This window comes from Marmota flaviventris, chromosome 8, assembly GCF_047511675.1.
Source record: "Marmota flaviventris isolate mMarFla1 chromosome 8, mMarFla1.hap1, whole genome shotgun sequence".
Taxonomy (NCBI): domain Eukaryota; kingdom Metazoa; phylum Chordata; class Mammalia; order Rodentia; family Sciuridae; genus Marmota; species Marmota flaviventris.
Genome location: NC_092505.1, coordinates 47007719 through 47079807, shown reverse-complemented (window position 1 = coordinate 47079807; position 72089 = coordinate 47007719). Strand labels below are relative to the sequence as shown.

General features: G+C 33.6%; 1 protein-coding gene across 1 annotated transcript; it reads left to right on the top strand.

The window, feature by feature from the left end:
• The first annotated feature begins 35125 nt into the window (after positions 1–35125).
• On the top strand, positions 35126–71129 carry Gmnc (geminin coiled-coil domain containing). The gene is made up of 5 exons (XM_071614886.1): positions 35126–35211; positions 65914–66088; positions 67764–67852; positions 68947–69063; positions 70509–71129. Exons 1-5 carry the CDS (start codon positions 35185–35187, stop codon positions 71127–71129), a joined length of 1029 nt encoding a protein of 342 aa, XP_071470987.1. The 5' UTR covers positions 35126–35184.
• Positions 71130–72089: the final 960 nt, after the last annotated feature.

The following is a 72089-nucleotide window of genomic DNA, read 5'->3' as shown; positions in this document are numbered from 1 at the left end:
ACTTTTTAATGGTTTAATGGGATTTGATAGTTCATGGTTTTAAAATAATTGGTCAATTTTCTCTAAATTATTGAATTTATGAGCATACACTTGTTCAGAATGATGATTTATTATCCTTCCACTGGTTTCAGGTCTGTAGCAATAGCCTCAATTTTATCCTGATATTAGTGATTCGTTTTTTTTCTTTTTATTTCTGTCAGTCTTACCAGAGATTTACCAATTTTGTTGACTTTGTTTTTTGATGTGTTAAGTATTTGTTTAATTAATTTTCTCTATTTTCCTATTATCTGATTTTCAAAATTTATCTTTATTATGGTAATTGACAGAGGCATATGGTGAAGTCAATGCTATAATTGTGGAATTGTTAATTTCTCATTGTAGTTTTTTTGGTTTGCACTTCCTGAATTTTGACACTCTCTAGTTTGATACATATTTAGAACTGTTATGTATTTCTGGTATGTTGATCTTTCTCTTATTGAATTGCCATTTTTTGTTTCTGATAAATTTTGGAAATATACTTTGTCTCTTATTAATAGTTATTCCTTCTTTTTTAAAAAAAGATAATGTTTCTCTGGTTCATCTTTTACATCTTTTCACTTTTAATCTACATATGTTGTTCAACTGAGAATGAATTTCTTTTAAATAGAATTTAATTGGGTGTGTATTTGTTTCATGGTTTGTTTCATTGACCCTGCTGCCAACTTGTCTTTTCATTGGTGAATTTACACTGTTCACATTTAGGATAATTAATAATAAATTAAACTTAAATCTTTCACTGCAATTTTTTTTTTGGGGGGGGGTGTCCTCTGGATTTGTTCCTCTGTTTTGCTTTCTCTGCCTTTTATGAGACACATAAACAAATTGTCCAGTTCCATATGGATTTGTGATAGTGTATTTCTGTATCATTCCTAAAGAAAAGCAGACAGCAAAAAAAAAAAAAAAAAAAAAATGTGTCCTTGAATGTTCCTTTTCTACTCCCAAGAAACCTAGCCAAGTTAAGGGAAGTATGAGAGCAAACCTGGGCTGGAAAGTCCAGATACCTATTATCTTGAAGGCACGGCCTTCTCTGTGAACACAGAGAGTTAGGGTAAGTTAGTGTTACCTGTAGAAAGTTACTTTCTTGCATGTGTGCAATGATGGTTGCTCCTTGAGATTCTGGTCATACAAGTAAGCTAATGCTGATATGTCACTGATTCTGCCTCCTAATATGTGAATCTATCCTCTGGGGAGTTGCGGGATGGTGTGAACTAGAGGCACTGTGGAAAGGATTTGTATCATTCTACACTCATTCAGCCAGCCACCACTGGACAAAGCATCAAGAGGAAGAAGAGGCTCTGCCTTAGTGAAACACCTTGAGATACAGAGGTTCTATTTGTTCAGCCTTCCACCACTGAACTTTCTTAGAGCAGTCACTGATCTCTCCTAAGCTTTCCCTTATTAGTCATATATCTCTCATGTGTGCACTTTCTTGACTTTCCCAGAGCCCATCAGAGGGCCGTAGCACACTGGGCTGTGGACAAGACAGTCTTTTTGTATCGTTTCTGTCAGTGTTGCTCTGGAAATTACAACATACATATGTGACTTTCAACATACATAGATGACTTCTATTGTTACTGGGGTTTCCAATTGACTTCCCTTGCTTTGGGGCCATGCTACCTGGTATTGTAAGTAAGCTCGTGAACCAACAAAGGAAGGAAGGTATCAAGGAAAACACTGGGCCTCCTTAGGTAAAGTGTGTGAATCTCACTTCTGGTTGCTGTCAATATGTTTTTCTTTGTCTTTAGTTTTTATAAGTTAAATTTTTTTTCAGCATTAAGTTCTCTGGAATTATTTTGTTTAGAATTTATTCAGTTTCTTTTATCTATATGTTTGTATCATTTTGCCAAGTTTTGGAAGTTATTTTTCATTATGTGTCTGAATACTCTTCCAAACACACTCTACATTTCCTCTTCTTCTGGGACTCTGATGACACAAATACTGAATCTTGGAATATTGTCCATAGTCCCAGAAAGTATTTAGTTCATTTAACTTGTTTTTTATTTCATTTTTCTCTTTTGTTTAAATTGAGCAAATTCTATTAACCCATCAAGTTAACCATCCTTATCTTCTGTTATCTTCAATATATGATTGAGCCTTACAAGTCAGTTTAATAATGTTGTTATTGTACTTTTCAGGTTAACATTTTCCACTTGTTTATTTTGATGACTGCTATTTCTTGGTTGAAGTTTTTATTTATTTATTTTTCGTTTGTTCCATGAAAGTGTATAATTGATTGTTTAAGTAAATTTTCTGACCACTAATTAAAACACCTTGTTATGGTGCCAGCTGATTGTCTTTTGTTATTGAAGCTATGATTTTCTTTGTTCTTGGTATAACTAGATGATTTAGAATTGTATCTTTGATATTTTATTACTAGCAGACTCTGGATCTTCTAAAATCTCTTGTTCTAGTAGATGAACACTCTTCTTAGCTTTAGCACTCAGGTCCTGGCATTCTTCTGTGAGTTGTTTTTCTCTCACAGTTTAATTTTTAGAGTTTGTGCGGTATATTCTAGTCTAATCTTCATTCTGGTACTGCTAGGGCTTCCACAGGTCTCTTCCACTGCAGATATTTGGAAAGGGTGAAAGAAGTTTCTGAAAGCTAGTACTACAAAGTATTTTTCATTAGGTAAAGGAAGTCATTGATCCTAGGATTAAGTGGCTTCTGTGGCCAGAAATTTATTGTGGTGGGATTCTCCTAACTGTCACGAACGGAGAACAGAGTATTGTCAGTGAGCATCCTGGCCAGCACTCCTCTTCCCTGACGTAGCATCTCTGGCAATGGCATGACTCAAACCCTCAGAAACAAAATGTTTTCCTAGGTTTGGCTGATGAGAAGACTACCAGTTACATAGGGGTTTTTTAAAAACAAATCTTCCTATCATCTTATGTTGGGCTGCTCAGTGTGACTACATTTCTTTTGCTGTTGCTGCCCAGTGGTTTGGTGTCTCAGGCTGATATGAAGAGAGTTTCCTCTGGCTTCTGTTGTTACTGGAGTTTCCAACTGACCTCCCTTTCTGCGGTGCCATGCTACCTAGTATTATAAGTAAGCTCCTGTACCAACAAGGGAAGGAAGAAAACAACCTGGGCTACTCCTGGGTGAGCTTCTGTTGAGGGTGGGAATCATGAGTCTTCTTACAGCTAAGGGGCTCTGCCAGTTCTGAGTGACAAACTAATTTGCCTTTCTCTTACCTCCTTTCAGGATTTTTCTTTGGTTGCTCCTTGTGTTGTTCCCATAGTTTGTGGTTGCATGTATTGGGGAAGAGCAGAGACAAGTGTGTACATTGAAATCTTCTCCAGAACAAAAGCTGTAGATTATTTTTGAAAATAATTATTTTGAAAATACTATATAGTCAACAACCCATTTCAAAGTACAATCAAAACTTCCTGTTACGAATTTGATAGAAATAGCAGATAAAGTTTAGCTGGGCCATTGTCCACAATATCATATGTGATCTAGACTTCATAAGCATCTACAGTTCACTTGTCTTCTCACTGAGTTACTCAAGTTATTCATGTGTTCTAATGTATCAGGCCAGTATAACAATTTTTCAATATATAATAGGAGAGCAACCCAAAAGTCTCCTTAATTTTTAGTTGCTCCCATTCAATCATTCAACAATTAGAGGTTTATATTATAATTAATAATGCCATGTTCTGATAGATATAAGTATACAAAATCAATTAAAATGTATACCTCATTCTTTCTAACTTAGAAACTTTTAAAATAAAGACTAGGAAGAAAACCAGAATAAATTTTCATTTATTTATAATTTATTTTGTTTGTACATCAGGTTTTTAGACTACTCTATATCTACACAAAGATATATTTTTAAAGACACACATACAATGCTTTACACGCCAGCATATCTAATTCAATAAATACAACACATCATAATATGCTATGGATTGGATATAAGATGCCCCCTGGAGAACTCATGAGGCAATGCAGGAGTGTTCAGAGATGAAATGATTATAGATTATGAGGACCATAACCTAATAGGTGGATTAATTATTTTAGTGATTTAATAATTTGAAAGGAATACTGAACTGGGTAGTAACTGTAGTTAGGTAGGGCATGACTGAAGGATTATGTCATTGGGAGCATGATAGTGAGGGTTATTTTGTCTCTGGTTGCTTGATATTTTCTTCCTGGAGCTTTCCTCTGCTGAGATATTCCACCATGATGTTCTGTCTGACCTCAGCCCAAGAGCAATGGAAGCAACCAGCCAAGGACTGAGACTTCTGAAACCATGAGCCCAGAATAAACTTTTTCTTCTCTAAATTATACTTATCAGATATTTTGGTCACAGTGACTAAAAGCTGCTTAACACAATGTACTACAGGTAAAACTACATATATTATAAAATGAATAAAATTGTATTATTTTGATATTACAATACTTTTCCCAATGTAAATTAACAATAAATTAACATTAATGTTACTTATACAAAATGTTAATAAAACAGCAGATTCAAATAAAAAACTGAAAAAAATTAAAAAGCAACTTTATAGATTATATTTGCATATAAAAGTATTTATGCTGTAAGGTTAATTTTGTAATAGTCCAGAATATTTATTCATTTTAAAAATTCCTCCAGGGGAATTTATATCAAAAGGAAATGAGATATTTAATAAAGGTAACGTAAATATGAGACATCATTTAATTATTTGCCCCATTTCCAATCTTAACATAAACCACCAAAATGACTAAGTATGCATTACCATAGTTTGTAGTTTATGTAAATTAAAAGATTAAAAAGTTATGTCTGTAGCTAAGGAAAATAAGTAAAACATTTCACAATTGCTTATCAATTCTAAAGCCAGTGATTTGATTTCAATTATTCTATCCGTAAGAATCAATAAAAGACTATTTTTTAGGGACAGGAATTGAGATGAGTTGAAGATTGAAATAATGCTTAACACCTGAATCTTTCAACAGCATAATCATACTCTGATCACTTGAGAATGAAAAATGATTGTTAATATTTTTAGAAATTTCGAATAAAGAACCTTTGTTAACCTCTGCTTTCAATTTCCAAAAAGCCAGTCATCTAACCATAGTATTTATGATTAAACAGTGGAGTTTTATTATAATATTCCAGTACAGTTCACACCATGTTTCCACACACTGTTTCAGAGGGAATCAAGGCATGAGAAAGTACTTGTCTAAAGTCGCCATGAACCCAGAATGGAAAGCTTTCAGTCTATGGTCTTCCCATCTCACCACACAGTTTTTTTCCTCTTTTTTTTTTCTTTTAGGAGGAGAATCATGTCCATCAGAACTTTATATTTATGCAAATTAATTATAGAGTTGTGTGTTTCATTATGGCATATAACATAATTAATCTATATTCTCCCAAACACCTTCCTTTCTCTTCTCTCCACTTTCCTCTCTCCTCTGATTCCTATACTCTACTGGCTTATCCTCTACTAGCCTCCCTTCTACTTTCATTACATCTTTTTTTTTCTTTTTTTCATCTAGGCTTCCATATATGACTGAAAATATATGACATTTGTCTTTCTGAGTCTGGCTTATTTTGCTTAACATGATGAGCTCCACTTTCACTCATTTTCCAACAAATAACATAACTTTGTTCTTCATTTTGGCTGAATAAATCTTCATTGTGTATATATACCACATTTTCTTTATCCATTAATTGGTTGATGGACACCTAAGCTGGTTTCATAACTTGGACATTATGAATTATGCTGTGATAAACATGGGTATACATGTATGTATAAAGCATGCTGACTTTAATTCTTTTGGACAGAGACAGAGGCATGCTATAGCTAGGTCACATTGGTCTCTGAGGAACCTCCCTACTGATTTCCCTACTGCTTGAACAAATTTACATTCCCAACAACAGTGTGTAAGAGATGCTTCACCCCACTAGAACCCCCACATTCTTGCCAGCCATTATGGCTATTCGAACTCTCCATGATAGCCATTTAGCATCTTAATGTAGTTTTGATTGGCATCTTTTCTGATGGCTGAAGATTTTGAACATTTGTTTTTCAGAGAGTCGTTGATCAATTGTGCTTGTTTTGAAAAGTGTCTGTTTTGTTCTTTTGCCCATTTATTTGCCTAATTATTGAATGGGTTATTTCATCACACTGTTCCTTAAATCTTAAATCATTGCTTACTGCCTTTTGGAATGAGCATAGGTGTTTGAACTTACTTGTATATAATAAATACACATTTATGTGTGTATAAATATTCAGTGTATCTATATATACATGTAGCAACATTCTGAGACATCTTTTAACAATAGATATATCTAATAATTATAAGTTATATAAATATGAATTACGTATTTAATTGTTTGACTTTCTAGTCAAGGCAAATGACAGTGGCTCACAACACAGGAGTAGTACCAAATAAATGCAGTAATTCGTTCCCTTTACACAAATAGCTGCTGAAAGGCAGATGGAGGTGCCAGTTGTGTGGGGTGCAGATGATTACTGCCCAGTCCACACACCACCAGGTTGTTGTTTTTTTCTCCACCAGAAAACTGTCCATTAACTTTCCAAAGAGCCAAAAGCAAAAGGAGAGGAATTTGTGAAGTTGCTAGCCCATATGGCTGGTAGTGAGTTAATCTGTGTCTGAGCAGCAGGTAGCAAGAGCCAGTCTGTCTGTTGGGGCTGTTAGTAACCCAGGGGCAGATCAGAGAACAGCAGGGAAGGGATCAACTCAGGCTGCAAATACAGTCAGGAATGTGGCAGGAAATTATTTCTGAAAACACACTTTGCAGCATAAGGGCAGCCATCAGATGCTACATGATAATCTAATCTGCACTTCATTTTGGTAATTATTTAGAGTTATACATGTAGGTATGAATTTTAGATAGTTGAAGATATGTAGTTATTGTGAATGTTCACCTTATATAACACCTTGCCTTAAAATAATTATTTCAAATGTCCTTGCTTCAATGTAAAATATGCATGCAAAAAGATTTTGGAATTTTGAGAAAGAGGAATTGATCTAGATCAGCTATATTAGAAAGAGATAGGGACCTGTTCAAAAGGCAGAACTGCAAAGATAATGGCTTTGTTAAATAACCAAGAGAAAATAGGGGCTGGATAGTATTTCCCTTAATGATCTGGCAAAATAGAGAAAATGAGAAATAAATTAGTAATTGCCTGAAAACAACTAAAAGAAGCCTGAATTAGGAACAACTGGCCACTGAAAATGAAAAAAAAAAAAAGGAACCATGCAAATGGTAGAAATATTATTGGACAATGGTTATTAGTATCTTCTTTCATTCCTTCTTTTCTTTTGCTTCCTTCCTTCATCTATCAATAGATCGATCTCTCATCTATCAATGTACCTATATTAATGTCAAATCTAACATTAAGATTTGGCATATTTTTGTGTTCACAGAATTAAACCTAAACCATTTGCAAAAATAAACTAGACCAATGAATCTGTTTACATGTAGTCTTTTTGTTTCTTAACCATGAGAATAAAGCATTAGTTTTCCTAAACTTAGTTAATATAACTTAGTTATATTAAACATCCGTCATTAAAATATTGAAGAGAAAGGTTGAAGATATAAATGATCAAAGTGGACTGAAAGCTGAATTAAAATGATATTCATAACTTAAATTAAAATGATATTCATATTCACATTTTCATAGCAAATGTATAACTAGGATCACATATTTCTAGAAAATCTAAACTGCTATTTATTTTTGACTGTTTTTAAATTATTTTTTTTACATGAGCTCTCATTATTAGTATTATTATTATTATTTGCATTACAATTCTTAATACACTTCTATATCACAATTTATCATATCTCCGTAAAAAGACATTCTGACACCAAATTCACATCTTCATACATGCACTTTGTACAATGAAGAGGTTCTCCTTCCACCATCCATGCTATTCCCACTCTCTCTCCCCTTCCTTCCCACCCCTCCTCCCTATCTAGAGGTAATCTTCCTCCCATGCTCTCTCTCCCTATCCCATCTTGTGTCACCCCCCTTATATCAGAGAAGACATTCAGCATTTGTTTTTTGGGGATTGGCTAACTTCACTTAGCATAATCTGCTCTAATGCCATCCATTTCCCTGCAAATGCCATGATCTTATTCTTTTTTAGTGCTGAGTAATATTCCATTGTGTATAAATGCCACATTTTTTTTTATCCATTCATCCATTGAAGGACACCTAGGTTGGCTCCACAGTTTAGCTATTGTGAATTGTGCTGCTATAAACATTGATGTGGCTGTGTCTCTGTAGCATGCTGTTTTTAGGTCCTTTGGGTATATATGTAAACATACAACCTTTTCAAATTCATAAACTTGTGCTTACTCATAAAGAACTTTAAGAACGAACTCTCTAGAGGGTGAAAGAATTAGAAAGGGCCAAGTCTATGCTCAGGATCAGAATTCAAGTGAACTTCATGTTTCTCTTTCTGAGACCTATGGCCATTAGCTTCAGTAGACTAAATTTCACCTTCTGTCATATCATAGCTGAAATTCTAAAACTAAAAGGTTTACTGTTTGGGGGTCTATCACCTGACCCTGGTGATAGGATGTGGTTATTTCCATAGTGAGGCATATTCTGCTTTTCCCCCCAGAAACAAGGAAAGTGAAATACTGTTAACTCCTGCACAAAGTCATTGCTTCAGAGTGGTTCCCTACCATTCTTCAATAGCCAGTATATGTTATCCACCTCACAACTGTCTTCTAATGCTTACATCACTTACATAATTTCAGGTGCTCTTGGGCATGGATCTCAGAGGCCAACTCAAGTTTTCTTCTCTTTGCTCCAAATTGCAAAAACATCTCCAAATATGTTAGTGTGATCAAGGGAGGTATCATGATCAAAATTGCAGCTGAACTGGGCCTCAGAGTTTTGAATAATAAGAATCGGAAGATATATTGTTATTCCATGAAGATTGACATGCTAGACACAAAGTCATCAAGAAGGATTCCAGACTGTGTCCAGGGGGAGAATGCAGAAGAGCAGGATGCCTAAATTTACTTATATCATTCCTGAAATTGTAATACACAGGTCTCATGAAATATGAAGTTCAAATTATGCTACAAATTATATTAAATGTCAGCAAACCCTAGAAATGATGATTTGGAAGAAGCTTGATTTTTTGATGATCAAGGAAAATGACAACAATGCAAGAAAAAGAAACTTGTTCAGAGGTATCTATAACAAAAGACTTTAGGGTGAAATTTATGTATATATTAGTAGTATTTAGCAATAATTTGGATTACCTAAGTTTCAGAGAAAATATTAATGTATTTCTATGTAGAAAGAATTTGTATTTTTTAAATGGGAGGAATTTGTATTTTATTTGCGAATGCACTATATTCTATGTAGCTGTAGAGAAACTAAAAACATATTATTAACGTAAGACACAGACACATGCATATCTATAATGAATTACACAGTACCCAGCAATGTCACATTTGCCACTTTCGCCTATTCTTATAGTATTCATTTTCCTTAAATCATGACAACCTAATAAATCCCATTTTACTACAAAGAACAGAAGCTTTCTCAAAAATAATAAAAATTAATGTTATTCATCTATGTATCTGAAAGACATCAATGTTCATTGTTTTTAAAACTACATTTTAAATTTATTATCAAAGTAATATGCTTAAAAGTAACTCTACTCTTCCAAGTCCACTACTAATTCTTAAAAGCAATGACATCCAGCTTACTTTTTGTATATTTTATTATCCACACCTCAAAATAACATGTGTGTATGATTTCTTAATTTATGAAAATGAAGTCATTTGTCTATTGTCTTCTGATATGTCCAAAAATATTTAAAGCATTTAAACTACCACATCACCTCCATGTACTCTGGGTATGGTTACATCACTATTCTTAAGTTCTTTGGGGGTAATTTCTATCATTTGGAACTATTAGAGAGAAGTAATATAAATTAATATAATAAATCAATGTGAACATCGCCCAATTTAATAAATAAAATGGAGATTTATTTTCCTTGCAAATGTTAAGTTCCACTTAAATTTGGTGTTTGTTTTTCCATACAAGTACATATTCACTTATATTTATCCATCTTTCCTGTTACAAACCCTTTTGAAGTCAAAGGTATTTTAAAATTCAGAATGGTTTAGATACTATGAAAACATTACCATAAAGACACTATATACTATATAATATGTAACATCTTCTGTAAGATTTGGAGCAGGCTCTATAATTAAAATCAATACATATTTCTGAAACAGAAAGCATAAATATCCATAGCAAGTGTGATAAACAAAAGGAACCAATTAGCTTCATGTTATTTTGGTCAGATTTTGTCAGCAAGTGAATTAAGATTACGTCAATTTTATAGCCAATGGATTGGGGGTGGGGTAAGAAATTTCAGTTTTATAGCTCTTAGGATTTGGGAGTCATTCATGAGAGATTGTGAAAATACACTAAAGAATGGATTTCTAATACAGTCCTAATACATTTGTTCCTAACTTTGTTGATAAAGATTAGTGTAGGTCCCTTCTGTGAAAAGCACTTATCATCATGCTTCCCTTCCAGGGACCTTTCTTCCCAATGTCTACCTCTAAACGGAGGTCGTTTTTTGGTTTGATAACACTTGTATTCTGTTACGGAATGATAACATAGCTTGTTTTCCCTTCTATGTCTGTAATTTGATTTGGAGAGGGCATGTCAATAATCTGCTTACATTACTTTGTCTATGTGAATATAGGTTATGCAGCTCCAGGGAGCACATCCATTTTTCTGCCAGCTTTAACTCTATTTAGTTGATTTCTTTGCATTATTTTAACAAACATACCTTTCAATTTACCCACAATTACTATCCAAATGTGTGTCCTGTCAGCTGCCTGTAAATACTGAACTCAGATCCTGCATTAAAAGTGATTTCCTTTTTGCTGACATTACCCTATGTGCAAGGCAAACATTTGTTTCCAGTTTCCCACCATATCCTTCACTCTGTCTCCATCTGCTTTTATCTTTAAAATTTGTTGAAATACATCATTTGCAAATGACTCTTCTCCTTTATATTTATGTTGAGACTATACATGTAAAAGCATAATTTTTGTAAAATTATACACACACACACACACACACACAAATAATATCAGAAAGGAGAGCAAATGAATTTATATTGCTAGCTTAACATTTGTTTCTATGTGCTGAGAGCCATAGCCAAGTAGGAATGACGCGTGGCATTTTTGGGTTGAAAGGTGACCCTGCTCAGGGATTAGGGTGGCTCCGGGTTTGGTTTAGGGTGGATCCTGCTGGGAATAGGGTGGCTCCAGGTTTAGGGCATATCCTGCTGCCTCAGGCGCCTGCTCTTTGGAGTTCCTGTTGAGTTCTCACGGGGTTCTGAGAGAATTGGTGGGCGGAGTCGGGTAGAGGCAGTGTGTTTCCAGAAAGTGAGTGTAGAGTGTCGGTGAGAGTTCGGGAATAAAGAGTGGCTGTTTGAATCTACAAGGCTTTGTGGTGGCTCGGTTATTTTGTGCCCAGCCAGACTGAGGCATTTTTAAGAAGAAAAATGCTCAAATGATAACTATAAAAGGTTATATTATCTGGGAGCAAGGTGGTAAGGTGCAGAACTTAAGCAATAGTTCTGACTTTAAAATGTCAGTAAGTTCAATACACAATGTAATAAACATGCAATAAAAAATAAAGTATGCTTTTAAAATATAAGTAAATGACAATAACCCCCTATATTCTCATAAGAAAATCTAAATATGAGACTCATTTTATATTCTAAGAACTGTGGTTATCTTATTTTGACACATTAGTAAGAAAGTACCAATGATTTCAAAATCATAAAATTATAAAATAAAATATATTCCAGCATAGTAGTCATTTTGTTACATGTGCATTTTATCACATCATGTTATATACCTAAAAGATTCACAATAAATTTTATTAAAAATAAAATTTAAAACCATGAAAAAGAAATAACTTAAAAATACAACAATTCAGTAAAAACTGATCCAGTGGCTCAGGAGGCTGAGGCAGGAGGATCACAATCTCAAAGCCAGCCTCAGCAAAAGGGAGTTGCTAAGCAACTCAGTGAGACTCTGTCTCTAAAAAAATACAAAATAGGGCTGGGGATGTGGCTCAGTGGTTGAGTGTCCCTGAGTTCAATTCCTGGTACTTCCCCCTCAGCCAAAAAAATAAAATAACTGATTCTTGTTTCACATTGGTGCTGGTGATTTGTTGAGATGCCAGCACTTTTAAGTTCCCAAATACATGACTAAGTTCATAGCTAAATTATTGTAGGATATTCAGCAGATTTTATTTAAAGAGGTTAAGCAGTCGCTGTTGAAATTCCACTCATATTCCCACATTTTAATCACTTCAGTCTGTATTCCACACACTTGCAATTGAGAGACTGCATTTCTTTATGTGAGGGCTTCCTCTGATTATTAAAGTCTTTATTTTATCCATGCACTGGACCAGAAATGCCAGGGAACAGATTTCCAGAAGAAGTACTCATCTGATGACTGATGAGAATTGGTGTATGAATATTTAAGCTTCTGTTAAGGACCTTTATGTTTGCGCTTCTCCCCTGGCCCCAAATCTGTATTTTGAAGTCTTAACTTTCAATGTGACTTGTGAAATACAAATATTTGGATTATGTGTACTTGGGCCTATAAGGAGGTAATACAAATTAAATGAGGTCAGTAAGATGGGATCAAAACATTCATATTTAGTTTCAAAATATACAAAATATATTGTCCAGGGGGCTGTGGATGGAATGCTTGCTTAGCATGTTGAAAGACACAGGTTCAATTCCTAATACATGGAAAGATATATATATACACACACATATATATATGTGTGTGTATGTATGTACATATATATATGTTTGTGTGTGTGTATACACACACACACACACACACACACACAGAGAGAGAGACATGAAGAGAGAGACAGAGAGAGAGACTCCAGATGAATATATAGACCAAATTAATAACATGTTATATTTATTTGATCTTCAGAAAATGGCAGTTTTTAGGGTGAAAAAATATAGAGTTTGATTAATGCCAGACATACTGAAAATGATTAGCTTTTATACAGACAACATATTTGAGTAAATTTACATCAAGAAATTGCTTGGAAAAATTCTAGTAAAATTAGATCACTGAGTGGAACCACTAATCCCCCGTCAGTTTATCAATTTATCCCTGTATTGATAAGGAATAACCCAGGTCCATGAAGCAGCCAGTGTTATCATGCTTGCTTTTCTAACCAAAGCCAGAAATTATTTCTTGTTCTCTTCATATCTTTGGACATATTTCCTAGTCATCTGGAAGAAAAGTACTTTCTCTTGCCTTTTCCAATATTGTTTCTTTTATATTGTATATTTCAGAATAAATATTTGCATTTTTCATATTTGAGGGTTAAATTTAAACTTTGTTCTCTAAGATCCCAAGTGCTTTTTTTTTCTTTATTTTTTCATGAAAACTATCCAAGACCCTCATATTTACACTGGTTACAGGGTTTCATTTGATGAAAGAACACTATTCAAAAGCAATGAACAGAAGGTAGGCTGACTTTCTAGTTACTGACAGCAAGAACTTGTTGCCTGTGTTCATGATTAAGTAATAAACTATTGTTATAGAGTTTATTAATTCCATCAAATCCTTTAATATAAGCTCATATTAATTGTATCTTTAAGCTTCATTCCTCAGCTTAGCAATGCTGAAATTTCCTAATTGGAATTTGGACTGTAATTATAACTTACTTAACGGGATTTTATGAAGTGTGTTACCTCTTATAAAACCTAAAGTTGAATCCCAAATCCAAATTTTGGAAAAAGGATTCTGAGGGAGGGTGCCTGAGCCATACATGGAAAGCTTTGTCCCTTACAGGTGTGTCATCTCTGAGAGTAAGGACATTTATACTCTTATAATGCTGCAGTGCTATGTGTGGATAAACAATAATTTCAAACTTTTCTTCCTTCCTTTCTTTCTTTTTAGAAAAAAGCATAAAAATTCATTAACTAAGCATTGAAAACCTTTAAAAACATTCAAAGTATAAAATCTTTTGGAGGACTGCATGTTTATATATTACACTTCTTCAGAATTATCTTAGGCATGAAAATTTTCAAATGAGTAAGATGCCATCATCAATTCTCAATAGTCAGTGACTTAAGACTCACATTTTCTATATCAAGTTCACATTTCAACTTCAGTATTCAGCTAGTTAAGAAGTTGAGGTCAATAGCAAAAACATCAAGTAGAATATTATTATCACTGAAAGAATGTCCATGAACACATCTGGTACCAAAATTTCAGTGTCACAGATTTGACCCCTATAGAATCACCTATAGGATTCTTAAAGTCTTATTATCTAATATCTAGGCTAGATGAGACAAAATGATATTTTTACAAAAATTATCACAATAATTCAAATGTAAGCATTTCTGATAGGGTACAAAAATAATATTCAAATAAAGGTATTAAATTTAATCTGATTATTCTAAATGATGTTTATTTAACTTTATAGTACGTTGTGCATAGAAAATATAATAAGCACATTCAGAACTATACAATCAAAGGCAAATAGCTATTTTAAATAGGATTGAGATGTTTTATTTGTCAACTCTCTCTCCCCTCTCTTAAATCATGAGATGGGTTGAGGGAGGAGAAGCCAAGTCTTGCTGCTGCATTAAATTTGTTGACAATTAAACTTTTGCATTCTCATCTGTTGTTTTTACTAATAATAATAATTACAATTTACTGAGTTTAACTATAGGCCAACCTTTAGGCAAATCACTTTATATAACTTAATTCTAATGTTCTCTATCAATAGGTAAAACAAAGTTTAGAGAGACCAACAGACTCCCCCCTAGTTACACTTTACAAGATGATGATTATTAGGTTTTAATGCAGGATTAAGAATTACAGAGAATTTTGAAAAGAATTTTCCATTTCATAATAAAATTGGCACTTTATGTATTTCGTGCAATCAAATAAAACAATGTGTCTAAGTAAGTTTTGCAAACTAGAAAGCATTAAAATGCATTATTATTATTTATCCTTCTTAAAAATATTAAATATACAGACTAGTAGATGAAACATGCACAGAGCCAAGATGGAGAAAGAGTCACTTCAAACAACTAAGACACTAGATAAAATATATGAAGAAGTTGTTCTAAAGATATTGGACACTGGGCAATAAAGGATATGGAAAACTAGAGAAGTAAGAACTGCAATTGCTCTAGCTTCTGTTGAAGAGAATGATGCAGAGACAGGGGGCAGCAGGTGGAGTCGAGAAATCTCTCTGCATTAACAAAATAGATCCTAGATTCCACGAAGTTCAAGGTGGCTAGAATTCACAGGGCTGAGTGCAGGAGTGAAAAAGAACTGCTCAGTGAGAACTCTGGAGAACAGCAGAGGGTCCCCTATGAGAATTCAGCTGAGTACTAATGATTGCATTCATTTGAGGAAACTACAATCTAAGTTCACTGAATAGAGTCCTCAGAAGATTTTTCCCTCAATGGTTGCAAAAATTAGTCCTTGACTACATGTATTTTAGTAATATTTGTCAAACCATAAAAGCAAGAGCAAAAAATGGCCAAATATTTTCCAAATAGGTTAATCAAATTCCAAAACAGTTCAAGGATTTTTAGAGAAATATTTTACATGTTTTTATATTAAAAATATTTAGTTGATAAAGATAGCATATTTTCAATGCACACCACAGAATGATTTGATATAGGTATACATTGTATAACTATTACCACAATCAAAATATATAACAGATCCATCAACATACAGCTATACATGAGATCCCTAGAAATTGTTCATTTTATAACTGAAAATTCTGGACTCTATCATATCCCCATTTTCCTCACCCTCCCGACTTTGGCAATCACCATTCTATTCTCTGTTTTTATATATATTTTTTTGAGATTCCACATGAGTGACCAATACAGTATTGGTTTCTGATGAGCTTATTTTGCTTACCATAATGTCTAACAGAATTTCCTTTGTTTCATGCCTGAATAAATAACACTCTAGTGCATGTGTATGTAGGTATGCTCACTGCATTCTCATTTGTATGTTTGTGCCTATATATGTATATATACATAAAATTATATTTACATATTATATATTTTATATGTATTATATGACATTTTATATGTTTATTTTATTAATTATATATTTTTCTCACACATTTTTTATCTTTTTAACTTTCAATTTACCTTTACACTGACTCATAACTTGGCTATTGTGAACAAGGCTGTAATGAATATGAGAGTACAAAGCAGATATATCTTGGAGAAGATAATTTCACAGCTCAGAGATTATAGCACTGGCCTTACAAAATAAAAATGAATAAATACAATTCTCAAGCAAGAAAGTCTGACATCTCACCCTTGGAATCTAAACAAAGACTGTCAGTCATGTAAAGGAAGGTGTTCATCAACTTTCTGTCACTATAACAAATGTCTGGAATAATCAATTTATAAAGAGAAAAGGTTGATTTTGGCTTATGTTTTGGATCCATTACTTTTAGGCCTCTGGTGTGGTGGTAGATGGCAGTGGCAGGGAGCATGTTATACAGCAAAACTGCTCACTTCATGGCTGGAGATCAAAAATTAATCAAGGAAGGGAGTAGAGTCCCACAGTCCATTTAAAGGGCAAACTCCCAAAGACCTAAAGACCTCTCATTAAGCTCTACCTCTTAAAAGTTTCTCCATCTCCCAATAGTGCCTTCCTGGGGATCAAGTCTTTACTACATGGGCCTATGGGGGCCATTAAAGATCAAAACTATGATAAGCAGAAAATAATAATTAAGGAAGAGAATGTCAGTCACATGAAACAGACTCAGAAGTAACACACATGATAAAATTTGCAGACAAGGGCATAACAATTATTACAAGTATATAGCATATACACAGTAATCTAGAAGAAAAAACGAAATATGTTTAGCAGAAATCTGGAAGAGATGTTAAAGAGACAAAAATCTGACTTCTTAGGATTAAAAATATAATATCAGAAAAAAATGGATTTGATAAATAACAGCTAATGCAGAAAAATATGTTAGTGATTTTAAAGACAGAGCAATTGAAACTATCAAAACTTTAAAATATTTTTAAAAAATAGAGAATTGATAATTTGTGGCTTGTGGTCTAACATACATGATACTTGGAGTCTCTAAAAGGTGGGGCAGAAAAATGCATTTGAAATATAATATCAAATATTTTGCCGAATTGGAGAGCTGCTAAAAATTCACAGATCAAAAATGACTCAATAAACTCTAATTATAAGAAGAATGAAGAAAATTATACCTATATACTTCGTAATGAGGTAACTTAAATCCAATGATAAAAATATTTTAGAAGCTCAATGTGAGGGAAAAGCACAGTCCATGTAGAAAAATAAGATGAGAAGGTGAGCAAATGCAGTGTTGAAAACAATCCAAACACAAAGGCCTGGGAGTAACAGCTTCAAGGAACTAAAGAAAAATATTGTACATCTAGAATTCTCTACAGACCAAAACTAATTTTAAAAAATGAAGGTGAAGGAAACACCTTATTTTAGACCTAAAAAAGCTAAAAGAATATCACAAGCAGACAAGAAATGTAAGGGGAATACTTCAGGCAGAAAGGAGAACTATACCAATTGGGAATCTGGGTCTGCAAGAATAAAGATCACTCAAAATCATCCCCCATCCCTCTCTCTCTTTCTCTCCCCTCTACCCCGTGTGTGTGTGTGTGTGTGTGTGGTGTGTGTATGTTTGTGTGCTACTGGGGATTGAACCCAGGACATCTTTGCCACTGAACAACATATCCAACTGTTTTTATTTTTTATTTTGATATGGGGTCTCATTAAGTTGCTGAACCTACTGAGTTACTGGGATTCAGGAATGTGCAATTGAACCTGGCTAAATATAATATTTTTAATTAAAATTTATTTCCAAGATAATTAGCAAAAATAAAATAGCAAAACATTTCAATAAGAAATAGTTATAGAAATAAGCATGGTATTGTAAGTTTATTATACTACATGTGATGTGGTATATTATCAACTAAAAGCAGACTAATAACTTAAAGTTACCTGAGAACTATAAACTCTAAAGAAACAAATTATATCACAGTATAGATAATAAGACAAATAAAAAGAAGATGGGTAATAAAAGTATATTAAGTTAATAAAAAAGGCTGAAAATATCAAAAAATGGAAAAAGGGAACAAATGGGACAGATAAAAACTAAATAAGAGTGTTTGATTTAAACCTAACTATATTAACAAGTGCATTAAATGTAAGTGTGTAATTGTCCTGAACACCACAATTATTGTAAGAATGGATCAAAAGTAAAACAAAACCATCTGATGTATGCAAGAATCCCACATTAAATAAAAAGACAAAAAAATGTTTAGGACCAATTGAAAAGAGAAGAGCTATTGTGATAACACTGATCTAAAGAGAGCTCAGATGGCTATATTAATACTAAAGTGAATTTTAGAACTAAAAGAGATAAGCAGTATCAAGTCCTTGTTTCTTAAAACAAAATTAATCAGTTGAATATTCCATGATGGAGCTGTAAGGACATCACCCTCAATTTTCTGCCCAAAAGCAATAATAAAACATAATAAAATTGCCAACTTCAACCATTTAAGGTTACTGGAGAAGAAAAAAAAAAGATTTAGAACTAATTGAGAATCAATAATTAATTTAAAAATCTAGCCAAGTTCAAGAAAGTACAATGCATTTGGTGGCCTTCTTTTCACATCTTCTCCAGGTCTCAATTAGCATAGCAGCATCAAAAAGAAAATAATTCATTACATACAGGGAAGCAATTATTCTATGAAAATCTGACTCTCTTGATTCTCGTCAGAAGTAATGAAGAGAAGAATGTATCCAGTGATAAAAGAAAAACAAGATGCTGGGCAAAAGGCAATTTCCAGTAAAAGAATTCTTCAAAAATGAAGTAAAGACTTTTATGTGTAAACAAAGACTGATGGAACTTTTTGCTTGCATAATTATCTCAAAATCCTTAAGCAAGTCCTTTGAGCTGAAATAAAATGACATCATATAGTAAGCTGAATCCAAATAACAAAATACAAAAGTGAGAACATTAAAAAAAGGAAAGTTTCTGGATTAAAAAAAAATAAAAGGAATGTATGTTACATTTTATAAAACAAATCGCAAAACTGTGCAATTGGTTTTATAGCATATATAATTAATATGTAAGACAGTAAGAGAACAAAGTAGGTGGGCAGAAATGACTGTATTTGTCATTTTAATATTTTACCAGAGTCTATGTTTGAGTCTATATTTTATCAGAATTTTGTGTAAATCTAACGTAGATTTTGTATGTGTGTGTCTGTGTGTGTGTGTGGTGATGGGGATTGTACCCAGGGTCTTGTGCATGCAAGGCAAGCACTCTACCAACTGAACTATATCCCCAGCCCTAAAATAGATTATTATAAGTGAATGCATATCATAATGCCTACAGCAAACTACTAATAAGCTTAAAAATGTAAAAACATCAACAAAAAATCAAAAGGATACACTAAAATATCTCTTCATCATAAAAGGAATTAGTAAAGGGCTGGGGATGTGGCTCAAGCGGTAGCGCGCTTGCCTGGCATGCGTGCGGCCCGGGATGGATCCTCAGCACCACATACAAACAAAGATGTTGTGTCCGCCGAAAACTGAAAAATAAATATTAAAATTCTAAAAAAAAAAAAAAAAAAAGAATTAGTAAAGAATGAAATAAAAAAAGAACAAGATGTAAAAAAGAAAGTCAAAACACAGACATAAATCCAACAATGAGAACTATTATACTAACCATATCATTCTAATAAAAAAGCTGAAATTGGATTAAGAAATCAATTTATAACTAAATAGAGCACCCTGAAATTCAAAGATAAGAAAAATGGCAGTATAAATGACAAAGTAGACTTTAAGGCAAAAATATTATTGGAGGAAAAAGTGGCTAATTTATAATTACAGATCAATTCATGTACATTTACCTAACAATAGAGTCCTTAAACACAGAAAGCAAAACTTCACTGAACTAAAAGGAGAAATACTATTATCATACAATAATAGTAAATGGAACATCGATATATATGGACTTTATTATCACACTCTCAGTAACATATTAGAACAACTAGACAGAACTCAACAAAGATATTCAGGATTTGAATGACATTATCAGTCTACTTGTCCTCATTGGAAACAAATAATTTTCTTTTTGAGCAAACAAGACACATCTCACAGTAATGTAGGTGAGACTGTAACCCAAGACTCACTTTCAAAGGCTGAAAAACATACAAATGTTTTCCGACTCAAATTAAATGAGAAATCAACACCAGAGTGAAATTTGAGAAATTCCTATATATTTAGAAATTAAAGAGTGTCTGTGTAAATAACCCATGGAGCAAAGAAAAAACTCACAAAGTGAGATACAAAGATATTTTAAAATGAATGAAATTTTTAACACAGCAAACAACATGTCTAAGCACAGCAAATGTTTTAGAGGAAAAATGGCTTTAAATGCCTATATTAGAAAATAAAATAGGACTTATAAAATCCATAAATTAATTGTACAACTTGAGAAGCTAGACAGAGAATGGAAAATTAAACTCAAAGCACAAGCATGGAATAAAAAATGAATAGAAACAAGTTGACAAACTAAAAAGGCAACCAAGAGAAAACAACAATGAGACTAAAAATTGTCCTTTCTTAAGGTCAACAAAATTGAAAAATCATGGACTTAATAGTAAAAAAATGATAATGACTCAAAATTCCAAAATTGGGAATAAAAAAGGAGCATCATTACTAATAAGGAGAAAGTAAAACATTATAAAGAAATACCATGAAAATTTTTAGCAAACAAAATAACTTTGGCAAATGGATAAATCCCTAGAAAAACAAAACTAAAAATGACTCAAAACTAACTCAAAAAGAAAAAAAAGTCAGGAAAAAATCTATTTGTCAACAACAAATTTTAAAATTAAGTATTTAAAATCCTTCCTATGAAGACTGAGCCTACTTGTCCTCAAAGCTGAATTCACAACATTTTAAAGAAAAAGATAATACCACGCTTCCACAAACTCTGTCAGAAAATAAAGAAAGACCAAGTCTCAACTTGTTAGAAAATGAAATCATAAAAATATGCAGATAATTATCGCACATTAACTTAGATTTATAAGTCCTTAACAAAGTACTAGCAAAATAAGTCCAGAAATATAGAAATATATTTCTCAAAAGGTGGAATTTTTCTTTCAAATGTAAGGCTGGTCCCCAAATTAATTAATGTAATATACTATATTAAAGAGAATAAAGAACAATGGACCATATTATCACTTCAAGAAACACAAAAAAAATCATTTGAAAAACATCCAAAACAGAGTCACAAATAAAATTCTAAACAAACTAGGATAGGAAGTGAAATTATTTTACTTGATAAGCGAAAGCTGTGGGAAACTTATAGCTAGCATTATAATTCAGGGTAAGAAACTGAATTATTTTCTTCCTAAGATCCAGAACAAGACAAGGATGACACCTGTTGCCATTTATTTTCAACATTTTACTGGAGATTTTATCAGGGCAATAGAACAATCAGGGCAATAAAACAAAAAGCTAAAAAATAAGTAAATAAGTAAGTAAGTAAGTAAATAAATAAATAAATAAATAAAGTCATCTAGATGGGAAAGGAAAAAATAAAACTGTACTCATTAGCAGATAGCATGATTCTGTATACAAATTCTGTGTTATCCACAATGTCACAGGACAAAGGATATAAGATCAACAGGATATAAGATCAACAAATAAAAATCATTTTTATTTCAAAATATTAGCAATAAAATACTTGAAACATTTCACAATGATAACACTAATTAAACAGAAGAAATAAATAAGATCAAAGGCATAAAAAAGAAAAGTTCACTAAAGAAAAAAATTAAGAAACTCCAATAGCTTTATGTTGATTAAAATAATTAATGTTGCAGTATTATTTTTTTTAACTTCCAATAAAAAACTTTAGACCCATGTGGCTTCACTGATGAATCCTACCAAATACTTCAGAAAACAAATTTTACACAAACTCTCTAAAAGTATTAAAGAGAAGAAAATACTCCTCAACTCATTATATGAAGCCAAGGATATTTGCATATGAAACTGGAAAAAAATTCATGAAAACTGCAGACAAAATATCATTGTGAATATAAATGCCAAAATTTTTAGAAAATGGAAAGCAACAATATATAAAAGGGTAACATGGAAGGCCAATTAGGATTTATTTCAGTAGTTCAAGGTTAATTTAACATTTGAACAGCAATAAAGATAATGTATCATTTTAATAGATTAAAACAACATGTTCATCTCCACAGACTCAGAAAACTCAAAATGTGGGATAAATACAACATTCACTGTGACTAAACATTCTCAGCAATCTAGAACAAGAACATCATCAACACAGCCAAAGAAATCTATGAACAACTTGTAGCAAATGTGTTACTTAATGATGAAGATTAGATGTTTTTAACTTATAATAAGGAACAGGAAAATGATTCTTATTCTCACATTTTCTATTCATCATTTTACTGGAGATTTTAGTAAGTGCAATTAAACAAGGAGTGGGATAGATGGTGGTTCCATTCCAAGTTTTCCAATGAATCTCCATACTGCTTTCCAGATTGGTTGTAGCAAATTGTGCCTTTCCCCCCACATCCTCGCTAACACTTATTGTTGCTTGTATTCTTAATAACTGTCATTCTGACTGGAGTGAGATGAAATCTTAGAGTAGTCTTGATTTGCATTTCTCTAATTGCTGCTAGAGATGATGAGCATTTTTCATATATTTTTTGATCAATTGTATATCATCTTCTGAGGAGTATTTATTCAGTTCCTTATACCATTTATTGAGTGGGTTATCTGTTGTTTGATGTTAAGTTTTTTGAGTTCTTTATACATCCTGGAGATTAGCCCTCTATCTGATGTGCATGTGGTAAAAATTTGCTCCCATTCAGTAGGATCTTCACCTCACTGATTGTTTCTTTTGCTGAAAAGAAGCTTTCCAGTTTGAATCCATCCCACTTATTTATTCTTGTTTTTATTTCTTGCCCTATAGGAGTCTTGTTAAGGAAATTGGGACCTAATCTGACATGATAAAGATTTGGGCTTACTTTTTCTTCTATTAGGTGCAGTGTCTCTGGTTTAATTCCTAGGTTCTGGATTCACTTTGAGTTGAGTTTTGTGCATGGTAAGAGATAGGGGCTTACTTTCATTTTGCAATAGATAAAGAAACTGTGGTATATATACACAATGGAATATTACAAAGCATTAAAAGAGAATAAAATCATGGTACTTGCAGATAAATGGATGAAGTTGGAGAATATCATGCTAAGTGAAGTAAGCCAATCCCCCAAATCCAAAGGCCTAATGTTTTCTCTAATAAGTGGATGCTGATCCATGATGAGGGTTGGGGGGAACAAGAAAAGAATGGAGGAACTTTGGATAGGGCAAAGGGGAGGAAGGGGAAGGGAGGGCACATGGGAATAGGTGAAATGAGATGGACATCATTACCCTAGGTACATGTATGAACACATGAATGGTGTGACTCTACTTTGTATACAAACAGAGAAATGAAAAATTGTGCTTCATATATGTACTATGAATTGAAATGCATTCTGCTGTCATGAATAACAAACTAGAACAAATTAATTAATTAATTAAAAAATTGATTGATAAAAATTACCCAATCTTAAAAAAAAGACTATGCACATATAGCAAAAAATTATTTGCAAATCATAGGTGTAAAAGTTTATATTCTGTCTTAAAGAATAACTCTAAACTAAAAATCAAAGAAACAGTTTTTTCAAAATTTTAAAAACAAGCATCTTCCAGGTGTGGTGGTTTACACTTGTAGTCCTAGTTACTCTGGAGGCTGAGTCAGGGGAACTGCTTGAACCCAAAAGATCAAGGTAAACCTATGCAACATGGCAATACCCTATAGGGGGCAGTAAATTTGAGTGGACACTTCTTCATGGGATATATGGTGTCAAATAAGCATGTGAAAAATGTTAATTAGCATTAGACATTAAGGAAATGAAAATTAAAACCACTCTGATATACCATTACATATCTATTAGGATGCTCAAAATTTTAAATATGAATCATACCAACTTAGTGCAAGGATGTATAGTAGCTAGAACTTTAATATATTTTCAGTAGAAATATAAAATGGTATAATTATTTTGTAAAATAATGTACTAATTTTTGAGAACAACAAACACACACATTTTAGCCATTCCACTTGTACCATATTTCATATAAAATCTTGTGCACAAAACTATCCACATGTCCATCAATAGATTAATTTATAAAGACATAGTTGAATATACATTTAAAATATTATCCAGTGGACACATGCTGATATTCCATTAAATAAAATTCTAGAACATGAAAATTAATAGAGATAGATGAATTCCTATCTGATAGTTACATGTATATATGTTAAAATTTACAAATTGTACATTTTACATGCAATTTGTTGTTTGTCAATTAGGCCTTAATAAAGTTTTTTTTTAAAGTAGAAAGTACAGAGATTGGTGGAGTACTTCCATAACAGTATAGTATAGCATGTACTGTTATAGAAGATTTTGTATGGAAAAGTAAGAGAATATATTCTGGACATAAAAAGAAAAACTCATGAACTTTATACAACAATATGCCTTGAATGATTTCAATTTATGATACTCCGAATAAGCTCTGGTAATTGCTGCATTTATAAACTCATAAAACTTCCAATTTCCCTCTGAATAGCAGAATACAGGGAAACCATCAGTTCCCAAATGCTGCTCTCTCTTTATCCCAACAGGTGGGCTCCAGGCTTTTCTTTACACCTACTTATTGGTGGACAAATCTTTCTCACTCTGTCTAAGCCATTCACCCCTCCCTTGAGCCACAGTTCTTTATGATGAGATGACTCATTAAGCTTTGCTCCTGGTAGGGAGCTGACACCCAATTAATGAGCTGACACTGTTCTGTGTCTGCTCTCACAAGTGCAATAAGGCTCTGTTTACAAACACAGGCTGTTGTGCCTGTTAGGGAAGGCAGGTTAAAATCTCCCTGCTGGGCCAGTTTGTTCAATCTGATAAGGCTTCTTTAAACAATGTCTTTGTGCCTTAAACATCAGACATACTGCTTTCAGCAGGAAGCAAGTCACCCTCATGACAACATCCTGTTTGGCGGGAAAGTCACTAATATACCCAGGTTTTGCATTATAAAACAATATAAATAGTGATATTTTATCACAAAGTTGTTCTCCAGACTTTCTCATGGTAGATTTTGTTTACCTCTAAAAATTAAATTTCTTATTTTCAATTTGTTTTTTCAGCTGAAAGTTTGGGTTAAAGCTAGACTCTGTGTTTTACTCCCTCCACCTGGAATTCCATTTGCCCTTCTCCCTTTGTCAAACTGTGTAACCTCAGACCCTAGCTAAAATACCATTTCTTCTGTGAAGTCTTTTTCAAAATTTTCAGGAAGAAAGAGGTAAGCTTCCATAAAATGTTCCTGTAGTTTTTAAATGCCTCTACAGTAACATTGCATTTTTCCTTTTTGTTTCTTAAGTCATAGCATAGTCCATTATGCACAGTAATCACTGACTTAGGCTTCAATTCTGTGGACACGGGCTTCCTACAATTGTGCTCTAAACCTATTATTCCCCACAATTACTTTGTCTCATACTGGTTACTGAAAGGATATCTCCTTCTATACCTTTTGGATTTCAAATCCATATCTGTGAAGAACTCATGGAAAGTGCTGGCCATGAGCCTTTTTGTTCCAACTGTATAGTGTATAAATAAAACAATATATCTCAATACATTCTAGGCAGTGAAGGATAACTATAAACGACTCATCTCCAGCTAGCTTTTTCCTTTGGTCATACCTCAGCATCTAAGATCAGTGTCACTGAAATTGAGAGTTGGAAAAATCAGGAACAAGAGTTCAGCAGGGCCCGAAAGCTAGAGAAATTGCAGGCCATGCCAAACACTATAAACTGTTTTCAAGATTTTGCTTTTTCTTAAGAAAAATGGCAGAGGTGGACAAAGGATGAATTGACACTCCTAAAAGATTATTTGCATTGTGGAGTTGGGATGGGAGGATAATATAAAATGGTATTGGAAGACCAGTTTGGACTCTATGGAAGCAGAAAATAAGAGTTCATGGTGGCTCAGGCGAGGTTGGTGGTGATGATGATTGTGATAGTTGTGATAAAGGTGAGAAGGTGTAATAGATTTGAGAAGCATCTGGAAGTAGATATTCAATGATATACAAAAACACAGTAGATGAAATAAAAAACCCAAAGTTTCATATATCCATGTATGGTTCATGCCATCAACTGGGCAAAGACAGAATTATTAAGGTCTATTTGGGGGTGGGAGTAAAATTCAAGGGCCAGAGGTGAGGCTTGCTTTATGGATTCCTGAATTCATTTTTGCATATGTTGGATTCAGCATCTTCATAATTCTGATGAAAATGTTCTGATGCTGTCCATAGTCATTTTATCAAATAATTGCCACTTCCTGAGAACTTTGAACAACTCCCAGTCCTTTACTGTTTACTAATGCTCTTAAACTTAAAACTCATAAATAAAACATAAATGATCACAGAGGAAATTCCAAGTCTTCTACATGTCAAACAATAATGTATTTATCTCGATTACTGCCCTATCTTCCTTTTCCCTTGCTTCCATTAAGAAACTTCCTTGAACTTAGAATTCTTCCTTTCCCTATCTAAAACCCCTACTTTAACTATTGGACCTCATTGCATTATTTCTTCTTGGAAGCGCACATTATTAAGTGTCTCAGATGGGCTCTTCTTATATGATTTTGAAAATACTTGTCCCTTTTATTCAACAAAAGGAGGGAGAGCTGTCAACTCTACATTCTTCTCTACCACTTCTTTTCTACCTCCCATTAAAACAAATCACTAAAGGAGAGAAATGAGGAGAAGTTAGTGACCAATGGACATTGACATTTCAGTTTGGGAAGATTATGAGTTTTGGAGATGGATAGTCTTGATAGTTTCATAACAATGTGAATAAAATTAAATCTACTAGACTATACACTTAAGATGGTTAAAATGTTAAATTGTATGTTATCCATATTTTACCACAATAAAAGGGAGAAACACCCTTGTTTATGTTCAATGATGCCATTTCTTTATCTCCCGCTACTTCTTAAACTTTTGCATATGTTGGATATAAAATGTTTTGAAGATATTCAATTGCAGATGCAAAAATGCAGTTCATTTTGGGATCTAGAACTCATAAAAGAGATATTCACAGAGGTATATATTCATAATCACCTGACTACAAAAAAAAGGTCAAGATACTAAAATCTTTTTCCTTTTTAAAAATGTTGATATTCACTGAATATAAACCTAAGTTCCCATGTTTTCAGAAGCTGTCCAATGGTGCACACATATTGTCCAAATTCACATTTATAGTACTTATATTATATCAACAAAGCCTGAAGATAAGGAAGGAACAGGAATAGTAAAATAAATTGAAATGGTAAGATGAGAAACCGGCACTGACTTGCTTTTCACTGGTTAAAAGAAAATGGGTACAGAGCTTCCAAAGCAGAAGGGAGCATATTCACTGTGCATGCACTTTGGAAATGTAAATATGTATATTTACATGCATATATACAGATACACACATACATACATACATATACATATGCACACTTTTCAAAAAAGGCATTTTCAGTTCACTATCTTCTCTAGAAGACTCAGCAAAACAGTAAAAGTACTTTTACAAATTGGAATAACTTTTTTTCTAATAGCCATGAATTCAAACTACAGTACAGACTTTTAATTAGGAACTAGACTAAGTTTCTTAAATGAATTAATTATTTTTTGTGTGTGTGTCCACGTACCTTGGGAATCAAACCCAGGGCCTTGTATGTGCTAGATAAGAACTCTAACACTGACTGAGCTAATCTCCAAACCCAATTAATTCCTTAATTCTCAGAAAAAGAAAAAGAAGGAAAGAAACCTACAACTTAGATGCTATTATCACTTATTTCACAAAACGAGGGGACTGATGTAAACAAGCCTAAGAATGTGTGTAGGATTCATAGGAAGCAACAAGTACAGTCAGACTTTGACCAGGCCAGTCTGGAAGTACAGTGTGGGCAATTTTGTGCTGTCAACCACCACTCTATACTGAAAAATCCGAGAGCCATTATATATTATTTCAGACTAAGAATAGGTATACACAATCCCCTAATAAGTGTGTCAGTACTGATAGACTCATTCAATGATCCTTTAAGGCAGCAAGACCCCTTTCCAAACCCTGTCTCACTCAGATACTTCTATTTTAGAATACATGATGAATGAGAAAATACCATATTTATTGAGAAAGATTATCGGTGTAATATATAGAGCAGGAGAAAGAGGAAGCAGAAAATTTTAGCTCTTTTAAAATTTGTGGACAAAACAATTGGGAAGTCTGACTTTTGATGCAAATTTGATATATTAATTTGTGTCTCTTGGATCTCTTTTATACCTTCCACTACTAAATGTTTCTAATTTTATTCATTATATTATTCATTATCTAGAATGGCAGGCAACTTACTTATAGGCTTGTCTTTTAAGTTGATTCTGCAAGAAAATATTGTGGTCATAGTGTGTATATTATTTCTAGGCAACAGAAACACAAATACACAAGCATGTTTTTGTATATTCCTTCTTCAAACTTGTTTTTCATATAGTTCAGACACTATTAATAATTGAAACACAAAAGTCTATCAAGCATTACTGTCATTGTATTGCAAAATTCAGAGCACTTATACATGCTTGGAACTCTGTGTTTTTTTTAATAACATCCTCTCAAGATCTTTGTAAGATTATTGATATTCTTATTTTATGCATAAAGGAATTGAGACCTTTATAGTCAAATATCTCGGCCAAGTTCCTGTAGCTGATCAGTGACTTCCTCAGAGTTTGAATCCATTTTTATCTAAGTTCAAGGCTAATGTGCTTAATAATTAAAGAATATTTTCTATCACCTAACTCTACTGGAATTTATTCAAGACATATGTGCAGTTACTTGCAGCTAGTATGAAGAAGTACTTCAAATATTCTGATAGAGATCAGAGAGGAAGTAGTGATTACTCTTTATCCAAGAGGAGAATAATGGACCTGTGTTTTGAGGAAAAAATGGTTTTCCCAGTAGAGAAGAAAAACAGTATTAAATATGCAAAGGAAGAAAAGTGGAGAGCATGGTTAGGCTTTGAGAAAATGGAGTAAAGACAAAGAATTAATTACAAAGTCTCATGAATCATGGAAATAAAAGCTGAGGCTTGAAAAACATATTAGAGCTAGATTAGAAGGATTCATGAATACCATGCAAAAGAAGCATAACTATCAAGGTTTTAATAGAAACTTTAGGAAATATCAAAAGCAATGTCTCTTGTCTTTTTGCTTATAATATTTCTATCACCATCACCTCACACCAATGAATTTATTCATTACTACCAGGCATTTGTTTCTCAAGACATGATTCCTACTTTTTAATTCACCTATAACCTACTTAGTGATATGTAGCTGACATTATATAAATGAAATGTTGACATTATATAAATGAAATGTGTATGTGTATGACATTATATAAATGAAATGTTGTCCTGTATGCTAGACCCCTGAAGATGATGCAGAAAATACATAATAGATACATTAATCCAGATAAGCAAGAAAATACTTTGTGTTAAGTAAGTCATGGAAGTGTGCATAGTAGTAATGGACATAGCCATTAGAATTATAATGAAGTTGTAGTCCTAATAACCCCCAAATTTGTGTGATCTTGAATAAATTACTTACATTTTTGTTCCTTGGTAAGTAAAATTGTGATTATAATGCATACAGTGCTTGAAATATAATAAATAATCAATAAATATTGGCTAGAAAAATATTCTTAAGGGCAGGAAATTGTTGACAATGATAAAGATCACTTGTGCATATACAACCTATTATGTACTGGAAACTCACCTTTAACCATTGGATACTGTCTTCCTTCATGAGGAGTGATAGGAGCTCTTTCCTACTAAACAGGTCCATGAATTCTGGACTAGAATAGAAAAGCATACTACCAAGCAAACAGTTTTAGGATCAAATGAAAGCTAAAGTTTCTGTTATTGTCTTTTTATGATTAGAACCTCCAGAGTCATAGGATATAAGTGACTTTTTTTTTTTAATCTTGAGGGAAAGAGGCCTTCCTGGCTTTATTTAATTAAAACTTTCTCACTCTTGTTTGATTACTGATAGATTTTATTATGACACACCTGCCAGTAGTCAAAGGGATCACGGTACTTGGGTTAGCACATTAGACCAGGGCTGCAGCCATCTAAAGTAAAGACAAGGATGGGATTGGGAGCTTCCCTTTCACAGAGTGGTTTGTAGGAGGCCTCACATGTACTCCTCCACAAGATTGCTTGAGTGTTCTCATGATATGGCAGCTCACTTCCTCCTTAACAAGTGATCCCAGAGATACAGGAAGACAAAAACCAAAAGGTTCTTTAATCGAGCTGGAGTTGTGGCTCAGTGGTAGAGCACTTGCCTGGCATGTGTGAGGCCCTGGGTTTAATCCTCAGCACCGCATATTGGAAAAAAAAAAGATCCATTTACAACTAAAAAAATATTTTTAAAAATGTTCTTTAATCACTTAGTCTTGAAAGTGATCAAGACCCTCAATTCTAGCACACTGGGTTTACTCCAAGTGAGTCACTAAATTCAGCTCATCCTCTCATGGAGAAGCATTGAACTCTATTTCATGAAGGAAGGAGTGTCAGAGAAGTCAGGGACTGATCTTAGAAACACTGAATTGCCCTTTAGAGGATGGTAGGTATGCTCTGTCAGTATCCTGCATGCTCAGTCACCTTCTAGTTGCATCTTTGTAAGATCAAAACAGAAGTTAAAAGCATTTTATTAGCCTAGCCAAGATTTTTTCTTTTTCTCTTTCTTTCTTTTTTATTTTTTTTAAAGAAATGATCTCACTACATTGTCTAGGCTGGTCCCAAACTTTTGAGCTCCAATGAACCTCCTGCCTCAGCCTCCTCAGTAACTGAAACTACAAGTGTGTGACACTGTACTCACCCAGATAATTCTTAATTTAGAAAACATAAATATCAAAATACATGTATGAAGATTTAAATTTGGTGTCAACGTACTTTACATACAAACAGAGATATGAAAAATTGTGGTATATATGTGTATTAGGAATTGTAATGCAAAAATAAGTACATGTATAATGGCATAATTTGGCGTGAACATACTTTATATACAGAGTTAGGAAAAATTGTGCTATATTTGGGTAATAATGAGTGTAATGCATTCCACTATTGTCATGTATTTAAAAAATTTAAAAAAGAATAACAACAACAAAAAAGAAAACATTATAAATAAATACAATATGCATCATATATTTTTACATAAGTATTTTTCTGAGTTCTGATAGTTTTACTGAGAAAACATTTATTTACTTTAATACTCCAGAAAGCAATCTTAGAGTCTTAGTCCTAGTTAATAATTTTACAAACTATGAGTTCTTGGAATTCAGAGATAATTGAAAATGCAGGAAGTGTCATTTAAGAATGGCTCTGAATACTAGGTCTTAAAACCACAAAATATTCTCTAGGCAAGCTTAGACTCTCTTGTTTGCAAGAAATATGGCACGAGGAACAACTTGAATTTTAAAATTTTTCACAAGAATATTGAATATTTTATTTAATTCTTCTAAAAAGATAACTATACAAACAAGCAGTTTTATACAAGAAATATGACATACTCAGATATTCTTGTTTTTGGCGTCAATTGTGTGAACTTGACCAAATCATATGTCTCTCATCAGCCTGGTTCTCTTCTGTAAATAAATTTAAAAAATAAAATATGTTGTTGAATTAGATGGTCTAAGTGCTATTTGATACAAAATTCTCTGGTTCTAGAATTCCAACTTATTTTTTAAGTTGAGTTTTGGTAAAAATCTTAATGCTATAATCTATTTCTGTCTCTAAGATGTCTACAATGAGAATTTAAAAGATTAATGTTTAAAATGAGTAAAAATCCATGAGCTAACATTCAGGAAAAAAGTATTTTTAAAATTTTTAAGTTGTTTTCTAGCTTCAAAATATACAATGCAAGGGTTAAACATGAATCTATAGAAAATATGGTTGTATTCTTAACATCAATAGTAAGGTTTATATTTTTACAAGGATCAAATAGATATTTTCCCCTTTAAAGTAAACTACCTTGTGACTAAAGTGGTTTAATCAATCAGGAAAGCAAACCACCATGAGGTAAGGTGAGTGATGTGTGCTTATTTGAGAGAGAGAGAGAGAGAGAGAGAGAGAGAGAGAGAGAGAGAGAGAACAAACCAAATTATGTCTCCAAGTATTAAAACCATATTTTACAATCACCTCATAATTCATAACAAAAAAAGAAAAATTATGTGGATCTGGTGGTAGTTCAATGCTAAGGAATTAGGCCTCTGTTAGATCTGTAACTATTACAGATTTCCCCAAATAGTCCCGAGAGCTAAAATAAAGGACCTAGAAAATGAGAGTCTTAAAAAGAACAAATAAATAACTTTCACTTTACTCAAGGCACATGACTGAAGAGCAGTCAGCTAATCTGATCCAAAACACAGGTGTTTTGTCTCTGGGAGGAAAACCATGGTGTATATTGGCCACACTGCAGAAAGTTTTCAAAAGCTAGAAGTTCTGAGGAGAGAAGCTCCATGGGTTTGCACCTGTCTCCCTCATCTCTCATTGCAGGACTGGCAGGTCTTGTAGGTAATGCTTGAAACTGCCTTCTGTCACCTAACAGATCCAATTGAACTTCCCCCTCCCCCTGTGGATTTCTTTACCTAGGTATCTAAGTTATAGTTTTAGACTTGATAGATTTGGGTTGAGTTTATTGTTTCTGTGAAATTTACCCTGAAGGCCAGAGCACTTAATGATAATGACTATCTGAAAATCATAGACGTCTTTCTCTGTCTCATTTTTAGTGAACATAGCATGTAAATCTTTCCAGTTTATTGTTCATTAACTCAGTTCACCTTTCTGCTAACCCTTGGGATGGGTCAGGTGGAGCAAGTGCTATTTATGGATGAGGGCATGGAGACTTCAAGAAGTGAGGAATTTGTCCAAGGTTGAAGCATTAGAGCCTGGTCTAAACAACCTGGCTATAGATCCCACAGTCTATAATGTCCCCCTACTGTTCTTTCTTATTCCAAGACTCCTTTGGGTTTGTTTTCAGCAAGTTGTTGGGTATTTAATATTTAGAAAATGAATTGTAACTTCTTTAAAAATGAAATCTGTTTAAAGCATTCTCTGAAAAACAAACACTAACTGTTGATGCACACACACAGTCACTCACACACAACACTGTCCCCGTGTGGTCCAGGCACTGCCAACACAGGAGTCTACTGGGTCCCGAATGGGACAAACTGCTTCCATCTGGAATTTCACCAACAAATATTTCAAAGTTATTACTGACCACCCAGTAAGGGAGGCTGAATAGTTAATTTTATATCATTGTCCATACTATTTTAAATGACCTATAAGATATTTCTACAGTCTAATCCTCAGAAATTAACATAACAATTCCATGAGGACAAAAAAGCTATTTCACAAATTTCTTAAAGGCAAATGTTTCTCCATAGATATACTATGTCTATAGCCATAGACATCATGAACATTTTTTTAAATATTCAGAAAATTTAGTTTTAGAAAATTTATAAAATTTAGACAATGGTCTAAGATTGAATAACTAAAATCAATAATATCCTCATTCATTGTGACTAAATTAAATCGAAAGCTTTATGGTCCAGAGAATATGCACCTTAAACATTTGGGACAAAGTATGAGTACTATATACAAAACTATAGATCATAGAAAAATATCTATTTGCTACAGCTATGCAATTGAATGCCAAGAGTGTGTATGATTTTCCAATTTATGTGACATAAGATTCACAGAATATTTTGAACTATCTACTACTAAATTTTCAAGAAATTTTCCTTTCTACAGAATATAAATATCCTCTTTATTCCTCATCAGATTAACTCACATCTCAGTCTAACATGTCTTCTCCCAATCCTCTATACACCTGCATTTTTCTCTAGGTAATTTGAGCTAATAGTGCACTTGCAGGGCTTTTTGCTAAAGACTTTCCTGCAGTCCTGTTCTCAAGTGTTCTCTTATTCCTCTGATGGCAATCACACCAATAAGGGGTGACATCTGTGCCTCGGATCATTGTGAGCCATTTCAGGTAGACCATGTGTTGTACCTTGACCTAACATCTCATTTCTTTTCCCACTATTGTGGCCAATTAAATGGAGGCCTTTTAAGGAGCCAGTTGACTGGTCTGGTCGTGTGCCTGTGCCTTGTGCCGGCTATCACCACAAGAGCTTAAGGGCCACAAATCTCTGTTATTACCAAGCTGTTGCTGCCAGAAGCATGCTGATTCCTGACAAAAAGAATAGATTAGGATCAATCAAATCTCCCCCAGGCTTATCAGTGGGACTTTTAACCACACCTTCTACCTCAAACTTTCCCCTTCACCTCCTTCCAAACACCTACGCAGCAGCAAGCTAACAAGGTGTCTGCCAAACCATATGTTCGTAATTAGTTAACTTCTTGCCTGTCACTAGAGGCACCACTGATTCAGCAACAGCCTCAAGGGTGTTGGGCATCCAATAAGACACCTCCAACCAGCACCAGCCCCTCCCCTCAGCAGTAGGAGAAGAAGCATACTTAATTCCAGCTGTGGCATTGTTAAGTGAATTAACTTTATCCTCAATTTAAAAAGCCAGCATGAAATCAAAGCAGACCCCAGAAAAGAAAAATAGAGAAAATGAAAAAAAAAAAAAATGCTCATAGGTTAACTCAACAAGTCTGCTGAATGAAACTCAACTGGTTGGCCCCAACCAGCCAATCACTGCAAAGCAGGTTCCTGGCACCGTTGTTACTTCTGGCATAATTCTTCCTTTTATTTCCCAGTTCTGTGGTTAAGGTCTCTTGTTACACACAGAGGGGACTGATGATATAATTGTTTATGAGCCAGTGGAACACATTTTTAGGTAATAGTGAGGTTACCCGGCAATGAGAAATTAATGTTAGAAACAGCAGTGTACGATGCTGGCTAAGAAATCTCATCTCAAGGTAAGAGTTCTACATGTGAAATTAAATTTGCAATCTCCTCTCTGAGCCTATACATGTTTGATTGTATGGGTTTTCTTTATGGGAAAAAGTTGGCAAACAATGTTTTGCAAAAAGCTATAAGGTAATGAGAACTCTGTAGTATTTTTTGTTCCCATTGACTAAAGAAGAAATGTCTAGCAAGTATTTAAAAATATGTGCAAGTATTTAAATATGTTTATTTAAATGAGAAGCACTGATAAATTACTCTACTTTGAATGAAACAGTAGTAGAGATGCTCTAATAAATTCATTTGCTTCAATGAATGAAAGTAATTCTAAAAGCATATCATGATCCTGAATTTTAGTAATCAGAATTTGACAGTGTCATTTCTCATTTTACAGCTAGTAAGATTATAGGGAATAACTTTTGAAAGTTGAAAAAATAAGGATGTATTTTCTATAACTTTAATATTGCAAATTTTTTATTTTAAATTTGTAATATATTCAAATATCATTTATATAACTACTAAAGTTGGAATGAAAAAATATTAGTTAGAGCCATGAAAATTCTTAATGTAGACTCATAAACTGTTATAAAAGTTAGGACTGAAAACAATGGTAAAAAAAAAAAAAATTATGTTTTCACACAGAACACTTGTGAGCCCAAAAGTGTGGACATAAGTATGGAAGTAAACAGAAAATTTCAATTAATAAAAGAAGATTAAAGAATTCATGTGAAAATAATTATAAATAAGAAACCAGCTCATTATTTTAAACAATGTTAATCATAGACGATTATGATTTTGTTGTTGTAGTTCATATTTTTACTCAGAGGAAATCCTCTTGTGAAGCAATCTAAGAATTTTAGACAATGCAAAGATTATGGCAGAAAAACTCAAGATTTAAATATCCACCAAACCTAGGTTACTGTTCCTTATGAGTTTATCAGCTTGAGATCTAATTTCATTGTCAATTACATAATCTCTGCTATTATGTTAAATAACCATTGAGGTTGGCAATGTACTCCGGGGTCTTGTCAGAATGACATGTGGCTTAAAGTGAATTAAGAAATAACTGATATGGCTTGGGACCAGGGAATTAGAAAACGTAAGTCAAAGGGAAAATGCAGAAACCACAGATTGGTACAAGTTACAGGTAATTTTCTTAATAACTCCCTTTACAATAATGTTAGACAAGCTATGTCAAGCGTCTTCCCTATCCTCTGTGGGACAAATCAGTTAACAATCACAGCCACATGCCTGCTTTCACAGACAAGTGTCATACTAAAAAAAAAAATACATATATTTTATAACTTAATTGTTACTAAGCAAATAACACTTATTTAAAACAAGAACAATCTGATAAAAATGCCCAAAGATTAATACATTTATTTTTCCAGTTTAATCTCTCCAAATTTTCAAATATGACATTTTAATTAAAATAAAGCCTGATTCAACTTAAAAATGTAGTCTCATTTTCATAGCTAAGGGTTTTATTTACAATTCCATAGTAGGAGGTCTTTATTTAGCTTTCAATGTGATTAACTTTTAAAATGAGATTTAACTTACAGCACGTATTCTACTTAAGGAATATGAAGATGTGCAGATTGGAAATAGGAAACAATGTTGATTAGATATTGAAAATTGATTTTGAGGAGTCTTAAAATTTTTAGGCCTACTGAAATAATAGTGAACCACTGAACAACAGATCATGGTGATCTAATATGATGAGCAGAACACTTAACAAAAAACTAAGCAGCAATGTGCAGTGCAGATTAGAAGAAAATAAGATGCATGTTGAAGAGGTGGGTTCCAAGTTAGTGCTGAGCACCTGGTCAAGGCAGTGTGCATGGAACTAGATAGGGAGACAGACATAAGATGTATTAAAGACTGACTCAGAAGGTTGCAGATAATGAAAGAGGGGAAATACAAGACAATAATGCCAAAATTTTGTTGAAAAAAAAAAAAAGAGTGGCAAAATGATGTGAAGACAAGGAGGGCAGAGCTCAGTTTTTTCGACTTGGAAAATGATGAGTCTAGTTTTAAACTGGATTTGAGGAATGATTTGCACAATAGGAATGACCATCTGGCAGGATAGAGCCCTGATGATCAGAGGGAGGACATCAGTTTGGAGGCCAGCATGGAGGTACACACCTATAATCCCAGGGGATTGAGAGGCTGAAGCAGGAGGATCACAATTTCAAAGCCAGCCTTAGCAATTTAGCAAGGCCCTAACCAACTTAGCAAGACCCTTTCTCTAAATAAAATATTAAAAAGGGCTGGGGATGTGGCTCAGTGGTTAAGCACCCCTGGGTTCAATCCCTGGTACAGAGAGAGAGGGACAGAGATAGGAAGGGAGGGAGAGAGAGAGGAGGAGGAAAAGAGAGAGAAAGAATATCAGTAGTTTGAGAGTTATCAGTGCAATGCCCAGGAGTGTATACAGGGGAAATGCTGGGCTTTCTGAGGCAGAGAATGTGAATCCAGAAACAACAGGTCAAGCCCAGTGTATTATACTCCCAAAATAAAGGGGTCCAGGGAAAGAAGTCAAGGATGAGAACACAGGAAGAGTGTTAGGAAAAGAGTCAGATAAGAGAATCTACAAGATAATAAAATTTTACAGAACAAGAGAAAGTAAAAACATCTTGTGGAGATAAGAGGTTTAGTGTAAAAAAAATAGTTAACAATACAAGTAAACTCAAACAGCACAGAAACTTCAAAAAGCTGCTCTTCAAATTTTGATATGAAGGTTCCACAAGGTTATGAAATAAATTGGGACATGTTTCTTTGTTCCTGTGCCCTTATTCTCAACAACAAATTAAGATTGTTATTTGAAAGTTTGATTAAAAACTAATTTATAAAAACATGTAATCCCAGTTTTTACTTTGGAGGAAGAATTTCAATGATTCAGTTTGTTAAAATATTCTCATAATATTTTATTTATTAGTTTATCTTGAGTTTTTTCATTTGTAAGATTGATCAAAATCACCTACATTACTAAATTCATTAAATTTTACTATTTACTGATTAATATTATGACTGTCTTCTTATTTTTAATATTTAAACTTTTTCCCCTCATAATCAAATGATTTGTATGTGTGGCTATTTGATAGCCTCATTGAAAAGTAATTAAATAAGTTCATTTATTAGTTACATATTTTTTTCAGTTCCATTTGCAATTATTCCCATTCTTTCACTATTGTTTCATTTTTTTACTGATTTTTAAATCCCGTTTTTCTCCTAGTTTCTCGGATTAATAATTGATATTTGACTTTTCTTGTTAACTAGTATTTTTATTGAAGTTTATAAATCACCATTATAAATTTATTTTGCATGAATTTCTATACAAACCTTCATTTTATATATTTCTAAACATTTTATGGCATTCAATGTAGTTTTCTTTAACATGTTAATTATTTAGGCATTTTAACATTGATTTTTAATTTTTTCACTTGTATTCACTTTGTTTTACATGATTGAAACTTCATTGAGGTCAATAAATTATCAGATACTACTTACTAATCTCTGAATTATGCAATAATTTAAGTGATGTTTCCTGTAAGAATAGCCCAAGACAAAAATTTATTAAAGCTAAGAGTATAGTGATAAGGTGGGGAAGAAAATAATCAGAAAACAAGGGACAAATTTTTCAGATTAAGACTTCCTGTATGACTGTGAGGAAGGTGATAGCAAGAGAGCAGTGAAGTATGGCCACAGGGTGGTGGCATTGCCATTACCGATATGAAGACTGAGAACAAAGGCAGAGATTGTGTCATGTGTTGAGTGCTTGTCATGATACAACAAGGGTGACAAGCAACTATAACAATTTAACTTTGATCATCATAGGTTTGGAATTTGATTTTCTATAATATATTCAGAATCCATATGGTTTTCAATCATCCACTTAAGTTCATTGTTAATGACACTAGTTTGAGGCAATTTTTGCCTGTGTTGCCTGTGAGAGAAAAGAAGGGGATCACAAGAATATATAAATATAATGACCTTTCCTTAAAATAGAAAAGTTTAGGCTAAGTATACAAATTGTGTAACCATCAAGATATAGAAAGTAATTGAAATTATGACAGTGGATCAACTTGGCCATGAAACATCTGCAGCATAAGGAAAAGAACAAGGCTAAAACCTTGAGCAATTCCCATGGTCTTTAGGAAGAATAAGAGTTGACAAAGGGGATTCTGAAGCCACAGGAGAAGACTGAGGAGAAAAAGAGGCATGTGATACCTGGTAAGACAAGACACTGGACTATTTGAAGAAAAGGGAATCATGATGAGAAAATTGAATTCTTAAACTATGATATTCAAAGTGTAATCCCCATTAAAACCATTACTAATAATACTTACAGGGATTTTGATATGGCAGGTAGTTCTATGAAGTATACATTTTCTGCTGATAAGATTGAAAGGCACTGTCAATACACTAAGACTGGTAGAAATCAAAATAACAAACTTCCATGTATTGAGTGCCTACCATGCTCCAACAAGGGTGATAGGCATCTCATAGGAAATAAACTCTGAAAAATTTGTAATTTCCATCTGGAACACAACATGCTTTAAACAAACATGTCCTTTAATAAACATATCAATGAATGATTCAGTTTTGTTTGCAATTTATAATTTGTCCAGCACCTTTCACACGGTCAATCATCACTATTGTAGAAGAAAAAAAAAATTATCTTCTTTTCACAAATATGCCTTAATCCATAAGGAGGGACAGACATTTCTGTCTACCATTCTTTCAGTATTCCCTTATTAACCAATAAGGTTTCTGCCCACAGAAACACAGGATAATCTTTTGACTGTTCTGAATGGGAGTCTGTTGGTTTGTACTTTGCTAGTAGAAGTTCCATTTATATATGAAGCAGGGAAATGCTCTGCTTTCTGTTTACTTATTTATATTTTACTTCTGCACTCAGGTGCTGCAGTTTTCTTGGTGCTTCCTTCTCTGTCCAGAGCATTTGTAGCCACATAGCTGTCAGAGTCCACCCTTGCATGCAGCCCCCTACTTCATTCTTGGTCCCATCTGTGTGCTGCAAGGCAAGGGTTATTTAATTTGTTTATATAACTATTGAGTTAATGGACTTGGAGTTTGCTCCAAAAATACTAGCCACTCCAGATTCAAAGGAAGATATCTCATTTGAACAACCAGGTAAGTATATTACTCCAACATATTATACCAGAGGAATCCTGCATTGGAGATTTTCAAATAAACACCCAACTTAACACCCACATACACACACACACACACACACACATTCCTTATTGACATATTCTTTTTATATGTGTGCATACTCCTTTGGCAGGTTAATTCAGAGAACAAGAGATAAATTAAGATTTGTATTTTATTAATATAAAAACGGGAGTCCAAAGACTTTGGTACTTGACCAAGGTGAAACTATTAAGATGTAGATCCAGGATTTAAATCCAGGTCTTCTCAGTTTTCTTTTGGTATTCTTTTACCCAACCTGTAATTTCACCTAACATATAGCCACACTGAAATTATGATTTGTTAAATTTGAGTAGCTTAAATGTATGTAGCATTTTCCCTTTCATAAAATATTGATTATACTTTATTATACATTCATTATTAACTGCTTTAAAAATAGCTTATCTGCTTCACTAACACCCAGTAATACATGGGTTATATAGATTCAGAATGATTAAAATATTGCTCCAAACTAAAGGAAAAGGTTTTTGAAAATGAGAACCAGAAGAAGAGAGAAAATGTTAAAGCATATTTTCCACACTTGCATAAAAAATACAATATTATCAGTTAAGTTAGTTTTGTCATCTTTATATAGGAATTATTCAAATGTGGGTTTCTGGCTGATGTTGCCATAATAAAATTTTGATAGATCAGAAAAGGCCAAGAAATAGAACAAGTACAGAGTACCACTTTGTCAGTGGATCAAAATAACATCATACCAGCCTTGTAATCCTTGTCTCAAAAGGCAGCTGATGATCTCACAGAATGAAGATGAATTCACAGTAAAATTCCTTGAGCCTTTTGAGGAGCTTGAACACTCTGGGAGAGAACAATTGGAATATGTGTCAACTGAAAAGAACAGAGGTATTGGAACAGAGGAAATACTGTTTAAAACATATGGAGTTAAATATTATCCTATATAAAGGAAAACGCTAGAATACAAGAAGACAGATCAGGAGCCAGGTGTGGTGGCACATGCCTGTAATCTTAGCAACTCAGGAGACTGAGGCAGGAGGATTACAGGTTGAAGGCCAGCTTAAGCAATTTATCACGACCCAGTATTGGGCTGGGAATGTGGCTCGGTGGTTGAGTGTCTCTGGGTTCAACCCCTAGTACCAAAAAAAAAAAAAAAATCAATTTGCTAATCTGGTTGAAAAAATATTCAGCATGAAATTAAAATAAACTGAAAAGATTGAGTGATTAATGGAATGCATGGAGCTAAATAAAGAAATGGAGGTTTGCTAACAATGTGTGGTAAAATGTCATAAATGAAAGAGAATGTAAATAAATAATTAAAGAAAAGAATAATATGATACCTGATTAAAAGCTTTCTAGGGCTTCAAGCCTACGAGAGAAAAAAAAAAAAAAAAAAAAAAAAAAACTTCAACACCAAAAATATACTTAAATGTAAGACTATCAATGATAATAAGTAATAGATTCCAAAATGAATAATCAAATAGTGCAAAAAGAAGCAAGGAATCCAAGTAACTTGAACCCCTTCTTCATTAGAAATATGTTGGACTATGTAATAATTTAAGAATGCAAACTAATCATTCATCTCAACCTGCATAACTCTGAGGATGATGAAAAAAATCTTTGTGTATTCTTTACAAAAACTTCCTGAACCTGATTGCCATGGATTTAAGACATGAATTCATAAGTTTATTGTTAAATGGGTCTTTATCAAATTGTATTTGTTTCCTTTTCTGAAAGAGATTCCTCACAAAGGACCACCACAACTCTCCTTTAACCATATTATTAAGCAATGAGTTTTCAGTTGAGAAAAATCACCTTCAGAATACTAATCTCATAAATAGACTTCTCTTCCATCAATCTCTAAAAGTGCTTCCCCACGTTTTCATAAATGTAAACAGAGGATGGAAAAATTCTAGGATTGGTTGGCATTAAATTAAATTAGCCCCATACTACAAGTCATAAATAATATAAATGATAGGTTTTTTAAATTTACATTAAATGAAAAAAGTGAAATCACACTTCTTAATTAGAATTTGTGTTTAAAAATGTATACTGTCATCAAGAGAGATTCAACCTTTTCTTTATTCTGTGAAATGCTAGAAAAGCCTTCAGGAGCCCCCTCTAGTGTTTGAAGGATGCAATAGCTCATCAACAAAGGATTTGCTCAAAAGAAAAAGACAAGAATTCTTTGTCCTGCTAAAAAAAGTCTATAGAGATCTTCAACTCCAACACCTATTCCATCCAGAAAATGGCAAGACTGAAGGTCCAGTAAGAAGGCTTTTTTCTAAGGTTTGAAGTAGGTTAGTGGTAGGTCAAGCAGTAGGACTTGATTTCCCCTACTACTAGTTAACAGAACATTCCACTATGCTCTGTGGAGTTGGATTTCGGGCTAACAGGTCCAAAATATAATAAAAACAGGGAATTTGGAGTATATGAGGGTTTTTTAAATGAAAGAAGAATTATAGATATAAGGGAAGAGTATTGAGATAAAGGAGGAAACAGAAAGGGGAAAATGTTAGGGGTCCACAGTTCCTTATTTAATAATAGGAACTCAGAGACAGGGTAATTAAAGGATTGATTGGATTTGTGATACTTGAGAGGATACTGATAGATCAGAAACATACTCATAAAATGAGCATGTATAAAAGTATGTATTTTATTTGTAGTTTTGAAGGTGATTAATGAAGTTTAGCTATAAATTCCCCACTTATTAAAATCTGTTACTTAACTCTTATACCCTTATTCTTTTATCTGTGTCAAAAGAAATTACATTACCAGCAATGCAGAATATGAAGTTTTCATTACAGAGCAATAAACCTTGATTTCTCACCCAACTCTAGTTCATGGTAACAGAGTAGCACTGGAGATGTTGGTTAAAACATCATGATATATTGTCCTTAAATGCAGTGCATAAATTTCTGTCTCCCTTCCTTCCCCCAGAATGCATAAAAAGCAATACTCTCTGGAAAAAGCTTTAAGTACTATCTCTCTCAAAAGACACAAATCCAAACAGCCTAGTTAATTTAAGTGTGTGACTTTTATTTGCATAGCATTGTTAAGAAATAGTTTGTGAAGAATGTTCAGCTATTTCTTTTTCACAAGTATTGAATGTGGGAATTTGCCATACAGATAAGACATGCATTGAAGAGTTCATAGTCTGATGGGGAAAACCCAAAAGTAGAAAGGAAAGAGGGGACATATTATTTGAGTCACCTTTCGATTATCAGCCTTTGGTCATGTTTTCGATTGTGGAATGTGGTGCTGAAGGGCTGTGGAGATATGGTACAAAAGTACATGCTGCCAGGCATTAAGGATACCTGATACCTGAACAACTCTTCATTCTCAATACCAGTGTAGGAGATCAGACAGACAAAAAAGCTTTAGACAAGAAACTCCCTGTGGAATAATAAAGTGTGAACATTGAATTAAGAAGGTGCTGAGAATGCTGGGGAATGATAAGTAAGTGGATGAGAATTCCTGCATTTCTGTTGTTTAAAGGAAGGAATCACAAAACTCCTCAAGACTGACTTGTTCAGTCATTAATTGAACAGTTCTGTGCCAGACAGGAATGGTAAGGGATTTGGAAATAAATTTCGTTGAGGTCACTTTTTAAAAGTGAGAAGACTTCATAGAAATCGAATACTCTTTCTCATCAATTTTTCATGACTTTCATCATAAATGAAGGTTCAAATACCTAATAAACTAAAATAGATTGAGAACCAAATTTTCACAATGCACTATTCTTGGTGTTTTTACAAGCATCATCTCATTGAATTTTTACAAGACACCTTCATCCCTGGGGCATTCCTGTTGGGCCACCAGCCTGGGAAATGGCCAAAGCATTACAGCATTCTCATAAAATTTCTTCATCATTTCCTTCAAGACGTTTTTATATTTAAAAAGAGTATAAATGATGTTATATGTTTCATTGCTCTTTGTATTTTATTTCATTTAAAGTGTTGAGAATCAAACTCAGGGCCTGGTGCATGCTACGCAGGTGCTCTATCACTGAGCTACACTCCCAGCCTGATTCTTTTTTTTTTTTTTTTTTTTTTTTTTGAGACATTTTATTGATCCTCAAAGCGCTATACTTAGAAAAGTGTTATAAAACTAATGGAGATGCTGTTAAACTTTAAATGTTGGCAACATTATAAGTGTTGTAAATATTTTCCAACCAATGAGCCTGAAACTGTTTGATTCAAGAAATTAGATGCTTAATAGTGAATACATGGATGTAACCTGGGTGAACCATGGTAGTGATAGAAAACTGGACATAAAAGAAGATCTAAGTTCCACTTGTGATCCTCTGTATGTATTAGAGCTGTTCTCCAAGGCATTCTATAAAAGCTCTAATTATACAAAGTAGAGTTGCTAGTCTTTACAGTTGGCCACATTCCCTTTTTCTTTCTCCATTCAACATACTACCCAGGAGTATTCCACCACTCCTAAGAGGGCCCATCTAGTATTTTGCTCTATAAATAAGGAGTCCAAAAGAATAGCTAAAGTGAATCCTACACTGTATCCAAGAGGAAGGGATCTAAAGATACCTTAGGAACTTTCACAAGTCTACCTTGTCTCACTATCTGGCAACAAGCCACCATCCAGTAATTTGCCCACTTGACTATTTCATTTCCCCTGATCCTTTCAACCCTTTTGAAATTTCTTTCCTTTTTTACCCAGCATTCTACTACTCCTTTACGAAAGCCTTCAAATCTTTCTCTTCATTGAAGTTCCTTTAAAACATCTCAGCAGATCCTAAAACATAGGTCAACCCAGATCATCTTCTTTGCTCTCTTTACCTCTATGGTTCTGATCATATAATTCAGTTACTACATCCACAGGCTTTCTCTTCATCTGAACTGTTGGAACTGATGGTCCATTCTCTCTTTTTCTTTCCTCAAACTACATAGCAGTCTACAAGCTCTACCTTTTTCTCTCCGTGGATCTATTGCCTTCTACTTTGTGGAGAGAAATGGAAATTATCAAGCGAATATTTCCTCAGTTCTTTACCAAAAGATGTGTCACAGAAAACCTCCCACACCTTCTTATCATCACTTAGTCTCTCTTTCTGTAGTGTATGATCTTTATTCCTTGCTTGATGTTGAATCTTTTATACTTTGGTCTCTGAGGGTAGGTTATCTATTTATTAAAATTTTTTGCATTTGGAATAACTAAACTCATGGTTATAAAACTCAATGTTTGAGATATTAATTATTCCAAAAATGATATATAACTGTACTATAATTCTAATTAAAACCCAGAAGGCTTTGGTGAAAATGGACAGGCTAAAACTGAAAATGATGGTCAAGAAAATGATAAGATTTTAATACTTAATATAAAACCATACTGAGTATGACTGCATGGTATTGGAGAAAACTATCAAATGAAATGAACAGAACAGAATAGGATGCACAAAGTAGACTCAAATATATGATCACCTGCCTTATAACAATGGTGACACTGTCAAGCAGTAGAGAAAATGAATATCTATTTCATTAAGAATCCTCTATAAGGGAAAAGATGCATAGAAAGATGAAAGTTAACATCTACCCCAAACAATATAAAACTCATACCTAGATAAACCACAGACATTAATGCACAAAGTAAAACAAAACAAACTTCAGAAGAAAAAGCAGGTGACTATCTTTCTTAGAGTAACCAAAGATTTCTGGAATAGAAATCACATAAAGAATTAATCATGAAGGAAATATTGGTTAATTGAACTATTTCAAATTTAGAATTTTAGGACACCAGAAGATACCTATAAAAGTACAAGGCAAACTATTTTTGTTAATTATGAAGTCAGTACTCGATAAGCTTTCAATAAGTTAAATGTATGATAGATAAGTTCTTGGTTCTTAATAAATATTTGATTATTTTTGGAACTATGTTTCAAGTGACTACAAAACACCAGGAACTATGTAGTGGTCTATTTACATATATTATTTAATCTATTCTTTACCACAACTGTGCAAAGTATGTAGTAATATTTACAGATAAAGAAATCAGTGCCCAGAAAGATTTAGCAATTTACTCATACTCACTTCTAATGGGAGAGAGAGCTACAATTTAAGCCAGAAACTTCTCTAAAATCCAAATTCTCTCTACATTCTGTCTAGATTTTTTTAAGTCAGTACCTACAGGCAAACATATTTTATGTGATCTACTCAGTATTTATAGTTCATTGTAAGTTTGAATAGAAAGATCTAAGTATCATCTTTAAATCCCAGAACCTTTCAGTGGGTTCCTGAATTTGACTAATCTAGTAGCTAAGCAAGCTATAGGCAACACTGAAGAGGAAGCAGAAGAGGAAAGGAGACCTCTGATGGAAAAGAAGAAAAGAGGACTCAGCAGAAGTCTGAGTAAGGAGTCATGGAAATGAACAGGTAGACATCAGGTTACCCCGAGGCAGAGAAAAGTTAATTCTGTGAAATGGAAAGACCCCGCTGGTCCAGAAATTTGTAGAATTCGTTCAAGAAAGAACTCTGTTAAATTCTCAAGTGTGAGCCTGGAGGAGTTCCAGAATTTCTCTTCTACTCAGTTGCTCTCTGAGAGAAGTAATCCAAGGGTCTGAAATGTTTCTTTCACCTCTGATATTAAACAAATCTTCCTGTGTATCTACAGGAGAGCCACCTATTGAGCCCAAGAATACTCAGCCTTTGCAAAATAGCTGATACTAAATAACTGTTAGCATTTAACTGACACTATATTTATCTACAGCTAATGATTTTTTTCTGTTTATTTTCCAAAATATTGATTAGCTACACTGCAGTCAATGCTTTAAAGAGCTGAACTTATTTAAATCACAAAACCCTTCTTTTTCATTTTCTGTGAACTTCAGGTTTCATTTCTACCAGGTATGTGTGTTATAAATCAAATTCAAGTGGGTTGAATATTACTAGACCAGTAGCACTAATTCAGTGCTCCACGTGACTCTGTTGGCCATTTTAGCATATATTCCTTTTACATATGCACCTTACCCATATGTTTCTTTTTTTTTTTTTTTAAGACAGAGTGAGAGAGAGAAGAGAGAGATTTTAGTATTTATTTTTTAGTTTTCGGCAGACACAACATCTTTGTTTGTATGTGGTGCTGAGGATCCAACCCAGTGCCCCGCGCATGCCAGGCAAGCGCATTACTGCTTGAGCCACATCCCCAGCCCCCATATGTTTCTTTTATGTAACTAAATACATTGTGCAACCTCTGCTCCACTCTTTTTTAAAAAGGAAGAATAAAAAGAAAAGAAAGTTGTCAGTCAACCAAAGTCCCACAGAGGGCAGTATGGTTCTAGCTGTTTCAGAAGAAATCCTATTTCATAGTAAAGAATATAACTCTAGTCAAATAAATGAATATAAAATGAAACAGTGATATGAAAATGTGAGATATAGAGATATAGATTGAAAGATAATAAAAGAGTAGGGTAGAAGACTTCTGATTGTAAATTAATAAATAAGAATCATAAAATTTTTAGAAATTAATGAAATAAAAGTAAATTTTAAATTATCCATTATCCCTAAGGTCAGACAGAATCATTCTGATGTCTGTGTATGTGTGTGTGTGTGTGTGTGTGTATACACATACACATATATTCATAAATATATATACATATAACTTCTATCAGATTAATTTTGTATTCTTATATTCTTTATGTCATTTAAGATTTTTCTAGATTGTGTAATTTGTATACTATTTTTAATGGATGGATAAAATTTCTTCATAGTTATATATGTTAACTAACCATTCAGTTCTTTTTTAAAATTTTATTTATTTATTTATTTTAACCAGGAATATATGACAGCAGAATGCATTTTGATTCATTGTACACAATTGCAGCACAACTTTTCATTTCTCTGGTTGTATATAATGTATCATCACACCATATGTGCAGTCACACATGTACATAGGGTAATGACGTCCATCTCATTCCACAATCTTTTCTGCCCCATGCCCCCTCACCATTTAGCTCATGATTCAACTTTAGATATACTAAATGTTTTTTATAGATTAATGCTATGGTAAATATTTTTGCTTAAATTTATATATTAATTTTTAATGTTTCCTTGTAACATGTTCTCCTAGCATAATGAATAGTTAATACCTATTTAGGTACTAACATGTAACTATTCCTTATATCTGTCACCAAATTCTTTACAGACATATACTCATTTATGCTGTGTGACTATAGATAGCTTTGACAACATGCAATTATACTCATAATTTTATTTAATACTAGAAAAAATGATACTTCAGTTTAATTTTTGATATGATAAAGCATTGGTTGGGAAAAATAGTCCAGAACTCAAAATTATAAATTATATCTGAAAAATCTTGGAATAAGTGGTGTTGAAATAAGAATACAAAATCATTTCAAAGATCTCCTGGGAGAAGCAAATGAGAGAAGGGAGGTGAAAATAATTTTAAAATATTATCTAAATGGAAGGAAACAATAAAGAAATAGAATACTTTTCCAAGATAAATAATTGAGTCTATAAGGTAATATATAAAAATGGAGTTTTGAAACTTTGGTTCGACTCGAAAATACTGAATCCATTTCTTACTATTTGCGTAACACTGAGTAAATGCCTTAATTTCTCTGGACAGATTATGCTCACTTTAGAAAAATGTTGTGAGGACTTAATTAGATACTATAGATTATTATTAACACTTGACAGGTACATAATATATACTCCATAAATATTATTAACATTATTTTCTTTTAGTCAATTATCAATAGAGAGACACATGTCTAAGTATGAGCACCAGGAAGAAAAATTCATTAAGTAATGAAAAAATATAGTATGATTTCCAAATTAACAAGGTAATAATATGGAACATATTCCAACTGTATCAAACTCACAGAATAAGAATTGAAAGGGGAAAAGATATAGTAAAGTTAAAACTAAGCCAGATATATAAAAATAGTTAATGAAAGAAAAAAATGCAAAACAAGGGGATTTTTGAGCAGTGAAATTATTCTGAGTGATACTCTAAAGGTGGATATATGCCATCATGCATTGACCAAAACTCACAGGTTACAGCACATCATAGAACTCAATAGCAATATATCAATTTTGGCTTATCAATTTTAACAAATGCTGCCTAATTAAATATTCTAATAATGGGGAAAAATTGGGGGTAAAGTAAGCTTGTAGAAATTCTGTGTTTTCCACTCAACTTTTCTGTAAAGTTAAAAGTGCTCAAAAAGTAGTATATTAAGTTTAAAAAAATCTGTACAAATCTCTGCTACATGAGAGACACTATTTACAATGTATTTTTGTCAACTATGAAATATAATAAATTTATATTAGCTTTTAATAAGTTAATCATTTTGAAATTAATATTTCCTTAAGGTATTATTAAGACCTTATGAATTTTAAACAATTCAAATGTATGTAGATTTTTTTGTCATTATAATCTCAAGAAGATATCAAAGGAAAATATTGTGTTTATGCCTTATGAAAAAATGGCTAACTTTACAGAAAAAATAAGTCATTGAGTGAAAATTCTTCTGATTTTTTTTTTTTTTTTTTTGGATCCTGGAAAGATTCATTGTTGATCAAGATGCAAAAAATGTTAAAAACAAAAAATAAATCAAATAAGTAAAAACATAAATGAAGATATAAAATAGTTTATCAATCATGACAGAAATTGGGGGTGAACTATAATCCATAAAAAGATCTATGTTCTTAAACTAGTTTGGAAAATGACAGCTCTATACTATTTATAAGAATCAGACTGAAGCCAGTCTCAAGAAGTCAAGGTCATATATTTCCTCTTATATGCAGAAGCTGTGAAGAAAAATAGGAAAGAAAAAGAAACTGCTTGGAAACAGAAGAGAGAGTGGTAGAATGGAGAAAGGAGGTGAGGAGGGAGTAGAGGAGAGAAAGGGGAGGTACTGAGAAAGGAAATACAACATGTATGCTGTCATACATCAATTAAATTTTTTAAAAAGAAACATGGAGGCTGAGGATGTGGCTCAAGCAGTTGCGCGCTCGCCTGGCATGCGTGCAGCCCGGGTTAGACCCTCAGCACCACATACAAACAAAGATGTTGTATCTGCCGAAAACTAAAAAAAATAAATAAATATTAAAATTCTCTCTCTCTCTCTCTCTCTCTCTCTCTCTCTCTCTCTCTCTCTCTTTAAAAAAAAGAAACTATGAAATCTGAAAGTAGGTGCAAAAGAGAAAGAGAGGAGTAACAACATTAGTATCGGAAGGCTGACTATAGGGTTGAAAGACCTACATGAATGCAAAGTAGGGATCCATGTATTGATAAAAGACACATTTGTGAAGGAGTTATGCAATTGTCAACTTCTGTATGACAAACTATACAGTAGCTAAACATTAAAGGTAAGAACTACCAATTAGTACATTGTCAACTTGATGAGAATGTAATTAAATGAAAACTTTTAATGTTTCTTTTCAAATTTGAGTAGTCTAAGTATAAGTACTTCATGAAAATTAACTCAATCTTCACCCTAATAACCCTGTAAAGTGGACATGATTATAAGATGTGTTTGCAACTGAGGAAAAGAACAAATGATAAATAAATAACAGATTTTTGTTTTAGAAGTTCCATTGGAAATGATGATATCCTCATAAGTCAAAAGAAAGGGAGTAAAATACACAAGATTAGAGTAGATAAAACTTAACCACAGAGGATATTAATAGAAAAATAAATGTTGTGGTACAAAATTTTATAGAACACATTTGTAAATCAAAAGAAATGTATGTTTTCTGGGGGAAGGAAGAGAAATAATAAATACCACAAAAGAGTAAAAATAAACAATTGGAAATTTTTAAATGAACACTTTGAAAAATTTGAAGAAACAGATTCACAGGCAATTTCTATCCAATATCTAAAAAAAAGATACTTCAGCTGCATTAAGGCAAGAAAGTAATATTCACTACCAAAAAACCTATAGAGATATCAAATAAGCATTCCTAACAATAACACTAAATAAAAACCAGACTGAAAAGAAACTACTTAAATTTAATACTTGGGTATTTGCAAATCACACAATAAGTATTATTGCTATAAATAGCAAATGTTTAAATAATTAATGATAAATAGCAAAGGCTGAAAGCCATGTCATTTTAAGGTCAAAAATTAGACAGGAAAGACTGCTTTTAAGATTAGATTTCATATTGGCTGGAGGTGCCCTGAAAGCAGTAGGGTAAAGATCAAATTAGCGTTGGTATTGGAAGACAGAATTTCATTTCTTTCTTCTCTTAATATAATTTTGTACAACTGAGGAGATTCTAGAAAAATCTATCAAAGTTAATATGGGAAAAAAGAATCTAGATACAAGACACACATTCAAAAATCAGTAGTTTGCTCTTTATCTCGCAGTCACCTTTAAATGAAAAAAACTTTAGACCCTCATTCATAGGGCATAAACACACAAGAGAAAATACTTAGAAACTAGGAAAGTGAAATTGATTATATAAATAAAAAATATGCATATATAAATAAACCAATGTACATAATCATTTGTATAATACATTATATAAAATATATGTGAAAAATCTTATAGGGCCATAAAAATGTTCTAAATAAATGAAAGAAGTTGTATAGTGCTGGTTAAAATTGCAGCCAATTTAAATAAAGTCTGTCAACATCTGTTAATATTATAAAACCTTTAATTAACTCAGTATTCTCCTGAAAATCTTATACTAAATAAATAACCATTATGGATATATACGAAGAAATATTTTGCTATATAATATTTATGGAAATAAAAACTATGTAAATAATCTAAGCATTCATTAGGAGATGAATTGTTGACTATAGTATGTAATATTATGTAATCAATATAATATTTTAGACAATGTGTTGTGTTACAATCAACAAAAATAGAATGCTTTGAAGTTGTTCCAATTTTCTTATTAGTACCTTGGAAATTTGTATATATTTGTAAATATATAAATATATTTACAATGAGAACTTTTAATATGTTTCTTTTGAAATTTGAACAATCTAAAAACTACATAGACAATTTATAGAGTACCTTTCTATTCCTTTGTAAAATGTTGTTATAAAAAAGTCCTACAGGAAAGAGAGGAACAAATTATCATGTGCTGCATCACAACTGACATCAAAACCTGGTGGCTTAAAGAAATGGTTCTTATATGAATTAATTTGCTTCTTGAGGAAAATTTTTGATTATCAAAGTATATGTCTGACACAAGTTAGTATATCAAATTAGTACCACAACCCAGACATTCTGCTTGTCTTGTCCACACAGTACTTGTCAAGTCAATAAAATACACAATGAGGATTGAGATGGAGCATGACAACAATATGGTAACTGAGCTCCATAATAAATCAAGACTTAAGAAGACTGCCATCTATAGCCCACAAGTCAACAGATTTTTTAGTAAAGGGCTAAAATTTGCTACTTCCTCTTTCTCTTTCTCCACCAATATACCAATAGTCTTTCTCATTAAAGACTTGGTCTGAGACAATAAAAACTATATTTTGATCATTTGTCATCTATTCTAATATAAAAAGGGTTTGAATGGAACAGGGCCTGGAGAGGGGTCTTGTTGCCTTAATTAAAGGAACATTGGATGGGTCTACAAGGGATGGCACACTTCTTTAGGGAACTCTGTTTCGATTCTTAGTGAGATGAAAAAAGTACATATTTTCTCTCCGATTTCTGAGATGTATCCAGTTTAGAGTGGTGGTTGATGAGGAGTATCAAGTACCCACACTCTAGATCTAGGGTATTGTTAAGCATCCTACAATGTAAGACTAACCTTTTACAACAAAGAATTGTCCTGTTCAAAATGTCACTAGGGCAATGTGAAGAAACTCTTAAAGAAACGACAGTGTTTATTAAATAAAATACAGAGCTAAAATTTGGGCAGGACAGGGTTGGGTAAGAGAGCCCCACTCTCCTCTACTCAGTGTCAGGACAGAGGGCTTACCTGAAATCATGTGAGGCCTCTCTGTTGGAGTTTAATACTAGTTGCAAATGAGACCTGGGCCTGTCAACTGGAACAATCCACAGCTACCTTCTCCTTGTGGTCTTATTTTTGTCTTAAGGATGTAGCTAGACTCCAAGGTTGAGATTTCAAAAGAGAAAAAGAGACAAGCCATGTGACCTTTAAGAATGAGCTGCAGAAATTCACATGGGTCTACCAGATTCTTCTTGATTGGGTTAGTCACAAAGCTTTGTGTAGTTCAAGAGGAAGGGAAATAGACCCCACCTGTCAATGGGCATAGCAAGATTGTGGAAATGTGAGAACAGAAATACTGCTATAGCCATTTTGTATGTCTTTTTAAAATTTCTTACTGGCATATTATAATCACATATGATTGTGGGATTAATTATGTTACATTCATATATACACATATTTATTTGATCCATCTCATTCATCAGTACCTTCCAGTTCCCCACCCACTCCTTCCACTGAACCACTTGCTTTATTCTACTTGCTGTAGCCAGTTTTGAAAAAACTGACTTCCTATTTAAAACGAGACTAATAGTGTTTACTAGAGTTATTAAAATTTCTAATCATCCATTAAAGAATAACATTGATTAATAACAAGTTTGGACAGGAGTTCAATGTTCCAGTTAATAGTTCTAGCTTTTTGCTAAACAATTAACAGCCTTGGTGTGGATCTCCTAAAAGTCAAAGGGAAATCAATGGAGGAAAGTGACTAAGGTGTGGGAGGAGGGAGGGAGGGAGGAAGTGCTGGGGAGTGATTTTGGCCAACTTACATTGTTATACTGTGTTCATGTATAAATATGTAACAACAAATCCCATCATTATATACAACTGTAATACACCAACAAAAAAATGTGGGAAAAGACAAATACAGAAGTGTTGGAAATGTTAAAATTGGAGAGAATTTAAAAACACTGTTACACAGACAAGATACAGATGCTTAATGACTTAAAGGTGGGTGTGATGAGTAAAGAGATGAGAAATATTGGTGGAAAAATATCAAGGAAATCCAGATGGAAATTCTGAAAGAGGAAAAATATGAGATTGTGGGGCTACAGATGTTGCTCAGTGGTAGAGCATACAGTTAGCATAAGGAAGACCCTGGATTCAGTTACAAGTACCAAAAATAAGTGGGAAAAAAAAGAAGCAGGAGGAGGAAGAGGTGGAGGAGGGGTGGGGAGAAAGGAAGGAAAAAAATATATAAGATCTGAATTGAAAATGTCAAAGAATAGATTTCATAGAATCATAGAATATTTCAAACCAAAGAAGAAATGATCAGTAAAATTGACTACAGGGTAACAAATAACAATTCAAACATAAGCTCAGAGGCAAAAAAAAAAAAAAAAAAAAAAAAAAAAAAAAACCCAAACACAAAACTGTCTTGGGAGGATTCAGGAGGTAAGGGGAATCAGATGAATCAATAGATCTAAAACCCTTGGAAATAATACAGGATCAATGAAAAATAAAATAGTGTAGTTCTGCACAAAGTCATGGGGACCTGTATTATTGCCCAAGGTACAATTTATTAGAGAAATTACCTTACTCAACTTTGTAAACTAGAGCATTTGGAAAGTCATTATGTCATTCAGTAATTGATGATTTGAAAATAAATCTGACTTCACTTACCTCATTAAGGTTCTTTCATGCCTTTGAATTCCTCTTAGCATAAATGCCTAAATGATCTCAACTCAGTCTGTCTCTCCAGTCTTATCATGTTATCTGTTTCTCACATGTGTACCAGGGCCTATGCATGTGCTCTTTTTCATTCCTGATGCATACTTCCCTTTACTCTTCACCTATAGAACTCTCTTTCTTCAAGTCTTGGCTAAAATGTCATTTCCTCAAGCAATATAGCCTTAACAGTTTAAACACAGGTCAAAGAGGGTAGCAATATAGATGCAGAAGCCCACAGTGTTCTAAATTCTCCTTCCATTTCACTTATCAAAGTCTCCATTGACACAACTAAGTGTGCAATATTTCCTCCAAAATATATAAACACCATTAAGGCAGGAATCACGTTTGTTTTGTTCAGTGCTTTATCTCCAGTACTTATATAGCATAGTATAAAATGGAAGAGGAGAGTCTGTTCCTCTTGGAATAAATGTGTTTTTCTATTTTTTGGTCACTTTATCACTTTTGATGGAACACTTCCAGGGGTGGACATCCTACTATTCCTGAAGGAAAGTCATTTTTTTAACAATTCCATTAAAAATGCCTTCAATTTTTGGCCATAAATCTGTGTCCTTCTAATTTTGGTTCTTTGGTTTCCAATTTTACATAACAAATAAGTGATTCTTGAGGGTCTTGAAGATCATATGAGACTTTTCTTGTTGAATACATTCATTTTTGAAAGATCAGAGTCACTTTCCACAGTGACAAGAGGGATATTATATGCTGATGCTTGCAAAGAAAAACCTAAAAAGCTAGATAAGTGGGAGGAAAGGATTAAGGCAGAGGCGTTTCACACAGAGTAAAAGTAAACTATTTCATTGTGGTTCCTTAGTCTCAATAAAAGAAAGACTTCATTGAAGTAGCCTTCACATTTTCCTTCTCTTCTGACTGCTTACCTTTTAGCCCATCTTCTCCTTGTATATTTGGATTTTACGTATTTATGGCATTTAACATATGACTGAGATACTGACATCCACTATTCATTATGTTATTTTTTGATTTTCTGGAAATATGGCTGTGCTCACACTCTGCAATCCCCACAGGCATAAACAGAGCACCAGTATAGAAATAAGGCTGAACTTGGTGACTTTTAACTTTTTCTTGGATTCTAAAGAGTTACCACCCAGTGTAACATGATCTATGAAGGTCTTGCACTCCCAAATCTTCATTGTTTGCCTCTAAAGTTTGAGCCCTTAATATCTGGGGTGGATGCTATATATTGTCTCTTTTATTATGCTGCTCCCATCTTTTCATGAATACTGCTATGGTTCCAGTGACTCAGAAAATGAAAAAAGACTCCATAGGAATGAGGATTGACAGTCACTTAGCCCTGCCACTAGCCTCCTCACAAACGGCTGCCTTGTCCTGTTTACTTGATCACTGTTATTCTACTAAATTTCAGCAAAACTATCATTCATATATATATACACAAAACTATCACAATTCAATGTAATTATGAGATTAGAAGTCTTTGTAATTAACTTGAATGCTGTATATATATATATATATATATATATATATATATATATATATATATAAATAATTTTAAGGACTGTGTTTTACTGGTAGTAGCAGTGTATGAACAAGCAATAAAACATCTTGGTAGTCTCAGTAATCCATCCACTCTGTGAACTTGTCTAGAAACCAAGAGTTCACTTCTTATGGGATAGCACATTCTATCTTTACACATTACTGAGCATTATAAATACTCTTATTTATTTTACACTAAAATTTTACAGTTGTTAGTGCTAACTAATGAGATTAGGTCTATTTACTCTCTTCAACAATTTTGTATTAATTTGAAGATTATAATCACACTCTAATTTTCTTCTTCTACATCTAAGCAAATCCTTCTTATATTTTTTTTTTTGCACCTTGATGTCAAAGCCCCACAAAATCTTATATATAATGTTCTTTTCCACTTTTATACAGATTTGTATAATTTTTAAAAATATTTTTGAGCTTTTGGGTAAGAATGAAATAGAACATTTACCTTCTACCACAATCACCCCTCACCATGCAAATCCAACAACAAGAGGAACATACAAAACATAATCTGTCATTACTCTTCAAGGCACTCAGTTTTAACCATGTTTTTATTCCACAAAATATATTACTTCTAATCAATTCTGTGATTTCATATATGTATTTCATTTTTTTATGACTTTAAAAGCAAAACATCATTCATATAAAGTTTCAGCAATGTACAGGATTGTGAAGAATAGAATCATAATCACACTTCTCTTATGAAACAAGAAACATTATTTAATTGTCATTATGTTTATGCCTGTTTTAAAAATTTGTTTTAATACACTGATATACATTTCAATATAGTTAACATCATGGTATTTTTCTAGGTTTTTAGTTTAAAAATATTTTCAATGAATACACAGTCCATCCTATAGACATGCTCTAATTTACTGAAACAATCTCTTATTGTCAAAACAATCTCTTATTGGCCATACTACCCAAAGCACTATACAGATTCTATGCGATTCCAGTTAAAATTCCAACGTCATTCCATATAGAAATAAAAAAAAAAGCAATCATGAATTCATTTGAAAAAATATGAGACCCAGAATAGCTAAAGCAATCCTTAGCAAGAAGAGTAAGGCAGGAGACATCACCATACCAGACCTAAACTGTAATACAAAGCTATAGTAATGAAAATGGCATGGTATTGGCACCAAAAATAAACATGTAGACCAATGGTACAGAATAGAAAACACAGAGACAAACCCAGATAAATATAGTTATTTCATACTAGACAAAGGCACCAAAAATAAACAGTGGAAAAAAGATAACCTCTTCAACAAATGGTGCTGGGAGAACTGGAAATCCATATGCAGCAAAATAAAAATATTCTTGAACATTTTCTTAACGTTTACAAATGTCCCTTATATTGATGTGACGTCCTCAGTTGTAAATCGTGCTTAAATTTGTTCACTTCATGAATTAATTTCTTTTGTGCTTGCTGGCTTAAAAGGATGGATGTTTTAAAGTTCTTAAAATATCTGTAATCCCAGTGGCTCAGGAGGCTGAGGTAAGGTTCAAAGCCAGCCTCAGCAACTTAGCAATACCCTGTCTCTAAATAAAATATAAAAAGGGCTGGGGATGTGGCTCAGTGGTTAAGTGCCCCTGGGTCAATACCCAGTACCCCTGGGTCAATACATATGTTTGCATAAAACTGAATGTCAAATATATTACCATTTTTCTCTTGGTTACTTTTACTTTTTTATGACAAAGTATTTGATTGTTTTGTATATAAATGTTACCTTTAGCATTAAAACACAAAACTTTATGGTGAAGCTTTACTTGCATGTATACTTTTAAATAGGCTTCCTAATATGCATTTCTTATTAATATAGATTTAATTTATTGTGAGTGATGCTGGGGGTACGACACAACTCCAACTGGCACAGAGCTACTTGAAACTTTCCACAAGAGAAGCAGACAGCCTGTCACACAGACACTGACATTAGTGTGGGACCAAATGTTCCTTTCCTTCACCAATCAAAGAAATTTGCATTTATGTGAATTATTGTAGCTTTATAAAAAATATAAGATTGGAGAATAACTCTTTATTTGTCAACATCTGAACATTTCCAGGTGTAAGTGTTTTAAAGCCTTGGGTATCACTGATGGCTCCAGATGCCTGAAATTTGTATATATGTAAAAACATAAATAGGCACATACAATCAAGATATATTAATAAATGCCAAATAATTCATAAAAGCAATTATAAATAAAAGTTTTTAAAAGATGCACATTATGCAATTTGAGTTCTTCTCAGTTGTACTCATGAACAAAAAACACTTTTTTTTTTCTTTGCTTGTCTTTCAGTGCTTCCTTCCCCCAAAGGAAGCTATTAAAATGTATTGGTTTGTGTAAAATCATCAGCTGTGATTCAGTCATGCAATGCTGATACTACCCAGAAGTGGCAGCTGGGAGGCTTCTGGTTATATAAAGAAAAAATAAAAATTATATGTACTACTGTCACCAAAACATCATTCATCTAATGTCATAGAGGATATTGGAATTTTACTTTATTGTTGATAGGGTACTTTCTTCATCTTATAATACTTTAATTCATTCTAATTATAGTAAGCAGTATTAGTTTCATAACAATAAAAATTCTCTATATTTTTCACAAATTGCTTTAGAATATATAAATGATTCCACCGGCTATAGATTGACATTATGATTTCATTTTCTAAAAAAGAAATATGGCAAACAGAAGTTGACTAGAAACATCCAAATTGTATTAATACCAATATCAAGTAAGTTTCTTTGATTTGATTGTAAATAAGATGAATTTGTCAAAAATTAATAGGTCATTGAGAAGTAACTTCACAGATTTTATAGATTACAAAAATACAGAATTATACCTTTCTTATAGCTGAACATTTGTATTTAAATACATTTATTTGTCTTATTTTCATGAAAGAAGTCAACTTATTTCAGGTTCGCTAATAATTCCAAGGCTAGAAGGAACCAGGTCCCAGTTGTCCTATTTTGGTATTGAAGTCTTAAGCTTTTTGAAAAAAAGCAGACCTGATTTCCTTTTTCAGCATCTTCTAGACACACTTAGATGTCACAGTCACTGCCGATTCACCTTTCGGGCCTTTACTGCCTGATCAGCAAGCTATCCAAAAACCTCTGCGTCAGAAATCCTTGGGAGGAATCACTTGAGCAATGAAGGCACAGAAGCTCAGTTTGTGAAGATACTGGTGCTCATGAAGCAGAGATTTATTGTATTTTAAGTAACAGCTGCACTAGCATAATTCTGATGTATATTAATCCTAATACCTGTTTTAATCGTTTTCTACTACAGTTGAGTAAAGTGTTGGGGTTGAGATGTATCTGTCTTGTTTTGTTTGAAGTTCCACATCTCTAACCTTGGTCACAATACAAGGTTTTCATTTCAATGTTTTGAACATATTTTCATAGTGGTATTGATATTATTTCATTCCATTTGAGCCAGATAGGTTACATGGAGCAGACCTTCCCAACTGTTGTACCCATGCATAATAGGTCATAGGCCTGTGAGATAATGATATCCTCTGTTCTCAGGGTGCCCTGGTGAGGCCTGGCGGAAATGAGAACTCCCATAACTATCAACAGCCAGGAGAAGCCTTAACAATTTATTCTAACTTGACACAAATGTTATTTTGAAGTGCTATATTATGAGAAAAGCCAGAAAGCAAAACTAGCAAGTACAGAATAGGTTTGTCTCACTTTGCAATGAATACAGATTGGCATGTATTTCCTAGTTATCTCTCAAAGATGAAGTGAATAGTTGCCATTTGAAAGATATGCCCTTAGGCTGAAAATATTTTAAACTTGTGAGGATTACTATAGTATGTGATTTGCCTTGAAAAAATAAATAAAGAGCTAAAGGTAGTTATAAAGATATTAAAGTAAATTCTGACTGAAACTTCCAATAAAACAATATCACAAATCACACACACACACACACACACACACACACACATGCACATGTGCATACACGTTTCCATACAGAGCTGATCTGACTCAGTTCCAAACTGAATATTTCATCCCTGAATGCATCCAAGGCCTTTCTCTTTTCTATCTAGTAAACTGCTAGAAGTTTTTCAAATTTATTATTTTTTACATTTTTGTTACCAGGATTAACAATTGACTCTATTTTTCATGCCTTTTGTTCATGTAGAAATAGTTTTTATCACTGAATAGGTTACTGCATATATACTGGCTACTATGCAGACATGGCAAGTAGTAAGTCTCTATCTATATTAAAATTATTGATTTCTGCATATTATTCTGGAGGGGTGAAATTCAAACTATGCTTCAACAAATGAAATATGTCAGGTTCTTCAGACATGCTAAAAATTCAAATGTTAAATTTTCCAATGTAAAACATCTTCTCTAAATATACTTTAACTAAATGTAATAATTTTCTTTACAAACAGGTGAAACAAGAAATACTATCTTTATTATTACCTGGAGATTCAGCCATTGAATCAATGGGAAAAGCTGTATTTATATAAAAAAATTAGAAATTGTTTATTACATTTACTATCGAATCCACTAATGGGATAATCATGGAGTTAAACAAAAGAATATTCCATATGCCAACCTATTTATCTCCTGACCAAACTCTGGTCACGCTCTAACCTTCTCTGTCTGCAGACTTGTTTTTTTTGTGCAAAATAAGAGGTCAAATTACCTCCTATTTTGTTATATCTTTGCCCAGACAGGAGGTGGTACCCTGATTCAACAATTGGGCTGTTTGGAGCCACATTCCCTTTAACGCCATTGCTTTAGGCACAACACAAAAGGCAGTTTTAACTAATCTTATTATTCGCAGAAGAAAACCATCTATGTGGGTTACATTGACATCACTAAGAAATGTGAACCTCCTTCTTTCATAAATGTGGATAAATAAGTGCCAAAGGGTTTCCCATTATGGTTTATGGGATGCAGGTTTCAAAATACTAGTCATCATCATAATAGTAATAATTAAGTTTATACCTTAGTAGTGGATGTTAAGTAAGATGTCATGCATAAATCAAATCTTAATAATTAGTTTTTTTTCCCTTAGTTTTTGATTTGAGAATAGATTTATGATCTGATTTATGTTTAATTGTCAATAAGTCTTTGCTGTTTAGGGGTTCTCCACCATCATGTATACTCCCAACCTACCAAGCTAAAGTATTAATGATTTGCCAAATATTCTTGTGCTTAAAACCAATCAAAAACTTCTTAAAATTATGTCTTACCCTCAGAAAAGAAAAACCCTGTTTTATAAATGTAGCATTCTTTTTCAGTTACTTTAATAAACAAGACCAGGAGCATATGTGTGTTCAAAGGCAGAGTCCCTCACCCCTAATAGTAAAAAGAGATACTCTCCATTATTTAGTCAACAAATTAGGAAATAATTAAGCATTAATAAAAATGGCTGGTTTTTCAAGTAACTTCTAATGTATGTATTGCTATGCTAATTTCCCAAATAAGATAAGAGGCTTAAGATAACCCCAAGTGACTCAATCATAGCATACCCGAAGCTGAAATCTGGGTATATTTTGATGCAAAGCTTATAGTCCTTTTTTGCATACCATGTTTAGTCAACTACCTACTTTGTATCATTTTTGGAGCCAAAAGAAAATCTATCTTGCAGAGGCTCCTGTGTCATTTGTCAATGTTTCCAAAAACACAACTCCATCCTCCTTTTTCTGTCCCCGCTGCTCATCACAAAATGAATGAGGGTTTTGCCAAACAGATTGTATTGTTGGCAGGACTAAAAGCATGAACAGTTCTTTGCATTGAAAAAGATCACTGATTCTTACGAATTAAATGCATTTTGATATGTTCTCCTTACCCATCATCTCAGGGCCTTACAGCCATTACATCTTTTTTTCTTGTTATAGTTAGAGCAGAGATGGACCAGTCCTTCATGTCACAAACTGAAATGAGTCAGTGTTGACTGATCCAGTTCATCCACATTCCAGGCAGGGATCCCCAAACCTACTACTATTAATCTGAAAGTGTTTTTCAAATAAATGTCATTGAAGCAGGAAAAAAGGACTGCACCAAGAGAAGCAGCTTCCTCCTCCTTTCCTTTCTTAATTTTGGATATATAGTACTTAATTAACATCCATTCTGTCCTAGTCATTTTGCTGAGTGCTAAGGGTCATGAGTAGAGTACAAAGAACAGTGAAGAAAGGTCAAAGCCCGAGCAGATGTGCAAGCCAGAATCAGACGTTATTTTCAGTTCCTACACCTGTCTTGAAATACAGTAACATTGGGTATAGGGCTTCAACATATGACTTATGGGGAACACAACCCAGTCCATAACAATGCCCATTGATCAACAGCAATAACATGCAATAGAGAGAAGTTAAAGTCAAATGCCATAGGCATAGTAGTTAGTCAGAGGTTCAAATCCAAAGCCTGCCACTTCCCAATTGTGTTAACATTGGTGAGTTTTCTTAACCTTAGTGCTTCCTTCCTTAGTGGATGTAACAAGGACAATAAGTATCCTTTCTCCTATGGCTATCATCAAGTATTTTATATCTAATTAGAAGGTAAATTGAAATGAGAAGCTACTATTAGTTGTAGATAAATAGTTTCAAAGATGTTGTTACTCTTCTTTCTATGGTAGGCATAGTATTTTAGGAATTGTGAGAATCAAATGTAAGAGAAAAGACTGAGGAAATTAAATGCTTACACTATTTTTTCTTAATGAATTTATTTTATATATAGTTGTGAGGCTAGGCCTACACAGAGAAAGATGCTTTAGATTTCAGAAATGTGTAGCTTAATTCATTCTTTTAAACAAATCTTTACTGAGCATTTATTATGTGTCAGAAATTGTGCCAGGCATTTTGGAGACAGCAGTGAGCAGAAATGGCTATTCTTGGGGAATTTATATTCTAGAATTGAAATATGTCACCTCCACTTCCGGAATTGGGCAAAATAAGGTCCATCAAATAAGGAAAATAAATTAATTAAAATAAATTTACAACATAATACAAGTTGGCATTAAATTGTTATCATGTGGTCAAAAGATAGATAGGCATAATACTAGCTCTGGGGCTGTAGGACTGGCTTCCACAAGTGCCGCCCCATCCCTGAAATACAGGTTTGAGACCTGCCATCCCTCACCATAGCCCAGGCAGACTTTCCGCCCCGCCCTGCCCTGCCCGGCTGCGCGTGTGGCACAGGAGGAAGCGCTGGCCTTAGGGTCCCTCAGGGCTGCCCTGCCATCACCAGCCTCTGACGTCCCGCGCCAGGTGCGCAGCCAGCGCGCATAGGCGCGCGGGTTTTGAAGCGGCGCAGCATGCCCGGTAGCCAAGAGCAGGCCGGGAGCTCAACCCGCAGGTCCCAGATCCTGCTGTAGTGATCGCCGGAGTGCGAGTGACTCTGGCTTCAGCTGGTGTCTGCAAGCTCACGTCACCTGTTTGACAGCCTCCCACCAAATCAGAGGGCAGCGCTCGCCAGGAGCCCCTAGCGTCACCGGCTCCCGCAGATTAGAACTCGCCTCTCATAGTTCCTCCCTTCATTCCATTTAAAGCTCCCACTGGCTTTAAGAAAAAGTTAAGTGTGAGCTCAGTTTCTTCAGCGCTTTCTTCCACTGCAATATGGTAAGTGAGGAACCGGCGTTTGCTAGTCCTCTGGCAAAACCTGGGGCTCTGAAAGCGAATAAACTTTGCACTGAGAATTTATTCCATTTTTGGAGCAAGCTTTCTTTGCTATCTACCAATTAAAATAGATCCTCTCCTGTCTCCTTTTTATTATCATCTGTCTTCTCTCTCTTTCTCCCTTCCTTTCCCACTGCCTTTCTCCCTGTTATTTTTATTCTTCATATTTCCCCAAAATTTCACCTATTCACCTGCACTTACTATTCATTCCTCCTCTTCTTCCAGATTATGCACATATTTGCAAACACTTGGAGTTGAACTACTGTAAGAGTATTTGGGGTTTGTTTTCTTCTCAGGAGTCAATTGCCTAATAGTTTAGCTCGGATTCCAATAATAATCTCAAGGAAGGAGTCTGCAAACATGCTTTTAAAATGAAAACAAGAAAAATAGCTCTTGATAAACTTTTGGCTTAACTTCTTTGGTCTGCACTCCCCAAGCTGCACTTGCTTCTGAACTAATTTTTTTTCTTTTATTTTTTTTTCCAAGACTTAACTCACTGGGAACATTAACAAAGTGTGACTTAATTGACTCATTTTCCCCCCTTCTGTTTATGTTATGACCAAGAAAGTACTCAAGCCAACAAAAGATTCGTAGCAGTCAAACAGAGTTTATCTAAACCTAGGCTCTGCTGGAATAAATGGCTTTTACCTGATTAAACATTGACAAATAATTAGGAATGGACTGTTGTACAAATTAACCCAGGAAGGCTGCATACTTGTCCTTGTTTGGAGATTTGGAAAGAGTGTATGTTTGAGGTTTGAGAAGTGGCAGGCAGGAAGGTACTCCCTGAATCAGAACACAGTGAGAACACACGCCAGGCAGTTACTGGTGGCAGGATAACTTTGCAAGGACATTGAGCCCTAGTGATGGAGAGATCTAGAGCTTGCAGTCTTTGCTTATTTCTTTCAGCTTTTAGATGTTTACTTGGAGTGATGTTACGCTCCTCTGACTGGAGCTGGGGCAAAGTTTATTTAAGTACCTACAAGGAACAAAGTTTATTTAATTATCTATAGAACAGAGATAGAGAGAACATATATATACATATGCACTTATGTCTATATATGCATATGTCTATATGTATGTATATTATACAAGTATGTATATGTATGTACATAACTGTATGTATGTGTATGTATATATATATGCATATGCACATATATACATTATATATATATATATATATATATATATATATATATTTGCATATACTTTATACACAGCATGTGTTTGTATGTATCTCTATTCAGATTCCCATAAGATCCAACAGAATGTTAGTTTGGAGGAGAAGAGGAAGGGAAGCATAAGACAATTATTGATTCAGAAGTTAGTCTATAAGATGCCACATTCTACTTTTTCATCATTTTTAATGGGTTCTTTGTCTTCCAAGGTGATTAGAAATAGAAATATAATTAAGATAGTTCTGACTGGTGAGCTAGGCATTACAAAGGAAAATATAAATATGATTCATCCAATAGTAGTCTATTCTTTGTTCAAGAGACCTGTGGAAATGTTAGGAAAGTAATAGGAGCCGATTCCTTTTTAGTTATTATAATTAAACTACTCAAAATTTAATCTGGATCTAAATTTAACACCTTCACTGTTTCTTGATTAACTGCATGTAATTTCTGTGTGTTTCTCCCACCCTTCTCTCCCTCCACATCTCCATCGTCCAATCTCCTGGGACACCCCCCTCCACCCCAACTCCTTATACTGAATTTCACAGAACACCATTCTGCCTTGCCAAGACCAGTATTTTGCAGGAGACCAGAGTTATAATTGTCCGTATTCCACTACACCTTCAGAAACTAGTGTTGACGTTTCCACGGAGACTTGGGTCTCTTTCTGGGCTGCTGGTCTCCTGGACAACAGTGAGCCCCAACAAGCACCACAGGCACAGGGTAAGTTCTGCTCTTCTGCTTTAGTGGTAGACCTGGGGCCCTTTTCAAGCAATGTGGCTGCAAAGCATCATGGTCTGGGACTCTGGAAAAAAGGGATGTTATAAAAAATTTAAGTTATTCCAAAGAGTCTTGAATTTTACAACCTTAACTTCTGCTATTTTGTACTTGCCAAATAGTGAAAATGAGATTCTTCCTCTTTCTTGCTGGACATCACGTGTTTCTCCCTCTACTTTATAGTACTTGGAGATTCCCAACTCACTAAAAGAACCTTTCTGGGTCATATTTTATAAACAACATCCTAGTAGAATGTTTTTGGAGTCAAGATACTAGTTACGACATTTCTTTTGAAACTCAGGAAAGTTTCCCAAGTATGATAAAGAAACAAGAATGAATAACTTCATCTTTTATTTCATAGAGGAGATTCTATAGACAATGCCTTATAAGTAGAAACAATTATTCTGTTTCACACACACACACACACACACACACAGGATTTCAAAGTAGGAGGGAAGTATAACATTGATGGAAAATTATGGATGGTATTAATCTTGACTTGAAGGTTAGTGAGCATTTTTATAAAATTAAATGAATTTCTGTATAAATAGTCAAGTTTCTCTAAAAAGTTTTAGATATCTTAGAATTAAATACCTATACTATTGTTTGCCATATGCTCCTTTGGTGGACACAGGGGTTAAGGAAAGGCACACAAAAAATGAAAACCTAAAAATGTTGAAGCACACTTACATATTATGGATAAAGTTTTTCAATTTTACTTTTTCATTATAGGCAACAGCAAAGACAAAAATGCCCAAAATCTGAACCCAAACTGTTCATAAAATTGGATTACTGTTTTCTTACTCATTACTCTATTTTAATAAAAAATACTTCAGTAACAGCAGTTTAAGTAGAACAGGGAAAGAGAATGGTATTAATGAGGGGGAATAAAGTAAAAAACCAATTAAGCATGCCCAAATGCTTTTGATTAACAGGCATAGCTTGCTGTCAAATATGAAAAAACATTTTGTAAAAGCATAAAAAAATATACAGATGAAAACAGTTGAAACATAGAAGGTAGAATTTTGCAATTTTTATCATGGTCTTCAGAGAAACAAGGTACAAATTATTTAAAAGTAGAAATTGCTACTACATCAAATTCTGAATTCTATCCATTAGATTTAACAGGTAGGGGACAGAAAGGGAAATAATAGCATTAAAATGTTATTAGATTATCAAGCCAAACACTATATTATTAAGTGTTGAAGCTTAGAAAATAAAACAAAAATTATAAAAAGATAGTGGGATTGCAATATTATGCCTAGTGGGAGGGAATGGTTAATAAACATTTGAATGAATTAATGATGCAGCTGAGAGAGTCTTTATTAATTTAACCAACAAGAATATACATATAAAGGGAAGAATGTGACCACTTAGTTCCAAAAAGAAAAAAAAAATCCCACCTCTTTAACCATTTTGGCATAGATTGTATAAATATTTGTCTGTCACAGCTTGCTTCCTTCTTCTGAAAGCTTTAAATATTTTGTTCTATTGTGAGGAAGCAACAGCTATTTTTAGAAAGGTAATTGAACCTATTGCACTTTGGGGATGGTTTAGTGAGTTCATTGCACATAAGTCAAAAGTGTGTTTTCTATGCTACCCATTTTGTATTTTCTCATAGAGTCATCTTCTAATTCGAGTTTTCCTATTCTGGACTCATGTTCCTGGGAAGAAGCTCAGCTTTCCTCACAGCTCTACAGAAATAAACAGGTATGTGTGGATAGTCAGAACATTGAGACTGGCCATGCATCCTGCAGTCCATTCTCCACTTGCATCCTCCCTTAAGTTCATGCTGCTCCTTTTTCCTTTTAAAATTCACATTAACTCACTTTAGAACTAAAATGAGCATATGTCGAGAGAGAGAGAGAGAGAGAGAGAGAGAGAGAGAGAGAGAGGAGTTAGATGAACAATCTCTCTTCCCTCCCTCCTTCTTTATTTTCCCCTCTCTCTCTCTCTCTCTCTCTCTCTCTCTCTCTCTCTCTCTCTCTCTCTTTCTGTCTCAACCCCCCCAATACACACAGACACACTCATATACACAAATAACACTTGAGGAAGACATGCAGTCAGGCTCTGACTATATCACATTTTAGCTGTGTGACCTATCACGTCCACCTTTTCTTCATCTGTGAAATTGGAATATTTAAGCGGCATATCTCAGAGGGCTAATGGAAAGACCAAATGGAATCATGTCAGTATTTTAAAATGATAAACATGGATAATTGCCTGGATAATTAATGATGATGACAAAGGTTTTTCCCCAGATATTGTTTCATTTTCCATATTTTGTTCTTATTTGTTCCCCCAAAGTAATATGATCTACTGAACATACAGGCAGATCAATCTGAGTGTGGCACAAGTCAACCATCTTTTTTTTCTTTCTTTCTTTCTTTCTTTCTTTCTTTCTTTCTTTCTTTCTTTCTTTCTTTCTTTCTTTCTTTCTTTTTTTAATGTGTAAGGAAGGAGAAATGGTAAACCTTTCTAAACACCTTTTTCTATATTTAAACAGTTGAATGCTGCTCATTTTCCTTTACACCTACCTGACTCCCTTGTGGTTAAAATTTTAAAAGTCATATAATACCCTCAAATACTTTGTAATGAATGAAAAATTCAGAGCACAAAACTGAACAATCATGTGGTAGGGGATTGTTGATTTCAGTCTCAGAGGACGAGAACTCCCTGAAATTGTGTTCATAAAACAAACAGAAGAATAATCAAGTTTAAGAAGGCTGAGGCACAGTGGCATTATTATAATGTTACAAAGTCAATACAGTGGAGCAACCTTCACCATTGTCTGCTTTTTGCAGCTCCAAGATACTCTGGTTCAGAAGGAAGAAGAACTTGCTAGGCTACATGAAGAGAATAATCACCTCAGACAATACCTGAATTCTACTTTGGTTAAATGTCTTGAAGAAAAGGCCAAGGTGTGTAATAATCTTTTTTATAAGATCAGGGCAGTGATTTAAGAAAGAAAACCATTAATGTAAAATTTCTTAATTAAAAGCAAGAAGTGTACTCAACAACATGTCGTGGGATATGTGAATAGAATGGATAACATTTCTTAAGGACATACATGACTTTCACTAGAACTTTTATGTATCATTTATTAGAAGTATCTAGATTGCAGATTCTATCCAGACATTATTACAAAAGGAGTTTCTAATATATCAAAAGCTAGGGATTGCTGAGGAAACAGGTTGATCAAAAGGAGAGTTAGGTGGAAATCATAGATTTAAAAACTCAGTTGTTTTAATTATCTTCTGGCTTTAGGAAAAGCATTCTCAATTAGGAATTTGGTTACCTGTAGCTACAAAAACTAAAAATCTGTGAAAAATCTCTCTCAATCTAAGATGCTGTGATGATAACTGGAGCCTAGTATCTTGAGCAGCAATTCAGTATATACAGTTACATTATCTTTTATTCACATTTTTCTTACACTTTTAAATGAGCTATTTCTAACTCAAAGATAGCTTGCCTATAGTCTCTTTGTGTTCCTTTTTTCTTTAGTTTTGTGTTTTTCGTAGTATGCGTTTGCTTCTATGACCAATTTTTACTTTACTCTTAGACAAACTATTATTTGATATTATGTAATCTAAATTGATTATGTGTCTGCTGCTTTTACTGAATCTAACAGTTCAGAGAAGAAAGGATACTCGATTTGACTACTTTACTGTATAGTAAGCTTTCATAAAAAAAGGACTAGCCTTGGCTTCTAACTCTAGCCACCATTCCTTGAAAAAGACTTTATTAAATTATTAAATGACATTAATTAGCTTTACCTTTCTTGACCTCAGTTCTCCAAGGTTTAATATAACAACTTTTTTCAAGGGATTGCTTTGAAAGTTAATGAAATAACATAAGGAATGTTGTATAGTGTTTAAACAAGAGTTCTGTCTATATTCAGATAACTTAGGTTTAATTCTAGGCTAAGGGATACTTAGCAAGTCACAAATATGTCTGTGCCTTAGTTTCCTCATTAATGGAGATTTTAAGAGTATCTATATCCAAAGAAATAGAGCATGTGATCAATTATTCATAAATTATAACAAATGATAATTTGTTTACTTTATCAGTGATAATTCAATAAACAATTGCTTTTATTGTCATCATTGAAAAAAATATACTTCCCTGATTTGAAATCTTCAAGACATTATCTGCTTTTTTCAAGTTTCAAACTGAGAGTAAGAAATGAATTCAGGTTCCTAAAAAATAAGATGTTATCATGGATTTTACTTTAGTAACAGACACTAATCTAATCCATTTTACTTGTATGTGAAAAAATATTAGAAATTTAACCTATTTTTCTAAAGAATGAGGGTAACTAGTAGATACTTAAAGGAAGTATAATTTTCAAATGTCACTTCTTCAGAAATTGTTGTCATCAGATGAGTTCTCCAAAGTGTGTGGAAAATTCAGAAAGGGGAAGAGGAAACACAAAGAGCAGGGATACTCTCCTGCTGAGATCCCCCATTCCAAAAATGTCAAGAGAAACCTCTCTAGTGAGTTTGCTAACTGTGAAAAACCACCTGGGCCCCATGTTGATCCCTGGGTGCTTCAAACACTTGGATTGAAAGACCTCAACACCATTGATGACACCTCATCAGCTAACTACAGTGCCCTCTCCTCTCATCCCAGAAGAGTGACTAGCACATACTCCCATTTTCCGAGTGATGCCATTGATTATGAAAATGTCCCCAGAGAGGATGTGCCAATCAACTATGGAGGTGAAAGAACAACCCCCTTGCACAGCACTGCCAGCCATGGGGAAGACTTCCACTACTTTTCTCAACTTTCAAATCCCCCAACAAAGGTGCAAACACTTCCTTATCATCCAGCTGATGTGTCACCCAACAAGACAGAGATGGCATTTTCCACATCCCTGAGTCCTCACTGTAATGTCAAAACTCATTCCTTCCACCAGGGACAAGCCTTTGTGTGTAGAGATGAAGAAGGAGGCTGGAAGTTTACCTGGGTCCCTAAACAGCCTTAGTGACCCCTCTTGTATCACAGAGCACTGCCAGGAACTCTGTTTACAAAGACCTCTCTTACACTGGAACCTGACTATGTGGAGCACAGAAGCTATTGCCCAGACAATCTTTAGCCACTTTAAATGTTACTCTCAACTACCACTTAAATTTGTAGGGAATAGCTTCCAAGAATCCATATGAGAGGCATATGCTCTTCCTCCACCTGAACTTAACTAGTTTGCACATCAAGGTCTGCTATCAACTTCTTCTCTTTGCCCTGTATTTGAAAGGGTGTTTTCCAATCTTCTGTAGATTTCTTCAAGACCTAGATATACTTTGCTTATCATGACCTGTTTAACACCTTTTGTTGTCTTGTCAAGTAGTTTAAATATGTATGGTCTTTATTTCTCTCCCTCTTCTACATTTCTTTATTTCTGAAAACTGCCTTTAGAATGAGCCCTATTTTTGTTTCAAGTACTTCCTCCTGGTTGTTTAAATTGCTAGAGGTAGGGTAAAAGCAAGTGTCTGCCCATCACCACTGCTGAAGAAGTATTGTGGATATGAGTAACAGTATGTCCAGGGCAGCTCAAAGAGTCAAGTGTTTCAGGGTGGCTTTGGCAAAACATCTCTAAGACGGCTGCGACTCCACTGATAAGCAATACCACTGAAAAATGACAAAAGTTAAAAAGAATTAAAGTTACTTCAAAATGTCCCAATACCTGTTTCCACTGGCACCTGGCCATTGTTTCTTTAACCGACATGGCTCAAAAATGACATTTTTGAGGAACTGTTACACAACAAATCATCATCTTAAACTGCACAGATGCTGGCAAACTCATCACTAGCCCAGCTCTGACAATGTCACACTCATTTCTTCTGTCAGTCATGTATTCATGCAATTCACCTAAAATATCTATAGAATACCTCATGCTCACTGTGTAACAGGCATTGTAATTCAGGATGGTGATAAAATGTGAGCAGTT

Bases quoted from the DNA above. Each gene is read 5' to 3' on its own strand.
- Gmnc (XM_071614886.1), top strand. From the start codon at position 35,185: ATGCTGGCTAAGAAATCTCATCTCAAG. The intron at 67,853-68,946 runs GTATGTGTGGAT...TGCTTTTTGCAG, and splicing joins AGCTCTACAGAAATAAACAG to CTCCAAGATACTCTGGTTCA. The intron at 69,064-70,508 runs GTGTGTAATAAT...TCACTTCTTCAG, and splicing joins GTCTTGAAGAAAAGGCCAAG to AAATTGTTGTCATCAGATGA.